A 60106-nucleotide genomic window follows, 5' to 3' on the forward strand; every position below is an offset into this window, starting at 1 on the left:
GGACTTTGTATGATGTTAAGTGATAAATGAAAACTATTTATGGCATTATTTTTGAAGACATCCTCACTATGCAACATTTTTCACAAGTGCCTAAAACCTTTGCACACTTGATATACAGACTACAAATTCCTTTTTGCACAGTCCTAAACACTGGACACATCTGTTTAACAGGCCAGTGTTTACATTGGAAAAGTTATATTTGTAGTAAAAAGTCTACAAAAATGAAAAGAAATTTTACAATTTTTAATTAACTTATATTATACTGTTATTTGTCACAGGTAAATAATTATAGGTGGGGTAATTCAACTATAATTCAAAAGTGCCCATGATATTTTGTTTTTATTATTATTATTTATGAAAAATATGTAAGCTTAAATTGTTACACGTATATGAGTGGGGAACAATGTATATTTTATATGCTGTGAATATTTTTTCATTTTAACCACGTTTTATTTATTTTTTTTGCAGTTCACTGAATCAGTCCTGCTCTCCATGTATATACTTTTTGTGACTATGAAACTAATATTAACGTAAAAATGTAATCATCTAATTTATTCTCCTACACAAGCTTATTTGCATAAGGTATACTTAATCATTTGCATACGGGCAAGGGAGCGGAAACAACCTGTCACCATTCATTTCACGCGGTTCAGACGAAAACATCCTCTGTTAAACCAATTAGCCAAATTGACCGTTTTCATGACTTTATTGTGCTAGCGAAGTGATACAGACAAGTCAACCTGTGTGAATTTAAATTTAGACTGTTTTCGGCTTCAGCGACGGTCATGGCAGGTTTATCAGAGGAGCGTTTGCGCGTGGTGGCGATCATTCACGCGCTGAAAGCAGTCGGCATCCGCGTGAAAAACTGGAAGAACTTTCTGATTGGAGACTCGAACTATGAACAAACTTTAAATCAGGTAAAAAGTGCATTTAAACTGATATTAATTCGACTGAAACTCAAGCGGTCAGTACTTAACGCGGCTGAAAGTGTGTGATGGCATTCTCCTCGCTCAAATATCGAGGGAATTACCGTGTTTTTCAGACATGACAAGATGAGAAAATGTAATATTGTAATTGACATATAAGTAATACCTTAAATATCCTCCTCAGGACAGTGTTTCACGACGCTTTGCTTTTGGACGTAACCTTCACTTGCTCCCTCAGCATCAACTGTCTGACATGGGCGGTACAGTACCTCAGTATGTAAACATATACAACCCTTTACATGTTAAAAATGACTTAAGATACAAAATCACCGATTGAGAGCATCGGGCGTGCTTGTTTTTAGGTTCTTGGTGGAGGCATGTGAGTATCTGTTACAACACCTGAATACAGAGGGCCTATTCAGGAAGACTGGATCCCTGAGTCGCATCCGTGCATTAAGGGTAAGTTCCACAATTAAGTCATTTGTCACAGTTGCAAGCCTGCTTCCACTCAAGTATGCATATTCATCCATGGGTTTGCATGTTGGACTGTTATATTTTGGTATTATTATGCATGACTTTCAGAGTCATGTCTTTCCATTTAAGGTGCATGTTTTGACTTGTTCTTCTAATGTGAATGGCTCTCTTTGAAATGAAACTAGATCAGAACAAAAATACTTGCATTTCTTAGGCAGATCTGGAGCAGGGAAAGCCAGTCTTCGATTCCCCTTACACAGCCCACCTGCAGCCCTGTGACGTGGCCTCCCTCATCAAACAGTTCCTGCGTGAGCTGCCGTCTCCCCTGATCCCTACAGACCTTCAGAACCCTCTGATTCAAGCCCAGGGACTTGAGATGTCACATGACCAGGAGGGAGCAAGAAACAGAACAACTCTGCTCATAACCGCTCTGTTTCCTTCATCCAATGCTCTCACACTCCGATACCTCTGCACCTTTCTACGTCAGGCTGCAGAGAGGTTTAAGTTTTGATTGCTATGAAAATAATATTTACCTTGCTGCATGCAATTTTAGTAGTTACAATGTACATTTTTCAAAATTTTGTGAAAATGAAGTTTACACTGTGCAAATGTAAGTACTACTTGCAGACAATACACACTTGTTTAGTCTTGCCTAGATGATTAATGCCTTGTTTTCAACTTTAAATCAATGCACTTTAGCACAGCTACAGTCAGTGTAAATTCTGCAGCTAGAATCTTGACACTAAAAGGGTTTAAATGGCTTTAAATTGTATTACTCCAGTTTTAGTTCCTTTGCATTGGTTACCAATTCATTTTTGGTCATTTTAAGAATTTATTAATTGGCTCCAGAATATTTAGCAGAAATGTAAGATCTTAGGAAGCAGTTAGACCCTTAGATCTTTTTGTCATTAACTGTTGGCTGTTTCAAGATCCAGATTAACAAACAAAACTAAAGGTGATCTTGCCTTTGTAGTGAAGGGCGTACGATTATGGTTATTGGATAAGTTATTAAGATGTGTTTCATTGGTTGTGGTCAGTAAAGATTTAGTCTTTTTGATGTTAAAATCTGTGATCAGATGCAGTGAGAACAGAATGGATGTGAGCAGTCTGGCAGTCGTGATCGTTCCTAATCTAATTCAGTGTTCCACCCAACCCTCCAAGCTGACAATAGATACTGAGAAACATTTGGACCAGCAGGCCGCCGTCATCAAGTCCCTCATTCTTTATGCAGATCGTATTGGTAAAGATGAATCAGATTTTTTGGAGCTCTAGATTGACAGTGTTATCACATTTTCTCCATTTTGTTTAACTTGTGCGTGAACTTTGTTCACAAGGTGTTGTCCCATTATGTGTACTGGAGGCATCAAAAGTAACAGGGAAGACAGAGACACCTTCTCCTACAGGTGGTGCTATTTTCAGAAAGCGGACAGAACTCAGTGCATACAGAAGTCTTAAGCGGCAACGGCGGCGAAGTGTAGGTGGTGAGATTTGGTGTTGTTATTTTTGTTCCATAGGACTGTAACCATCATTCAACATTTAGGTGGGCAAGTTATTTATTTTTTGTAAATTTTTCACTGGTGTTTTGTTTTGGTTTTGATTTATTATTCACTTTATGTGCTCAAAATATTGTTTCAGAGATATTTTTTGATGCTTTTTCCAAACTGAAGCCATGTCGTACTCCCACTGGACCACTTATAGCCTTAGATGTCACGTCAGGTGAGCCACAAGAGTGTTGCACAGAAAGTTATCCTATTAGTTAATGTCTCATAATTAATTTAAGAATACATTTTTGACGGTCCACAGACTCTCCACTCTCAAAAAGCCCCACTTCTCAATCACCAGTTACAGTCAAGCGCAAAGCCACGGGGGAGACTGTTCCTGAACTTCAAGGATCTGCCAAGAAAAGGTGCATGGTTATAATGGTTTTCAATTATTGAGTCTTACATTTTTCATTTGGTCCACCTATTCCTGAATATGTGGTTACATTCTTGTCTGATAAGCAACTACATTAGTATTTTCATTGTTGTCTGGCATCTTAAGAGGGTTGCACACTGGACTTGTCTGGTAAATGACATGGCATGTTCTAAATTATATTCTTTGAATGTATGCATTCTGCTGCTCGCCCTCTGTAAATTCTTGAGACTGTTGTGCATGAAAATCCCAGGAGATCAGCAGTTACAGAAATACTCAAACCAGCCCATCTGCCACCAAAAATTAATGCGACAGTCCAAATCACTGAGATCACATTTTTTCCCCCCATTGTGATGGTTGATGTGAACATTATCTGAAGCTTCTGACCCATAACTACATGATGTATGCACTGCTGCTACAAGATTGGCTGATTAGATAATCGCATGGATGATTGTTGGTGCCAGATGGGCTGGTTTGAGTATTTCTGTAACTGTTGATCTCCTGGGGTTTTCATGCACAACTGTCTCTAGAATTTACTCAGAATGGTGCCAAAAACATAGAACATCCAAAGAACGTATAGCATTTCTGCAAATGGAAATGCCTTATTGATGAGAGAGGTCAACAGAGAATGACCAGACAAGGTCGAATGGTAACTCGGATAACCGCTCTGTACAATCGTGGTGAGAAGAATATCATCTCAGAATGCTATACTGAGATGTGGGTTGGTGCTGTTTTGGTGGCACAAGGGGGACCTTCACAATATTAGGCAGGTGGTTTTAATGTTGTGGCTGATGGGTGTATAGCCTACAAAATGTATTTTCAGTTACAGGTCTTTTTGTAATCAAGGCTACATACACAATAATTGCACAATACAAGCCGCTATTTCTAATCATTCAGTTTGCACAGTTACACCAGTTTCAAACACTAACCTGCAAACTCATTAACATCCATTCCTTCATTATTGAAGAACTACAAAAACCTTCATAAATTTTGTGTATGGTGACTAGATTCCCAACTTTGGACTGCCACCTGCACCGCATCGACATGTCCTATGTGCAATACCTGTTCCTTGTCCTCGTTCAGTGTCCTGGATGTTTCTGTGCTTGTACTGTATGTGTATTTGTTATTGTTTAGGCCTTCTTTGCATGATTTAAGAGAGGACACACAGTCTTCCATCATCCATCCAACAGAAGGTGAGCAACTTTCTTGTTGAACATTGTTTAATGCAACTGAAAAGTTGCACAAAATCATTATGAATGCTTATAATCAGAGTCCACAAGCAGTCATAGTCAACCGGAAGAAAAGAGTATCAAGGAAGATCCAATTCCCACCACTTCCAAGAAGAGAAACCACAGGAAGTCACTTCGGTATATCCACTGCATTCTACACTTTGTTAGATCTTCCAAACTATTAAGTTTAAATCCTGATTTGCAAAAAGTATTGTAGCAATCAGGCTTATCTGTGTTTTGGGTTTTCAGGCCTTCAATACCAGAAGAAAAGGTTCATCAGAGAAAAAGATCTCTCAGATTTTTCAGTGTATCCAGTGGCAAATACAGCAGCAATGTGTGTTCTTCCTGAACAGTTTGTGAGATTGCCCTCACTTTCAGCCAATGTGTTTTTTCCCCCACTCATTTTATCTAGATCTATTTTTCACTCTCCTTATTTTGTTTCATATTTTTAGACATCAATGACACCAGCAAACAAAGACCCTGAAATCTGTTTGGAAAATTGCAGCTTACAGTCTGACTGTAAGAGTGCAAATTCTGCACTGGCAAATGCTGATGTATCTCTAAAGATGCCATTTATTCTCACTGATGGACTAGGAGGTTTGGATCTGTCTGTATGAATATTATCCACTTATGATGTCATGCTCATCCTTTGATTTGATTTTAATGGAATTGTCCTTTTGTCTTGCAGTTGTTGTTGGGAATGAAGTGGAAGATGACCCAGATCTTCTTAACTGCAGTTTTGCTGAAATCCCAAATGACTATTTAAACATGGAACCTGAAGCTTCTCAAATTCAAAGACAGGACATTGAGGAACCCTGTGCAGATGAATGCTGGACCATACTTGAAGATGAGAACTTTGAAGAGCTACGAAAATGTGAAGTAATAGTCACTCAAAATGAGAGCAAGGAGGTTAATGTTACTATGGGAAAGCTATATGAGGTAGATATGAAGAAGGAAGAACAGCCACTTAAAGAATCCATAGAAATGAAGAAGAGCTCTAAGAACCGATCCCGTCCTCGTAGATCCATAAGCTTGCCTGAGGTGATGCTGGAGTTGTGTTGTGATGAGGGGCCTGAACTGGATAAAGAAGTTGGTAAAGGGCAACCTGAAATGGATAACAATGTCTGGCCAATGTTTGAAAGTTTAACTGTTTCAAATAAGCAGGAAAATGAAAGCGTCACCATGGAGAAGCAGAAGGTGTGTAGCAAAGAAATGGAAGGGCAAGAGACAAAAGGAAACATTCAAGTGCTAAAGAACTATAAACAAGACAAAATGGCAGATTCAACACTTGGTTTCAAAAGACCTCATCAGCGTTTGTCCATGGCTGAGCGACTTAGAGGCTTTTCTGCTTTTGCCTTGCTTCTCCGGCCATCACGGGCAGCACCTCTGTTAAGGGAGAAACCCCAGGAAGGCCTTCAGAGGGGGACTTCACATCTTCGACGGCAGGGTACGCCTCGATTCGGCCGATCAATCAGTCATGAAGGAGTATCAGAGAGACCACCAGAGCACAGCCCTGAAAGATCTCCACCAACAAATCCAGCTTTCATAGGAATGTGTGTCGCTAGCCCAGATTCAGGTGTGGAGTCTGTTGATCAAGAACCAATTAGTGATTTGCATCATCAAGAAGTCTGCAAGATTCATTGGTCACAGAATTCCCCCAAAGCTCCACCAATAAATCATGAGAATGTGGATTTCTTCCCAGTAAGCTCTGAGAGAAATCATGACCAAGTGTCTAAGATGGACAGACTTTGTAAGCAATCAGAGCATCTGGATGTTGAGGGAGATCTCCATAAACGGTTGGATGAGAAGTGCTTTTGTGATCAAAAGCAAGAACATCTGGATTCTAGTGTTTTTCATCCTTCTGTGGGACATCAAATTGTATTACCTGATCTTGAATCTCCAACATTCTTCCAACATATGGTGCAGTTTAATCCCTTTGAGGACACTGGTTCAGTCGAAGACTTTAAAATGAATAATGTCTCTCTGCAGACAAAAGAAATGGATACCTCCTCATTGCTGGATGCCAGTCCTCGATTTGAGTTTCCAGCTTTTGCATCTCTTACACTTGGCTTTTCTGAAGATGACACAAATAACAGCTTGCCTTGTGATCTCTCCCCTCCAGTCTTTCATTTCAGACATCCGACCTTAAGGAAATGCTACAGGGACACTCCCCACTGGCCCTCACATGAGGTCCGCATGTCTGCTTGGAACCCGTTGTCCCTTTAAACTTTCTAGTTCTTGAAATTAGTTTATTGCCTTAATATCACTTGGATCAGAATCTAGATTGTATAATCATATGATTATTATTTGTGGAACAAATGTTTTAATGTTGTTGGTTTTTTGGTTGTAAGATGTCTCTTACAAAGTTTTTCTTTGTTCTTAATAAAATCTGTTTTAATAGTTCACTTATTCTTTTGTTTTCTTGGATTAAAACTATTAAACATCTATGATGACACAATGGCTGTAAAGATCTTTGCAAGTTTAGGAGCTAAAATTGGTTTATATCCACACTAGAGTTTGTTTGGGAAACGTTTTAAAGGAATGTTAAACATTTCAAGGTAAATTTAAGTCAAGCTGGCCTGACAGAATCTGTGGCATATTTACGGAAGAGGATTAGGGCCAAGCAATAATAACAAAATAAAGCCATCTCGAGATTAAAGTCATTATAATGCGAGATTAAACTTAATGAGTTTTTTCTCGAAACACAACGACTTTATTCTCGATATTTAATGAGTTTATTCTCAAGATTGTATTTAGACTTTTTTCTCGAAATTTAATGAGTTTAATCTCACATTATAATGACTTTAATCTCGATATTTAATTAGTTTATTTATGTTTAATGAGACCGCCCTTGTTAGGACATTTCCCTGTCAGTGGCATGTGCACGTTCCTTGCCCTGGCTGGGGGGAAGGGTGGCATCATCTTGCAAAAAAAAAAAAAGCAAGCTGGGAACCCTGTGGTGAAGGAGAGAGCAGGGACCAAATCTCACCTCTATAAAAGTAGATCTCCTGCACGATGGCAGAAACGGGGGATGGAGAGGAGGAAATACAGTTCTTAAGAACAGTGAGTTATGCTTTGGTACTTTCCCTCAGAATAATTACGAAATGTTTAAGATTCTGCAATAAGTCACTTTTCTTTTACATTGACCATGTTAACTCTGTCATACAAAAGGTCAGATTACCTTGCTTCCGTTAAACCACACAAACTGCTCTTTGGAACTTTTTCAAATCATGCTGGGGTACAATGGATCATCAGGTTCTGTACAAACTTGGAAGTCCATGCCGGATTGAGTATATACTGTCATTAAAGCTAAAGGGGGACATGGCAAATACAATTAATTTATGAAATTTGTGTTATTTTTTAAATTCATCTGTCCATTCAAACTGTTACACTGATAATTCTTATTAAACTAGAAAAGTAAATATATTATATCCATATCTAATTGATGTAATTGATTTATTGTTCTGTGTTTCACAGGTAATGTTGTAAATGTCATTATGCATTCTGATGCATTCCGTGACTATGTGACTGACCCCAGAGGTTTGAAATCCAAGAAGGACTTCCAGAAAGCCATGGACAGTCAGAAACAGTACACCCATTCAGAGATTTGTTTTTTGTTGTCCTGTTCAGAGGCAGAGGAGAACGAGATGATTAATTACGAGGAGTTTGCTAGCCGCTTCAGGAGTCCGCCAAAGATATTGGGTTTAACATTGCCGTTCTGCTCACCAACCTCTCTGAACACGTCCCTCATGATACCAGGTTGCAGAACTTCCTTGAACAGGCTAAAAACGTTCTTAACTATTTCCGTTCATTCTTGGTTCGAACTGAGATCATGGATGCCAGCAGGAATATTGAGAGGATCGAATTTGAGATCAGTGAAGTGAACCGTAAGTGGGAGATACCTCAGGTCAAAGAGTCCAAGCGGCAGTTCATATTTGATGTGGTCAACAAGGGTGGCGAGTCAGAGAAGATGGAGATTTTTGTCAACTTCTTGCGAGGACACAATTTTTGAAATGAATATAGCGTCACAAATTTCAGAGCAGGAAGATGAAGAAAAAGAAGAGGATGATGAGGAAGAACCTGAAGAAGGAGATGGAGGAGACGGTGATGGAGAGGAGGGCCAACCTTGATCAAGCTCTGTCTTTGCTGATTTCATCAAAAGCATTATGAATTTCCTGGGCATGTTCACTTTCGCTGTATTCACCGGTAGTACCGTCAACTCATGAAGATGACCATCAAGAAAATCGTTGTAGGCCTCGCTACCTTCTTCTGGACCATCCTTATGGGCATCCTTAATTTAATCTATTGTGTGTAAAGGTTTCTTCTTGCTTATCTGGCAAACACTTTTAGGAGGTGGTTTAGTTGAAGGGGCCAAGAACATCTGAACGAGCTGAATGTGCAAAGAAATAAACTCATGGTAGGAGAAAAAGTTAATTTTCTACTTATTCTTGGACCAGTTGTTCATCTTCAGAACGGTTTGTACTGTAACTTTTACAACCTTTGTTTTCTGGCTCTGTTCATCATTTTATTCTACTCTTCCACAAGGTCAGTAAAATTATTTTTCATTGACAGTCTGTTTTCCATTTTTATGTGGATGTTTATCTGTTTATTTTGATGTCTGGACAACTCAAATGTTCTGTGTTTAAATATTCTTTAACTATAACTTCTTTTTGGACTAATAACATTCTTTTTGGAGTAATGACTTAGTGCCCTCACAATAACTTTGCTGTTTGCTTAAGTTATTACATAAATACTCATAATAATTACTTTTTTTACGTGTCTCTGTAGACTGTTTATTCAGGCTCTGGCTTCTTTATATGATGTTGAAGAGTTTGAAGGCTCTGGGTTGTTTGAAAACTCTGGGGAGGAGGTAGAGGGCTGTTGTGGAGAAGATGGAGGTGATGATGAGGAGGAAGGTCCCGTTTATCCCCCCCAAATAAACACTTGATAAATACGTTTGGCTGACAACATATTTATTTTCAATAACAACATGTGCAAACTGTGCACCGTGTGTGTGTGTGTGTGTGTGTGTGTGTGTGTGTGTGTTTTCCTGTATCTGGGTGTGAACTGTTGAAATATAACCTATAGGTAGTTGTGGCTTCTTGTGCAACCTCTGAAATGGTGGAGATCCATTTGTAGTGTACACTACATTATATTATATAATATACTATATTAGTGAGTATGCAACCTCTGAAATGGACTTGGGTTCTCACCACTAACTGTAATTGATAGAAAAATATTTCCATTATCAGTTCAGTTGACTCAACTGTTGATACAACACCTGTACTGCAATGTATACATACAATACATAAAATAATAAAGAATACCTTTAGCTTTCAGTAATTCAGTCTCACCTTTTATCAAAACAAGTAACTTTTCTTCTGTGGCCAGAAGCATCCCACCTTTGCAGGACTCTTTTGGGATAACGCAACGCAGTGTCTCGCACAGCTCACATAAACTTAAATTTGAAGTTCAATTTGAAGTTTATGTGAGAGTTTATATGAGCTGTGCGAGACACTGCGTTGCGTTCTTTAATTGGTTTAGGAAACACTCTGCTACAGTCGACTACTTTCGGCTATTTTCACTTCCCAATGAAACGACACTTCAAGAAAAAAATGGTAGTTACGGCCATGCCTGGAAGAGAGTACCGGTTACATGCAGGCCACTCTGTCTTGCCTAGCCATTCTCCTCACCATCATTGCATTTATTACCATTATTGGATACAACTGTCTCAAGGTTTTAACTACTTGATTTATACCATTTGCTATTCAGTGCCTGAATGTTTCCTTGGTTCAAGTTGCTTTTTCTTCCATTCAGAACTTGACTGTGTTTAAGAATGGCATTTTTCAAGGGGCCTGGTGCTCAGTGGTAAAGACGCTGGCTACCACCTCTGGAGTTCGCTAGTTCGAATCCCAGGGCATGCTGAGTGACTCCAGCTAGGTTTCCTGGTTGCTAGGGAGGGTAGAGTCACATGGAGTAACCTCCTCATGGTCCTTAAAATGTGGTTAGTTCTCAGTGGGGCTCATGGTGAATTGAGTGTGGATGCCGCGGTGGATGGCGTGAAGCCTCCACATGCACTATATCTCCGTAGCAATGCGCTTAACAAGCCATGTGATAAGACGTGCGGGTTGATGGTCTCAGATGCAGAGCTGGGATTCGTCCTCTGCCACCCGGATTAAGGCTAGTCACTACACCACCATGAGGAAAAAAGCTCATTGGGAATTGAGCATTCCAAAAATTGCATTTTTCTTATTGGCTATGAATAAGTAATCCTGCTCTGGTCTGTTAGATTGTACTGGTCATCTTTAAGAGAGAAAAGAAAATGGTGAGGAAGCTGGAGTTTGATGGTCTTTACATGACTGAGCAACCAGAGGATGATGACATCCAGGACCAGTGGGACAGATTGGTAATAAACACACCGTAAATGCTGAGAGGCAGTCTAATTTGTAAAAAGTGTCAGAAACCTAAAACTAAAACAGAACGAAAGATATATTTGTTTCCTTAGGAGACCTGGCTGGAGTCACTCATCACACCCTGGATTCGAATTCAAGACTCCAGGGTTGGTATTTTCATTGTTTTCAGTGATGACGTTATGTATTGCTGCACAGACTTCCATTTTAGAACTGCACACACAACATGCATTAATGAACAAGTACATGTGCATTTTGGTAAACAAAGTGGCAGTGTGCATTATAAAGTGATGGTTCACTCTAAAATGAAATTGTTTTTGTTTTGAGATTGTCATTGTTTGTTTTGTTTTATAATTATGTTGAGCATTATGTTTTGTTCAAGTGTGCTGGTGTATGAGCATGAGGAAATGACTGGGGAGTGTGGGTATATAGTTTGTGGCTAGGTACTTATTAAGGTACCTCAGGGCCCATTGGCTCACTGTCCCACAAGGCCCCCTGCCAGTCATCCACGGGGGGTGGGGAGGTGAAATGTTACTCTATGAACATGTGCTACACAGATGTTTTAACTGTTGTGCACCATCTCTCTGTTTATATCAGAATCCCCTGCTGAACATTTTTAGATGCACTGCATCCGTGAAAGTTTTTGGGTGAAATTAGAGTGGCGGATGCTGCGAATGGAGCCCCCATGGGAGTTGTGGGACCCTGGGTTTCAGCCAGTATAAGCTTGTGCTTTAATGATCCCCCGCCTTTGTCAGTTTGAGGTTTTGTGGCGGTTCCATTCCGAACTATGTGTTTCCTGTCGGTTTCTGTATCTGAGTCTTTAACAGCAGAGTTCTTCTGAAGTGAAGAATGTTCTTTACGGAAGTATTTAAACATTTAAACATTTGAAATAATGTTTTTCAGTCTTATTTTAGTTTCAGTGTCATGAAGCTGTTTTATCTGTCTGTTTAGTTAGATATTTGTTATAAACGCCATGAAATAATTTGATGAGTGCAGTTTTTATTTCTGTCCTGGCATATTTACCATTGAAACAGGAAGTTGGGGTGAGAAATATTGAAGGGCTTGTCATTTTTTAAATAGCCTTTAGTTTTCATCACTGCTATTGCTAGTCAGAAGTAGGTGGCATTATGTTACAATGCTTAACAAAGAGACGATGACTTGAAGTGTAGAACCCAAGTGCAGTTTATTAAGAATCGTGAAATCCAGAAACCCTGACTCTACTAAATTAAACTTGACATGACTTGGTTAAACTATGAAAACAAAACATAAACGTAAACATGACTTGACTAGACTTGAACATGGAACAAACAACATTACATAAACAATATCTGATTAAAGACAAGGGCAAACATGAGGGCTTAAATACAAGGAAAGGGTTAATAAGTAATTAAGACAACCAATCACAAGACTAAACTATAAACAAGATAACATGACTAAATAAACTTAAACCAATGAAAAGCCAGGACTAACCTCAAAGTAATCAACCATTGAAAACAATTCACATGAACAGGGAAACACATGACAAGATCACATGAGGGAACAGGAACTAAACTTTTAGTCTATTTATCCCCAACTATTTATCCCCTTTTCTCCCAATTTGGCATGCCCAATTCCCACTACTTAGTAGGTCCTTGTGGTGGTGCGGTTGCTCACCTCAATCCGGGTGGCGGAGGACAAGTCTCAGTTGCCTCCTCTTCTGAGACAGTCAATCCGCACATCTTATCACGTGGCTCGTTGTGAAAAAATAGTCTATTCACTATGAGTGGTATTTAATAATAGTAATTTTTGGGAAGCTTCCTAATAATCTGCTCTGTCAAACTTGTGATTAAGACAAACTTCAGCCGACAATTGTTTTTTATGTTTTATTAAATAACCATGAATGCATCACATTCTACATTCTATATATATATAAAGCGTCATTTTTTTATACAATCATCTAATAAAGATATATATAATAAAAACAAAATACAGATTAAAATCAGATAAAAAATATGATAAAATCCTAAATGTCCCAGAAACATCTGCTGTATGTTATTTTTTACATCTGACAGCGAACATTTTATCAATTTGTTTCTGATGATTAAACACAAAAAAATATGTCTCCCAGATGAAGATGTATGCATCAAATAGACATTTCAGCAGCATACTGTACAAACCAAGGATAATTTTGCTACTACAGTGGCTTTCACGTTGTTTAATTTAAGCTATCATTTTAATCCAAACATTTTCCCAAGACATGATGTACATAACACATAAAACAAGTACATACACTGGCGGCCAAAAGTTTGGATTAATGTACAGATTTTGTACAGGCTACTCGGTTTCTAGAGAAAGTTTCTTGTTTTTGCCAATTTTTGACCTAATATTGACCTTAAGACATGCCAGTCTACCATCCTGTGCCATACTGTGGCAACTCAAAAACTAGCAATTTAGCCTGATTACTCAAGGATAAGGTGTTGGAGTGATGGCTGATGGAAATGGGGCCTAGATTTGATCAAATGTGACTTTATTCATATAAAGTTGGTGCTGTTTTTCATCAGTAATGTCCTGACTATACTTTGTAATCAGTTGAATGCCACTTTGGTGAATAAAAATAAAAATTTCCTTCCAAAACAGCTAAATCTGTACATTATTCCAAACATTTGGACACCAGTGTATGTAAAAAACAAATTATATATGTAATACAATCCATTTTTTAATATGCAGAGTGGAATGTAGAGGAAAGGGACAAGAGTCAGGAATAAGATTTAGGCATAGAAGAAATGGTTCATTTGTAAAAAGAAAAGAAAAAAAAGACATTACATATTAAATGTTGGCCTTGGATTTGTCTGGAGCAGTACAACTCAAATGAGCCAAGAATCGGTGAGTGACCTTAAAGCACATCATTGTACAACAGTAAAAATAATTTCATCATTGTTTAGAATGTATTCATCATTGTACCAATGTGCTATTTGACTATATTTGTCAAATAGCACAAAATTATATCAAATAAGACGTAGATTAAATAGCTCCTTTGCTTGAAATGTGCCTTGACTGTTCAATTTTGTAAGTTGATTTTAGATAATGTGTTGCACGTAGGTTTTTAAATGTAGATTTGGAACCACAGTAATAATCAGTTCACAGCCCCCCCCCCAGCAGAAACAAATAATGATGGACATTACCAAACTCTTAACTGCCTAAGCCTACCTAGACTTTTAGATCAGCAGTTTCTGCTGTATAGTAAATCCCTCTTAGACTGGATTATCCACTTGAGATGGAGCCTGGGTTTGTGGGTTTTCAGCAGGTCCAAGTATGGTGGAGGCCGATGAGTAGCTCTGCATGCATTGGTAATCTGATGACATGTCTGTTGGGATTGAGAGGACATTTCCACTGTCACTGCTTGACTGAGACACTATTCTGTACTCACGCACAGGGCAGGCACGTTCTGTAAAATTGGGTTTGAAGCCTTTCTCCAGATCTTTGGAGATGGAAAGCCATTTCTGTATGGAAACAAAACGATGCAAAAAAAAATAAATAAATAAATAAATAAATGTTGACGTGTTGACTTTGGGGCCATGTCTCTCTCTTTCTATATAGTGCTGATTTAAACATGGTTGCCTACTTAAATCATTTAAACCATTCATGGTGCTATCGGTAATGAGGTGACAGATAGATAAACAGATAGTCACTTACCTCTACATTGCCATCATAGTTGTCAAAAAGAGCCGTAAGGTATTTGCTTACATTTCGGCCTGCATTTGGCACTACTGGAATTAGGATTATCTTTAACCTAAAATGGAATATTAAATGTTATATATTGACCTTGCACACATAGTTTGAGGAGACATTTAGTGTGGAAGACAGGTAGAGTAATAATTCACCAAAATGGAACATTCTGTCATTATTTATTGAACCTCATGCAATTCTAAACCAGTAAATTATTATTTTTACATATAACACTGATGCAGTCATTTCCAAAGAATCATTAAACAGCTCTTGTCATACACGTTTGTGACAGAATACGGGTTAGTTGTAAGCTTCGGGAAAGGGCAAGAATATTAGCGAATAATCACTTAAATTTGAGTTTTTTTGAGGGGTTTTGTCTTTTTTGGGGCTTGACAGCCGCAGTCACTATGAACTTTCAATGTGCGACAAGAGCTGCGTAAAGATTCCTCTGCGTAAAAATGTCTCTGTGTTTCAATAACAACATACAGGTTTGGAGTGGCATGAGGGTAAATTATATCAGAATTTTCATTTTTGGGTGAACTATTCCTTTTATACCTTTTTTAAAATTTGTGGGACTCTGAATAAGAAGTTTCAGGCACTAACCTCTCGCTGTGGACCAGCAAGCAGGAGAGCATGACAAGCAATACTGTGGCACCCACTATATACAGCACCAATGCCATCACAGACATAGTAACTGGACTTTCTGGGAGAAATACAGAGAGTTGCCATTAATGCCAAAGCTATCGTTTTTACATCATAAACAGTCAGCTGACTACCAGCTAAATTTAGCTGGTGAAAAGCATTGCTGTATTGGTCCACCACCTAGATCAGCATGAAAATTCAGGATCCAATCAAATTGATGCACACTGGGTAGATAAGGCACTGAGAGCGGATCTTGTAATACAGACAAGGTATAGTGTACATCAAGCGTGTGCAGTACCTGTGTCAGTATTAGGATTTAAAGTTCCCCAGTACACAGGCTTACTCCAATCACTCCAAAACACGGACTCTCCACAGGATGACGACATTCGAGCCCTGATTTGGAACTCGTATTGTTTTTTTGAAGGAAAAGGTAAACTGTAGGATGTCTTGGTATTTGGCTTTGTGGACTAGGGAGAGAGAAGAATTTTACTATGTCACATGTTCAGTTATTATTTGTCACACAACTTAAGGTGAGATGCGTGATGACAATATAGATCAATATTGGCCCTCAAAGAGTAAATGGACACTTTAGTCATGCTTAAAAATGTATGAATTACATAACAGATTTTCAAACCAAGTGGCATTTATATGGAAGAAAGATAACAAGTAAACTTCCACAAAAATAATGTTAGGTTCAAGTAACTTAAGTGCCTCAAGTGTGGCTTAAGTGTCCAAATATTTCTGGTGTCAATGTATCTACCCGTGTAACTCGTAAAACTCCTTTTTACCTGCCAATCCTTGTCCTTGGTCCTGTGTCGAACCTGGCTCTCAATGCAAATGCTTTTGTGTGCCGTAACATTCCAATACAGCCACAGTTCAGCATCTTTTTTCTCCACAACAGACAAGTGATACGGAGGGTAAAGCTTCACTAATTAGCGACACAGTAAATGTGTTAATTCATGAGCCATTTATGTTTTCCATATATTATTGTTGAAATACAAAAATATGAATGACAGGTTTCAAGAGTTGACATACCATTATTTTTCAGATCATGTTTCTGCTCTGTCATCAATCTACCCTTGTCATTATACAGCCATGTGCTGAACATATTGAACCGTTGTGTTTCGTGGTAGGGCATCATGCAGCCCACGTTGACGTTGTTGATCTTGTGATATATAGAACACTCCAGAGCTTCGTTATAAGAAAACCTACGATAAATGACACGTGTTAGTCCTGAAATATGAATTAAAAAGTGCAAGTGTTTGTGTTTAACTTACATGCTCTTGAAACTGTAATTGTAATTTTGGGTTCCATTGTCATCCCATGTGCAATTAACATATTCCAGATTTATGATAATGCAGTTAATCTCTGGGTAAAGATGAGAGAAACAATGACTTAAAGAATATAGCAAACAACAGGCACATATTATTTGGAACATTCATCCAAAATGTAAATGAAGATTGGCTTTGATTGGCTTTAAATTTCTAGAAACCTTAATTAATTTCTGTTTCTATTAATATTCTATCATATATAGATTACACACTATTTCAGCATGTAAGCATGTTGTTTGTCAGTAGAGGAAGAGCTTGTCAGTTTATTCCCCTTCAGTGCACTTTGACAGGAAATTGATTATTTCTTCATAAAATAAGCTTTTCTGTGCAACGTTACTGATTCGAATTTTCAAAATCTCAATTGAATGAAGGTCTAAGTGAAGAGTACCTCGAAGAGTTCAGATTTGGTCCGTGTTTGTATGAAAAAATAAACTGAAACAGTTCTAAACTCATGTTGCCTATGCACATCATTGCCACACAACATCGGTTAGACATGTTGGTAACCAAATGTCTAAACTAAATGTGCTTACTCATAGGCAACAGTTTGCCATGAATTTTACAATGCTCTGAGGGTTATAAAGTAATTTTACATATGAAATTATCTTTCTCCAGGGCATTGAGGCCCTCTATAAACTGTTAACTAATAACAATGTTAACAGTTTAACCTTAACATGCTGAAGCATGTCACTTCCGGAGTATCAAAGAACATAGAAAACTCATCAATAAAAGAAAGAAATTCATAAAATGACAAAACACCCTACTCTGTTTTGTTATTAGGAAATAACTTAATTCTTTTTAAAAACTAGCTAAGTATTAAAAGTATTTTAAAGGACAACATAATCTTACATGAAAGCTACAAAAAAGACCACATTTTGTTTGAAAATGGCACAATGGTAGGATACTCACCTGGCACAGATGATTCAGGTGATGCAAATGAAGGAATGTTCCAAAGGAAAAGACTGAACAACATTAACATCATCTTGGACAGAGTTGCATAACTCGACTGTTTAAGTGTCTCTATCTTCCCTGTTTTAACCAACACGTATCTATACTTTGTGGGCTGACGAATGTGACATATTTCCTGTTCACAAGAAGCCACATTTTTTGTTAGAGAGGCCAACTATTAAAAGAATCGTTGAATGCTACTATAGTATGTAAAAGATGAGGCATAAGCCCAAACTATAACTCCAATGTATTATCACTTTTTTTTTTTTTTTTTTACACTTTTACATAAAAGCCTCTCCAGTTTATTATTGAAACTCAAAAGTAAGCAATACTAATATACTGTATATAAACAATAAGCATATACATTCTAATGAAGCTAAATTTAAATCTGGCCTTTATTGAGACATTGTGCAATTATTGAGTACAGCAACACAACTTATTCACATCAGATTTGACAGCTTTCAAATATATGTAAACACAGAGAGCAGTTCTATGCCCAAAATTACTTTTGGCAACTACCGCATAGATTTCAATAAAGCAAATTAACTTGGTCATAAACTGTATTGTCATTTTTAATAACATAAAAATGTCCAAATGTAATATTTCCAAAGTGTTAGTGCTATATACAGTACATATATTCTTAATCTATGTCTGTGGTGCATCAATATAGCATTTCATCCACTTGCAGAATTCAGTGTGCCAAATCAAAGAGAAGATCATAGATGCACAGTTACTCATTCGAAGTTTAAAGTTGGGTTTCAGTATGCAGCACACTTTATGCACAAATCCATTGTCATATTGGCAACCATCAGAGGAAAGAATTTCTCAGCAGCTCCGACACAAATGCTGACTTCAGATTTAAACCAGCAGCCCTATTTCAAATAGGAAACCTATCAACTCTTGATCAGACTTTTCCAGATACCATTTCACAGTATTGCCTAATTTACGAAAGTCTCACTTTGAATCACTTTCTGCTGTTACTAGGTAGATTGTAAGTGATCCACAGTCCATGCATCTGAGGTTTAGATGACAAATGAGAGCTCTAAGGGCAGTGTTGCGGTACTAAAGGAGAGACTGGACGCTTCCTGTGCCAACTGCATAAGGGATGGTAAGAGATCAGAGTATTCTCCACCATCATAGATCTCCTGATCCAGTCCTGAGTCTTGCTGCATGTACTTCTGCTTTAGAACTGCAAAAAACAATGCATTAAACAGGAAGAGATCTTAAGACGATATTAAGATATTAAAGTGGATGTGCATTTTAGTTAACAAAGTGGTAGTATATGATTTAAAGGAATAGTTTACCCCAAATTAAAATTCTGTCATCATTGACTTTTTTTTTTGTTGAGATTCTGTCATTATGTTGAGTGTTATCTTGTGTTCAAGTGTGTTGGTGCATGAGAGTGTGTGTGTGTATATGAGAGGGGAGCGTGGGCGTATCAGTATGTACCTGTGTCAGTTTGAGACAGCATGTCGGCTCCATTCTGAGCTCTGTTTCTTCTTTTGGTTTCTGTATCTTCTGAGTCTTTAACTGCAGAGATGTGGCAACGAGGACTAAGGAGCTGCAATGAACATGAAACCAAAACACATGTCAAACTGAGGTGAGAACATATGCTTGTAAAGCAACAGAGAGGCATGCTCTTGTAATACATCCTACATTTTGATTTTTGAAGAGAGAGAAGGATGTGCTTAGCAGAAGTATACAAATGTTTTTTTTTTAACATGCACTTTAACATAAAAAATCACAAGGTTATTGAGAAATGGCTTCAAAACTTAATTTGTGTGTTGCCCAACTGTTGCTTCACTTGTCTGTTTATGTGTATTATAAAATTAAAGATTAATACAAATAATTGAAGCTGGTGAATGGCTAGTCCTTATTTCAAACAGCCTTTAGTTTACATTACTATTACTGATCAGAATTGGGAGGTAATATTAACCACTAATATGTTGGTCTGTTTTGCTGGAAGTGAAAGACTATATATTTAAGAAGTGTATATATCTGCTTAAATATAATTTTGTCTTTTAGGAGCACATTAGCATATAGATGGCCTCACATCTAATAGACTATTACCCTATTATTTATAGACTATTTATAGGGCTTTCATTCAAACAGCCTGTGAGGCAATAAGTAAAAACTGAACATAAAGCTTAGCCAGACCTTGCTAAAACTTTCCAGGTCTGGTGAGGGTGAATCACAGCAGCGGATAGCTTCTAAACTGGAGTCAATAAGAGCCAGTGGATCAGAGACATCATTTCTGTTGGGAGAGAAGTATTCAGCTATTTATACAGAATAATCAAAACACAACAACACTGCACATGTTGTAACACTGTCAGGGCTGTTCATTCTGAATATGTTTTTGTGTGCTGATTTTTTATTTTTAGTTTGCTGTTTTTTCTTTTTTTTTTGTGCCAAATCTTGCTGGGGGTTTTTCAGTTTTAAAATAATTAATTTAAGTGCTTTCATAAAATTATAAGCATCACATATCTGCCTTTAAACTCTCAGAAAATTGGCTCCAATCACTTCTGTTGTAAGGGGACAAGTCAAAATTATTTTCTGCAGTGATCAACATTATGCCATGAATGCTGTCGATTGAGCTCAAAGGATAGTTCATCCAAAAAAAAAAAAATCTCTCATCATTTACTCACCCTCATGCCATGCCAGATTTGTATGACTTTCTTTCTTCTGCTGAACTCAAATGAAGATTTTCAGAAGAATATATCAGCTCTGTAGGTCCATACAATACAAGTGAATGGGTGCCAAAATATTGATGCTCAAAAAGCACGTAAAGGCAACATAAAAGTAATCCATATGACTCCAGTGTTTTAATCCATATCTTCTGAAGTGATATGATAAGTGTGGGTGAGAAATACCTAAATATTTCAGTCCTTTTTTCCTAGAAATTCTTCTCCCTTCCCAGTAGGTTGCAATATGCATGAAGAAATGTAAATCACCAAAAACACAAGAAGAATGTTAAAGTGATCTGTTTCTCACCCACACCTATCATATCGCTTCTGAAGTCACTGATTTAACCACTGGAGTCAAATGGATTGCTTTTATGCTGATTTATGTGATTTTTGAAGCTTCAGAATTTTGGCACCCATTTACCAAAAGAGAAATTCTTCTAAAAATCTTAATTTGGCTTCTGCAGAAGGGATGGCATAAGGGTAAGAGAATAATGAGAGAATTAACTTTTTTGGGTGGACTATTCCTTAAACTTTGATTGAACCCGAAATAGTCCTTTAAGTTGCATTCCCATGACTCGCGTCAGCGTTGCCAAATACAATAAGCCCCATTACTGCTGACCATTTGAAGTGTCAGCCAAGATTAGCAGACAATATAGATTAAGTATCATGACGTGGGCCGTGCCAGTTCTAAAATCAAGACAAGACTTTCTTTGCCGTGCTCATGTGTTCAAAGAGGTGCTTGATACTGGCACTGACGCTCTGAACTGCCTCTAACAGTGGTACAGCATAACTTCTGTCCTATTTGGATCAATTACTCAATATAAAATAAATGGTATACGTGACATCTGCTATCTGTGCAGGCCCTCTAACCTCTCCAAGGGTAATTCCTCAGAGTCCTGGGCAGCAGGTTCATCAAGCAAAGAAAAAGCCAGCTCAACAGTGGGTAGAGCAGGAGAGGCAGGGGATAAGAATGTGGAGAGAGGCGTGGGGAGGCTTTCTGACACTGGCTCTCTGCAATACAGAAAATTCAAATGAAACAGGACAAGAACCTGGGAAACCCTGAGGAGTACTCTCAGTTCCTTTCTGTGTGCAGACTTTACCCAGTAAACATATCAGACAAACCTCAGAGGGCATTAAATATAAATATATATATACAACTTTTTTTAGAAGGTGCATGACCACAGGTGCACTTTTGTCTTCTTACATGGTAGGCTCAGATGTAGAATCCATCAGGTGGGTGATGTTGGAGATGACCATTCCATTTGAGTATACATCTCCAGGTGGCACATCCAGCTGCCACAGAAACATAAAATTGATTTATGGCTCTCAATTTTAATATGATTGAAAACATCAAAGGGTTTTATAGTATATGACTAAATAGCATCAGGTAACTAAATAGGAAACCTTATCATTCAAATGTCAACACATTAATCTTTTCTCCACCATCTGTGAATGTGAATGTGTCGGTGAACCAAACATGAAAGTTTAGCAGGCACCTCTTGCAAAGAAGGGATCTCTTGGAGGGAGGATGCATTTAGGTTGGAATTCACATTGAATGATCGGGCATATTTTGGTGCGGACTGAAATTCCCCAGAATTGTCAATCATGGGGCTGTTGGGGTGGAAAAACAAAATGTGATGATGAGAGAGGAGACTAGTGAAAGTGTAATCGTGTAACGTTAAACAGATGGTAGTATTCTGTCTCCTTACAGTCTCCTTTTGCAGCCATTGAGCCCATTTGACTGGACGCTGTTGATGATGAACTTTATAATCTGAAAAGAAGTGGCATAATATCAATTGTGTGTAATAACCATAAAAAACAAGATACATTTGCATGTGAGCAAACTAGTTTGTCACTACAGTAGTTACAGCTTGTAAAGTTTATTTTCATTTACCTTGCCTATGATCTTGTGCTGCTGCTGATATTGCCGTCTTAAGGAGTCCAGCTCTCTCCACAAGCTCTCATTATCACTTAGGAAAAGAATAAGACTTATAAAAAACTTGCCCCTCTCTAGTTATAACAGGGAATCAAGATCAGATAAAATACTATTAAGCTGTGATCTAAGTCAAATGATTGTGTAGAAAATAAGGGCATTTTGCATGCATTCAGTTGTTTATTTATAACCGAGGAAGGCTCACCTGCACAAAGCCATGAGTTTGATATCTGAGGAGTCTTGCCAGCCTCTGACATGACTAACCTGAACGAGTAACTGAGAAACCTGCCCTCCCTCTTCTATTCCACGGCTTACTGAGACCTAGTTATGACATCACATATAGACCAAATATTCAATACAGATGTCTACACACACCTTTGCAACATCTCAATGTGATAGAAAGAGAGATTGAAACTGTGCTTGAGTGTTTTGCAGATAATGCTGTTGTTTTAGTGCTACACAAGCATCACATGATAAAGCCTATCTGCTTCACCCTCCTGCGGATGAGGCCCAACAGATGAGGTTGAGCTTTCCGGAAGTTCTCATGTTGAAACTCCACACGATCAACCTGCCCACCAGCTCTGAGCAAGTCAGCATCCACATGCACCACCTTGTGAAAGCCATCTGTGGGTGCACAGGGAAGAGTGTGAAAGCTTACCATCATATATTATCCCTGCTTAAAAAAATAAATTAAATTAAATAATAATAATAAAAAAAGAGCTTAAAGGAACAGTTCTCCAAAAAATTACAATTCTCTCATCATATACTCAACCTCATGCCATCCCAGATGTGTGACTTTCTTTCTTCAGCAGAACACAAAGATATTTAGAAAAATATCTCAGTTGTGTTAGTCCACAAAATACAAGTGAATGGTTGCCAATACTTGTAAGCTCCAAAAAGCAAATAAAGTGGTAAAATCAATGTCTTCCGAAGCAATCTTACAGTTTTTGGGTTGAGAACTTTTGGGGTGAACTATTCCTTTAAGCCAGTCTAAGCTGGTTTAAGATAAGACCAGCCAATGAGCTTAGGCTAGTTTTAGCAGATTTTTTTTCAGCTAGGATAGCATATCATGTCATATACAGGTGAAACTCGAAAAATTAGAATATCGTGCAAAAGTTCATTAATTTCAGTAATTCAACTTAAAAGGTGAAACTAATATATTATATAGACTCATTACAAGCAAAGTAAGATATTTCAAGCCTTTATTTAATATAATTTTGATGATTATGGCTTACAGCTTATGAAAACCCCAAATTCAGAATCTCAGAAAATTAGAATATTGTGAAAAGGTTCAGTATTGTAGGCTCAAAGTGTCACACTCTAATCAGCTAAACACCTGCAAAGGGTTCCTGAGCCTTTAAATGGTCTCTCAGTCTGGTTCAGTTGAATTCACAATCATGGGGAAGACCTGACAGTTGTGCAGAAAACCATCATTGACACCCTCCACAAGGAGGGAAAGCCTCAAAAGGTAATTGCAAAAGAAGTTGGATGTTCTCAAAGTGCTGTATCAAAGCACATTAATAGAAAGTTAAGTGGAAGGGAAAAGTGTGGAAGAAAAAGGTGCACAAGCAGCAGGGATGACCGTAGCCTGGAGAGGATTGTCAGGAAAAGGCCATTCAAATGTGTGGGGAAGCTTCACAAGGAGTGGACTGAGGCTGGAGTTACTGCATCAAGAGCCACCACACACAGACGGGTCCTGGACATGGGCTTCAAATGTCAGACGTCTTACCTGGGCTAAAGAAAAAAAGAACTGGTCTGTTGCTCAGTGGTCCAAAGTCCTCTTTTCTGATGAGAGCAAATTTTGCATCTCATTTGGAAACCAAGGTCCCAGAGTCTGGAGGAGAATGGAGAGGCACACAATCCAAGATGCTTGAAGTCCAGTGTGAAGTTTCCACAGTCTGTGTTGGTTTGGGGAGCCATGTCATCGGCTGGTGTTGGTCCACTGTGCTTTATTAAGTCCAGAGTCAATGCAGCCGTCTACCGGGACATTTTAGAGCACTTCATGCTTCCTTCAGCAGACAAGCTTTATGGAGATGCTGACTTCATTTTCCAGCAGGACTTGGCCCCTGCCCACACTGCAAAAAGTACCAAAACCTGGTTCAATGACCATGGTATTACTGTGCTTGATTGGCCAGCAAACTTGCCTGACCTGAACCCCATAGAGAATCTATGGGGCATTGCCAAGAGAAAGATGAGAGACATGAGACCAAACAATGCAGAAGAGCTGAAGGCCGCTATTGAAGCATCTTGGTCTTCCATAACACCTCAGCAGTGCCACAGGCTGATAGCATCCATGCCACGCCGCATTGAGGCAGTAATTAATGCAAAACGGGCCCAAACCAAGTGCTGAGTACATATGCATGATTATACTTTTCAGAGGGCCGACATTTCTGTATTTAAAATCCTTTTTTTTTTTTTATTGATTTCATGTAATATTCTAATTTTCTGAGATTCTGAATTTGGGGTTTTCATAAGCTGTAAGCCATAATCATAAAAATTATATCAAATAAAGGCTTGAAATATCTTACTTTGCTTGTAATGAGTCTATATAATATATTAGTTTCACCTTTTAAGTTGAATTACTGAAATTAATGAACTTTTGCACGATATTCTAATTTTTCGAGTTTCACCTGTAATTTGTCCATTTACTGACATTTGCTGAATACCTACACATGTTCAGCTGCCGCACGAAGCTGGTCATGTTGCTGTGTTTGAAGTAGAGGGGCAGGACTTCCTTGCTGAACCGCAGCTCATCCTGGACAAGAAAACTACAGCCATCCTAACAGACAGGAAAGAGGCGGATGTGTTTGTGGTTTGACTTACTTCACTTAATATATGTTATGATATTTCTAAAGAACAGCCTGTTTTGGTCTGGCATAAAATGCTGTATTATTTTTTATAGTACTTAAAAGGCAATTTCACAAATTGACATATGCATCTGTTGGCAGGTTTATTAGACTTCTTAATTCATTAGGCTTCTGTTTAATGCTGGTAACCACACTCAAAAAAAATATTTTAAGATTTATGCATTTCAGTTTCATAACAAAATTCCTTCAAATCTAAGAGTAATCTTTAATAAAATACAATGTAAAAAATAAATAAAACATCCTACATAATTTAAGTTTTATAAATTGAATTTAGTTAAACATAACATAATTCAATTTGACAGACATTAGTTATGCCGACATTAGTTAATAGAACTGAGTAAATCTTAAAAATAGTATAATTATTATTTTGAGTGCATACACTGTAAATTTGTATATATTTTTATTTGATAATATATTTATTAACAAGGGTCAAATCGTGTTAACACTAGAAATGGCTCTTTTAAGGTCAGTAGACTTCCAATATTTACGGAATATTACAAGATAAAACACTAAGCATATTACGCAGGTAAGCGTTGAGTCTCACAAAGCTATTTTATTATTTTAATGGATGTTTGTGTATGACAAGCAAGCTATTTTCGGACAAATCTCATTCTGTCACATGACACATGAGCTCAGGGCGCGATGTTCCATACTAAAGTTTAACTAGCTTAATCACGTTCTAATTTTATCTTGAGCAGCGATTGGACGGACAGCGGACCAATAGCGAGCTGCCTCCACCTGCACGAGCACAGTACACGTGGGTGGATCTGTTTTGTAAACTGGGACAGACAGACAGTACTAGGCTGTGCATTAAAAACTCTTATTAATTTGTCAACTGAGGACACCACAATAAACGCCGTCTGAGCAGAAAGTCTGTGCAATAATAACTGCAGCCAACTTGGAAAAAGATTATTCCTGAACTATCATTGCTCTACATGGCACACAGAAAAAAACAACTCCAATTTCACACCTATGTACATTTCTATATAGAGAATACTGTATAAATACAACAAAATGCTCCATACTAATTAGTTAATACTATAGCAGTTCAAATACTCACTTGGCTCCAGCAAATAAGGTCATTCGTTGAATGAGCGTCGACAAGTGTCCAAAGTTTGCTGACAAAAGCTGGGACAGTATAACTATTTTTCATCTCTCCCATTAAAGAAATGGTCGGTATGAGTAGAAAATGTGTTTAGTGACTGCAGAAAGAGGTCTGTTTTCTCTGCGGCTGAAGGTGAAGCAGTCTTTTTAAATTTGTCACTTTGCTCTAATTTTGCCTGCTGTTATTAGATGTAAATAGAGCTTCAGGCAAACGTGAAAGTTTCTTCTTGCTGCGACACGCCCCCTTTTCCTAATCCACCAATCATGACTATGGCTCCGTGTTGCATACGTAAGTGTCACTTGTACTTTTCTTGCGTGTCTGACTCACCTTTAACAACCTTTACTTTAGATAGAAAAATACAGTTTTTTATAACCTAATCTCTGTTTTTTCCTTTTCTTTCGTGGCAGTTACATATCGCCACCTTCCTAAAATAATGTCTTAAGTCAATTTTTTTGTTTTTTCAAAAAAAAATAAACACAATAAACTGAACCAAAAATCATGAAATGATTTAGGCACAAAAAAAAAATAATTATTTTCGGAAGGTTATATAAGGATGTGAATTTGTTGTATTGGTATAGATGGTGTGGACTGTAATTTAAATAATAAATTTTCCTTTGAATGACATTTACGTTTTTTTTTGTTTTCGCTTAAGTTGCATTTGCTGAAGGCGCTGGAAACACCGTGTTCTGGAAGAAAAATTGCAATTTTAAAAAACTAAACTTGAGACATTAGCTATATAATGTTAGGGTAGAGTGGGGGAAAACGAAATCAAAATATTTGAACAAAACATTAAAAAAAATTACCTCAAGTGAACATAAGCTAGCTAGCTTGCTAGCACAGTTAGTTCACTGATGGAAGGTGGTTAGGTGACCCAATGATAAAATATAGTGGCTTTTAATGCATTTATTGAATATATTTCACTACATATATACTAATTTATAAGTTTAATATTTATTTAGGGTTTTGTCTTGATGATAGTGGTGAACAAATAAATCATCAACCTATATTAACCTAGTGTAGAAATTTCAACCTGATATAGCATTTTATTTTTTTCTCTCCTTATAGATGCAGACATATAAGAGAAAAAGTAACCATGGTGCTTATACAGACTTTACTTTTAGAGATTAAAAACTATAGTCTGGTCATTTTGCTGTTGATCTATGAAGCAAACTGGTTGGTAAGAAAGGGGGCGTTTTACCTCACCGCTGGGGCAAAACGCCACCTTTGTACAAAAATATTTTCAGTCAAAATACAAATTAATTATGAAGGCTGAGCAATTTTATTATTTGGTGAATAACTCCTGCCATAGTCACTCAAAAATGGGATGGCAATTCTAGTTACATTTATGTTTTGTTTCACAGTAATGTCACATTTTCCTTAATGGGGAGCGTTTTCCCCCACTCTACCCCTACCTTTATATGTTTCCCTTTTTTCTTCTCTCTGTACCTTCATTTTCTCCCGTGTACTTGTTCCATTGCTAACTTTGTAAAAAAAGGAATATATATTTTTAAAAGTGTATTGTTTGTTTATTATTTGTTATATGTTGCTATTTATACACAGCGCAGCCACAACATCAAAACCACTTGCCTAATATTGTATAGGTCATCCTCGTGCAAAAAACAGCACCAACCCGCATCTCATTATAGCATTCTGAGATGATATTCTTCTCACCACAATTGTACGGAGCTGTTAACTGAGTAACAGTAGACTTTGTCAGTTTGAACAAGTCTGGCCATCAGAGGGGTTACCAGGATATCATGTTTGGGGGGCATTTGGCTTGTTTGGGGGGGCAACATAAACAATTGAAAAAAATCGGCGCAAAATTAAGCTATACTACACACAATCTGTTTTAGTACATATCTTTTTCTAAGCCAGGAACCCAGAGATAGGCACAGGGCCCCTATTAGACTATAGGGCTTAAACTGGATTTTTGTTCTGTCAGACCTCACTCATCTGCTAGCGATGGAAAAATATGCACAAAACAATCCACTTTTAAATTGTAATTTATCATCAGATGCAGAGGCGTTTCCAGCATTGAAGGATTGAAGGCTTAGCCCAGACAATTTTATTTTCACACTAGCAACCACTTCCCTGTAGTCCAAAGCTGGTGAGAGGGTATTCTTTGAGTCTGGCTGGGCCTGTTTCTACAGTTCTTAAATCTTCCACTCTAGTACTATCCTCAACATCCTCTCTCCTCCCTGAATCATCTGTGATGCAAAAGAACAGATACAGCACATAACTTATTGCAAATCAGCTTCAAACAACTAATTCATCAAGTGCTACATATGTCAAATTGTAGACCAATACCACTGAAGAAAATGTATTGGGAAGAGCAGATCAGTGGGATTGCCCGAAGATCTATCATGATTCTTGAATTTTCATGTACATTAACATAATGTCATCACAAAAGAGTTATATTATAGTGATTAAAGTGAGGTAAAAAAATATCGAATATAAATAATTTATATTTTTTGACATAAATAGTCAAAATGATGTATAAGATCCTAAGTTAAAGCAATACATGAATTACTTTAGTCTAAGTTCACTGACACACTATGGCATTGAACTGTATATAATTCTCATCATCTCTATGAGAATAATTCATCTGTCAAAATCCTTTAATTAGGATCATTGGGATAAACAATGTTTCACTTTTATCTTTCTCTAAAGTAAAGTGACTGATTAATTGTTACCAGTTTCCATGCCTGATTCTGGCACAGCTGCTGCTTCTCAGTCTGTTGCTCATCTTTGCTACACTCTACAAAACCATTTAATCAAATCAAAGTGTATATTTCCTACAAACTAATATCACAAAACAAGTGATACATTACATTTTATGTTAATGCTTATTGGTTATCCTTAGCGAAAGCAACACCTGATAAACAAGAAAAGTACACTGCGAACGGGGTTTGAACCACGGTCTCCGGCGTGAGAGGCAACTGCGTTAACTCGGAGCTACCAAGCTGCATCATCCTAAACAAGGAGATTAGAGGTTACAACTCTTGAGGTTTAGCCTACTGTGGGTGAAAGCCAGCTAGATGATGATCTTAAGACTTTAAGGACAAAAACAAATGTGAATTCTTACCCACTGACTTCTTTCGGAAAAATCCCCAAAGCCTCATTTGCTTAATTTTTGCTGTCTTTCCTGCTAATTGCCATTAACTCTCCACTAAGTAACGTTAGTTGATGTCAATGACTGTGCAAGCTCCTCCTCTACCTGCTGCATATTCAACAGAGAGGAAGAAACAGAGTCGGCCATAGGCTACCGACAGCAAAGGAACTTATTCTATAGGCTAGATTATGCCTATGTCTATTTTTACAGGCTGTATGCAGTATGTGCAAAGCCAAAACTCAATGAAATAAGGCAACTTATGATTTTGGGGGTTTACATAGGCTTTTGTCCGGTTTCATATTTGTCAGTCAACTATTCAAAATACATTCGGGGCTACACTAAAAACAACAGATGGACAGGTTATTTCTCAAATTCTCAGGGGAGGCAGAGCTTATCCTAGGGGAGTCACTGCCTCCCCCAGCCTCCCCCTAGACACGCCCCTGCTGGCCATTCTCTGTTAACCTCTCTCATCAACAGGTGTATTATCCACAAAACTATTCTAGAGTTAAACCTAGAGACTGTTGTGTGAAAATCCCAGGAGATCAGCAGTTACAGAAATACTCAAACCAGCCCATCTGGCACCAACAACCATCCATGCGATTATCTAATCAGCCAATTGTGTGGCAGCAGTGCAGTGAATAAAATCATGCAAATACGGGTCTTGAGCTTCAGTTCATTTTTACATCAACCATCAGAATTATGGAGGACAAAACCTGCAAAAATAATAAATACATTTATAAATATATAAATGTAATATTAAGAAAATAAATAAAGGAATAAATGTCTTGATAAAACAAATATGATTAGTTTTTAATGAAAGATATTCCTGAATTTATTTTTTTAATTTATTTATTATTTTCTCTTTTTATTTTTAATCTTTAAACCTTTTTTTATTCTTTAATTTTTTTTAATGTATTATCATTTAATTATGCATTCATTTATTTTTATATTTATTTATTCCCACCTGTATTTATTTTTCTATTTAAATATTCCAACATGTATTTATTTTTGTATTTATTCTTACATGTCTGTCTCTTGTATGACAATTATGTGGGCTGGTCCGTAGAATCGTAGATTGAAGTGTGTGCTCGATTACTCTTGACTTGTTTTGATGTGATGTTAGGTCATAGCCATATTGTGTAAACTATTTGTGGGGCTAAAAACATAAGAGCTTAAGTCAATCCAAGATCTATTGGTTATACTACTATCACAAAATAAATGGGGAGCTGTTTCTTCAACAAAACCACAGAATGATCAAGTTTTATAAATGATATGATTTAACCTATGTTTTTCTTTTTTCTCTGTGTATATAACTTCATATTTTGATGTCCACAAATCCATAATATTGTTTTCTGTTGTTATGATTGTTCATTGTAAAAGATACAACCATGCTTCATTTCCCTGATCATTTATGTATGTATATATATGTATATTTTTTAATTTATAGCTGACACTTCACATATATCTAGAGAGTTGCGCAACTTGCGAATGAAGTCGATAACCACGCATCAAATGACTGTTTCATTTAGAGTAGAGGTGCTTATTGATGGTTTAGGAGAGCTGTATGCCAGTGTGAATGTCGAAGCACATCCTGGATTGTTAGACTCTCTGCAAAATGTTTCCCTGCATATTCAAAATCTGTCAGAGGGAGTCAGAGGGTGCTAAGGTGGGACGTCCATTTTATTTGCTTTCAATAAGTACTATTGAGCTCTCAACCAATAATGCACTGGAACTACGCAAGGACCGTCTCCCTCATTTCTATGTGGCACACAGAAAAGTAAAAATAAATACATGTATAAATAAATAAATATTTATGGGAATATATAAATATGGGAATAAATATATGTGGGAATAAATAAATATAATAAATAAATGAACACATAAAAAAAAAAAATAAAAAAAAAAAAATAACTGAATAAATAAAAATAAAGTTAAAAATAAATATAGAAAATAATAAAGGAATAAAGTCATACAATAATTAATTCAGGAATAAATGTAATTAAAAACTAATTATATTTGTTTTATCAAGACATTTATTCCTTTATTAATTTTTTATTATTACATTTATTTATTTATTATTGTTTAGGTTTGGGCCTGCATACAGAATGGGGAAAGTGATTGGATCTCAGTGATTTGGATCGTGGCATGATTGTGGTGCCAGATGGGCTGGTTTGAGTATTTCTGTAACTGCTGATCTGCTGGGATTTTCACACACAACAGTCTCTAGAATTTACGTTGAATGGTGCCAAAAAATTAATACAAAATAAATCCAGCGAGCGGCAGTTCTGCAGATGGAAACGCCTTGTTGATAAGAGAGGTCAACAGAGAATCGTCAGACAGTTGATGCTGTTTTGCCGCCAAGAGGGTACCTACACAATATTAGGCAGGTGGTTTTAATGTTGGTGTATTGAAATAATGTAATAAAAAAGGAAGAGAAATATGAAAACGGCAAAAAAAAAAAAAAAAAACGTAAAGCTGATGAGTTAACATGGCTTGGTTAAATATCCCTATTTGGCCACACAGTTATATTACATAAGAATATATTTTACGATTCGTAATTCTTAACACTTGATCATGGTATCTTGCAATTTTTTTTTTTTTTATTAAATCTGTCTTGTATTTTAAATAATTGTATGTGCGTGCATGTCACTGTTATTGACAAGATGTGGAATGGCATTCCAAATCTTGTTAAATTATTTACTTTATTACTTTGGCTGAAACTAGACACGGACAAAGTGTGAATTTATACAATTTGAATTTTGATGCATTTGAAGTGACTTTTATTTTGAAAACACAACTTCTGGTTGAAGCAGGGCCGTTGTTGTTGTCTTCTTTCTGTGCTCATTTACGTTTCTGCAGGTCCATTGAATCAGTAAATACAATTGTGCTTATTGCTTGTATTTATTATTTTCAATAGGGCGTTACAGCCTCAAATTCATATTTTCATCAACGTGCTAGCATTGCAAACTAGACAATTCAATGAGTCACATGTTGTGGTTGCCATGGCAACACAAACACGGTATGACGCTGGACAGAGTTTCATTCAGTTCTCTCTTCAGATCTCTTCTTTCCCCCTTCCGTCCCTTAGAACCAATATAGGGAGTGAGTCATGGTTCAACTGCACGTCAAACGAGGAGATGAGTCAGTTTCTCTTCAGTACCACGGTGGATGTGACTATCAAATCACTGAACCAGCAGGTCTCTGCTATCTATAATGGAACTCGGGTATGATTATGATCTCATATATGTTTGTGCTGTATAATATGGCAAAAACATTGGCTTCATTTTTTTATATATTTGTCTTGTCAGAGAGTTCTTCTTAGCAAAATGATTTCACTAAAATGCATGTATTGTTGAAGTGGCAATTACAAATGCAAGTCAACGATACAGTTTAACTGAACATTAAAATGTTAGCCTCAGTCACCATTCACTTTCATTGCATCTATTTTCCATTCACGGTCAATGGTGACTGAGGCTAACATTCTGTCTAACATCAGGATGAGTACATTTTGACAGAATTGTCATTTTTGGGTGAAATTTTCCCTTAGCCACTAACAGATAACTAATGTAAGAGGTCATACACCATGACTAGTCCCGAAGTCCCATAAGAATGCTGTATTTTAGCATTGTCTTTCAATGCTATTTAGAGCTAAACTTTATGTTGCACAAGTTCCTAATTACTCCCTTGTACTGTATTTGTGTGCCTGTAGAAATTCCAGAGTTGGCAGATCATGGAATCACTTTCCCACCGAACATGCAAGGCCTGACTGGTGATCAGATCATTGAGCAGAAACTAAAGGATGAATGTGAGGGCGGCTGCATTCCCAGTGGTTGCGCTGAGTTTAAGAACGATGAGATTTGATGCTAAAATGGACATGGTAGTTCAATAACATTCAATAGGAAGTTTACATTTGATTTGTTCCATTAACTGATAACTAAACTATGCCTTTTCTCATATAGGTCCAAATGAGAAGATGAAAGATGTTTTTAAAGTAAACAAGGGAGGATGCCAAAGCTTTGATCTCAAAAGTATGTATTTAAAATAAAAGCTATTTACAAAGGAAACATCTAAACCTCAGTTTATTGTTATTTTTGTATGTTATGTGGTGCTCATGAATTTGTTTTCATCTCTCAAAAGAAACAAGTGCATGCAGATTGTCTGCGTTACCATGGATACAGCCAAAGAGGCTTTGGACCAATTGCAAGGAGCTGTGATGATAGTTTACCCAATGGGACTGCCTCAACATGATCCAGTAAGGATGGAGTTTGAAAATCAAGAGGATCTTACTGGAACACAGGTTTCTTTTGAACTTTTCTTTAGTATAATTATTTAATTAAACAAAACAGCGGCTCGTATTACAGATATAAAGTATCTTACATTGTCTTATCTTCATTACTCTGTCCTATAGACCTTATTACAGATGATCCCTGAGGATGAGGCTCAGCTGTGGTGGGCATCTATAGAACTTCAGATGGGCAAAAAGCTGCAGGATTATATTGGGAAAAATTTAAATTGAATAGATTTCTTTTAAAGCTAAACTTACACCTGATTTTTCATAAAGATTGTATTCATGACAACAACAAACATACTCAGTGTTTAAAGGCAGTTGTTCTCAGATGTGTAGGAACAATTTTAAAAGTGTGTGTGGGTGTAAGCGTGCAGGTTTGAAAATTGAACATTGTTATTCGCATGTTTATTTTAGAGAGGCCAGGGAGCACCAAGCGCGAGAACCATTGGTAAGCGAAGAGGAGCAAAACATGATGAGGCACTACTTTAGGAGACAGGAAGAACTCAAATTAAGTAAAGCCTTAAGCGAAATCTTCCCAAAAGTCTTGTTCTTGTATAAAGGATTTGTTTAATCCCGTTTCATCATATTTTATGTCGTCATTGTTGAAATTTTCACAGCATTCATCATTGTTTGATCTGGTTAGCTCTTGTCCAAAGAAACAGGAAGTAGCAGATGATGACATGTATCTACAGTCCGTAAGACAGTTTCAGGGACTTGCTAATATAAAATGGAGCCTAGATAGATGGACAGAGAAATTCAAAGCTGAATCTATAGTTATACTGCATTTATTCTGCATATGTAAAGTGTCTTGTAATGTTTTTTTAAGACCATATATTTTCCACTGTCAAATTTGGTGTATTTTCAACAAATTCAATTGTTGCTGCTGTTTTTCAAATGCAATTTGAGTGCCTTTGTCTAATGAACATATTTTTTTGTTAATTTATGTGACTGTATGTTAATGTGTGTCAAAGTGTGTGTGAGTTGTGATGCATTGGAAGAAGGATGCAACACCTTTCCTCTCTTTGTCTATGCCTCCGGCAGTTACTCAGTTGTAACTTGATTCTGTTTAAAGACAGGATGTTGCCGTACAGCTCTCAGAATCACAGTGGCACCACAAGGTTCATTTAAAGAGCATTAAGAAAGAGGAGTCACAGAACATTTTGCTCTCCTCAAGGCTGAGAGAGGTTACATTATCAAGAGGTGTGGTTTTGAACAGGAAGAGAAAAACTGAGTGAAATTGAGTAATAAAATTACCTTCCGCAAGTATTCACTTTTCAAATGGTTTAACAAGTGTTCATTTATGATCGTACAGCACGTTAAATCTTAAAAATACACTGATGCCCCACGGTTTGGGATTAAAATAATTCTAATATTTAAAAAAGAATTTTACTAGCCTTCTTTCCTTGCATTGTCTTTAAATTTAACATGCATTTGTCCAACTTATCCATGATCAGTTTATTCAGTATTTTATTTATTCAAAGCAATAATATATAAAATACATTCTCTTCACATGGCTTTACTTGGTGTATGGTGTAACAGCTATTTTTATGTAGTTGAACAGAATACATCCTTGTCTTTAAAATCAGGCATGTCAAGCATTTGGTTTTTCCGCCTACTCTATGTGCTATGATACCATCCTTGTATGAGATTGGAATCTTTAGAAGGCAGACCGTTTGGTGACAGAAAACATTAAAAAAAAAAGATCACACTATTCAATAATCATTCTGCTTAATAGTTGGCATGTATGAATGAAGGATGCATGTGTTCCCATTGAGGTATGCATTCATCCTGATCTCCTGAATCACAAGCTCTCGTCGCTCAATTCTCTCCATCAGCTCAGCTGCCTCTGTGGTATATGAAACATCCTCCCAGCAATACACCTTCCTGCTGATCTCTGACAGGTTAAAGCTGTCCAGCAATGACTCTGACACTTTATCATCTTCATCATCTTCCTCATCATTATTATCTTGATTCATTGGCTCATCCTCTTCCAGCTTAGTGAATTTACTCTTCTTACTGGGCATTTTTGGTGCCCTCAAATGTCTGCTGCACGTTATCGGGTGTTGAAACAGCTACTAGAACAATGAGAATTCCCACACAAACACTTGAAGTGAAGAGTAGGCCTGCCATCTCTGGATGCTCTGCAATAGAAAAGCACTTAAAAGGAAAGGTTTGCCCAAAAAAATTCAAATTGAATGAAAATCATTTACTCACCCTCATGCCATCTCAGATGTGGATGATTTTCTTTCTTCTACAGAACACAAATGAAGGTTTTTAGAAGAATATCTCAGCTCTGAATGTCCATACAATGCAAGTGAATGGTGACCAAAACTTTGTAGCTACAAAAGCACATAAACGCAGCATAAAAGTAATCCAAAAGACTCCAGTGGTTTAATCCATGTCTTGGATGTTGGATGAGAACAGACAAAAATCTTTCTTCTCCACTGTACATCTTGCCATTGCTGTAGGCAAGATCATGATTTCAAGTTCAATTACATTTCCTAGTGCTTTACACATGCGCAAAATGCTACATGGTGCAAGGAAGTGTAATTGAGCTTGAAATCATGATCGCAAAGGAGACTGCTGATTTCACAATTTATAGTACAGAAGTTGTTTTTTTTTTTTGGTCTGTTCTTACATAAAATCGATTAGATCACTTAAGAAGATGTGAAATAAACCACTAGAGTTGCATGTAATACTTTTATGCTGCCTTTTTGGAGCTATAAATTATGGTCGCCATTCAATTGCATTGTATGGATCTACAAAGCTGTGAAATTCTTCTAAAAACCTTCATTTGTGTTCAACAGAAGAAGAAGTCATACACATATGGGTTAGGATGAGGGTGAGTTAATAATGAAAGAATTGCATTTTGGAGTGATCTATTCCTTTAAATGCTATTCGATGTCTGGTATGCAGTTCTTAAGATTGAGTCAAGTCATATTTATTTCCACTCTGGTTAAACAGCATGAATCTGGGTCATAATTTACCTGTTATGTAGCCATATGCCATTAATGAATTGCTGAAAATAATCCTATTGTCTGGAAACTTTGAACTTATGACAACTGGATATTTTCCTATGAATAACAATGCAGAGATTTATTATAACAGCTTGGTAAATCCATACTACAGATGGACTACATAAAATTAATTTTATATGGTATACTGTCACCTGCTTTGGTTGTCTGGTTAGGAACTGAGGTAGTTTGGAAACTGTTAGGATCAGCTTCCTTGAGTAAAGTTTGTGGAACTGTTAGGAAAAAAGTAAATCAGGCATAGAACTATGTGTAAACAGTTAACAACTTCCAACGTTCCATTTCAAAGGCCAGGCTGGCTCCAAAACATAGTATCTCCCAGGATCTTTTCTTTCAATACGAGGCTGATGAGCAATCTGTATTTTTCCTGTGAACTGCCTGATTCTGCCTTCCAATCTGTAACAAAACCTGGGATTCAAAGCAATCACTGGAAGTCTTACAGGAAGCCCCTGAGGTCTAAAAATGGCAAACTCATTCTGTAGTTTATTCCCAAACATTTGTCTTCATTGTAAATAACAAGACAGGACAAAAATAGATGGGTAAATCAACAATCTGTGATGAGACAAAGAGCACATGTTAATCTTTTCCCACACTCAAACAATTTTAAACTGATTTGAGATCTGCCCTGCTCTGAAGTTGGCATGCCATGCTTTGTCTGTGTTGACACAGATGATTACATTACAATTTCAGGAAGAACACATTCAGATATGTTTCACTTTAGGAATATTTTGATGGTTGTGAGAGAGTTCATACCACAAGCATAGAGAACAGTGAGATACTTTTTTGTTCCAGGAGGGCAGGGGTCTTTGAAATGTATCTCATCTATGGTAAAGAAACACCTCTGTTTGCCATAACAGATGTTTGTTACCACATCTACAGCTCCATGGAAAAGACATTCTGCCATAACAGAAAATTCAAATCAGACTGAGCCTAAATTATTTTCTAATGCATTTCAGTTAATATGATGTTAAAAATGAATAAACCCAACAACCTACCAAATGGTGGATGTCCTCCCTTCTCTGAAGGGCATAGGTGTTCCTCGTCCATTATTCTACCAAATACAGCTGAGTAGATATTCAGGACTTTTGGATACTTGCAGTGCAGCAAAATTCGATCTCCCTCACATGTGACTTTCTTTTTGTGCTCGGCTGGAAGACAAATACTTTGATTGGTGTAGACAAGTAAATGTCCGGAGAAGTAATAATCAATACTACAGAGGAAATACTTACTAGGTTTACATTTGTATGATACATGGATGTATTTGGGGGTTCCAGGGCAAGGATTATGGCCAAAAACTTGATGATTAACCAGAAGCTGACAATCTCGATAACCTTGGCATTCGGATAGCACTTTCTAGTAGAGAAGGAAAATCAAAAGCCATTGACTGTGCACTGAACAAAAGGCAAGGAAAATGTAATAGTATTGTCTCAATTCTGGAGAACACATTATCTCTCTGAGATAAAATTGAAAGCAATTGCCACAGGAGTCTAATCTTACAACATAGCTCTTTTTCTCTGAAGGACTCATTCACTATTTAAAGGCTACTATAATGGTTTATTACGTTATTAAAGTGCATTTCATGCACAATAAAAAGGGGTGGCTGTGGCTCAGGTGGTAGAGCGGGTTGGCGGTTCGATTCCCAGCCCTCATGACTCCACATGCCGAAGTGTCCTTGGGCAAGACACTGAACCCCAAGTTGCTCCATTGTGTGAATGTGAGTGTGAATGTGTGTGCGAATGGGTGAATGAGACCATGTAAAGTTCTTCGGCAACCTCTAAGGTTAAAAAGGTGCTATATAAGTGCAGACCATCAATAAATACAGTTATACAGAATGCAAATTGCAGGACTAATCACCTGCAGCACTGTAGTGGCAGAACAGCTGTGGTTATGCCTTTGGCATCTCATTCTTGGCACAATGCCGGTAAAGGCTTCACTCTGCCCATAAAATGCAGACTGAATGGTTATAGTTGAGTGTCTTGGGCATCTGAGGAGCAGGATATCTCCATCACATGCTTGTGCTGAATGATGGCTGATAATCCTATACAGATAATCTGAATTAGGATAATAATTAGTGGTGTCAATCTAAATGAAATCAAAAAAATTATTATAAAAAAATATTGAATTAATTGCATGACATGCTGATCAATCAAATTAAGCACATATCAGTATTTGCTAAGAAAGGTCCAAAAATAAAGATAATTCAGAATAAATAATACAAAATAACTTAAATCATAATACATATAATAATCATAATAATATGCATACTTTTCTGTTTGTTTTTATTTTGAAACAACTGCCAGATGCTCAACAAAATGTTAATATTTTTTTTATGCATATTACTTTTTTACTAGTGCATATATTTTTGTTTGTATATTATTTTATTTTTTATTATGTATTTTTATATAATACAGCTTTGTTCAAATATTTTGTGTAATAATAAAAATACTAATATGCATTGTTATTATTACTATGGGTATCCTATAAAAATATGTAGTTTTACTAAACACCATCCTCATAACGATCATCAGTAGGCCTATATAGTGACTTACTTGAAAAGTCCGAAAGTCCGTGCAATTCTTTGGCCCAGAGTAAGAGAACACTACAAAGTATTTGAACACAGAGCACATGTGTGCGGCAGCTGATCGAGTGCTGCGCTGAAATCATGTTCAAATCCTTGAATTATTCCTGCATCAGAAGCCGCGTGCAATCTAGCGCGTGCTGGAGAAACGCTGTCAAGAAATTCACGTTTCTCTCACCTGCCAGGGAATTTCATCCGGCTAAAGTATTCTCCCTCCACGACTTTAACACCCCAGTCTGTCCAGGACAAAAAACAAGAAAATTAACTCCTCGAAATGGGGTTTCCCTCGATTTAAATCAACTCTGAAGGCAAAATGCGAGATTTCAAAGCGACGCGGTCACTGTGTTACAGCCTATGAGGGAATAACAAGTGCGCAACTAGTGAGAAGTGCACGAGACAAGCGTCAGTCCCATAATTTACTCCCATTTGGATGACGGTAGGGTCCATAGTGAGAGTACAGATCGCAAGAGCGATCTGTACTGATTTTAGTGGAGGATGTTGTGGAATAACTAATTTGAACAGGGCGTGCAGTCGAGAGGCACAGACAACTGTATTTTAACCAATCTGATTAAAATGCATCTACATATTTTATAATATATAATAGGCTATAGTCAACGAACAGGCCATTTCGTTGAAGGAAATTTTTTTGGAACTTGGAGCCTTCATATAGTTTATAAGATCAAAAAGTGCCTTTTTCAGCATTTATTACACAATTATGATTTAATTTAATAACATTGAGAATGACGAATTGAAACAGATACTCCATTGCAGCAGGGGGCGCTGCGTGGTGACCAACGTATCCGCTCTCAATTCAAATCGGTAAAAGAGAAACAGACCGCGTCCGTTTGAAAATATTGTGCCAGTGTCGTGCAAATATACTGAAGTGAATGTTTGTTTATGCTGCAGAAAATGGCAGGCAAGATAAACGTACCTGACGACTGTAGCTATAAAACATATTCTGTTTGCGAGAGTGCCGTTGACAGCAGTACCAGAGTGGAGGAAGATGGAGACAGCGACGGACCAGCAGTGTTTATGTGCGGCAAATGCAAGCTGCCCATCGGTGACTCTCTGTCTTGGGCAGGCAGTGATGACGAGCAGAACCAAATTATGCTTAAAAGTAAATTATTCATTAAGTTTTAATTATCTCTGTGTGTGTAAAATACCGTTTTAAACTCTGAAATGTCTTTCATACATAAATTGAGTCATTGTATTGCGAACTTCTTGCCTGTGTCTCGAAATCTCTAATGCATTTTGAAATATTTGCTATGACTACAGCTTAAGCTCATGATTTTCTCATAAATGCATTTTATATAAATACAATTTTATTTTATTTTTAATAAAAAAGCGTACTGTAATGTCTTCTGTAAACAGAAACATGTATTGAAAATGTATGCAACATATCCGACGTACTTCATGAAAGACATGTGACTGTAATAATGTTTGTTAGCATGTTTAATCTGATATTTTTTACCCTGTTTTTCAGAAACCAGTGACAATGTTGTCATAGGCAAAGAGCCCTTTGTTTCTGTTACCCGAAAGGAGCTTGGATGGTGAGACGTTTGCTTTGTATAAATGACATAGCCATGAATGTGAATTTCTTAAAAAAATGTAAATGAGATCTTTTTCTCAATCTGTCTCTTATATGCAGCCTTGTTGTGAGCCTCACCTGCCATGGCTGTTGTTCAGAACTCGGCATCATGTATACATCAACCCCAAAAAAGTTTGATTACAAGAGATCCCTTTTCTGCTTTAATGTTGCAAATATTGAAAGGTAAAGCAGAATATTCTGCACATGCTTATGCTTTTACATGCTTTTTTTCCTGGGGTTTTCAGTACATGTTAAAGGTGGAGTAAATAATTTTAATCCAATACACTTTTTTGTCAAATTCTGCGAACATCTCTTTATGGTCCACTAGCTGTTTGTTCTGTCTGTGTGCTGATAAAAATCTGCTGATTGTACATTGGCCTGAGCCACACTGTGGGTGTGATTGTTTGGCTGTTGAGTTCAAATAACAACAGTCTTTCTCAGGAATAGCTTACTCCACCTTTAACTGCCATGTCTCATTATTTCATTGAGATAAATTATTGTTTTTTCTGTAGCTATGTAGTGGGCAGTCCAGGCCAGCAGATGCCAGAGTTGGAGAGACAAGACAGACCAGTGACCCTTGAATACCAAGACATCGTTGAGCAGCAAATGACAGAGGTAAACTAGCTCATTTAACTCATACATGTTAATTACTGATCTATGAATGTAAAGTAAGCCAATGGAATCCTGAACTCTTTCATCTGCACAACAAATGCAGCAATTAGTGGCAGCATTGACTATGTGGAAACTGATATGTAGGGGAAACTGGAGCTAGTTTTACTCAAGGTAATATTTATCGGCTAGGTTATTTTTCAAGGTCATTTTTTGCATAATCACTTAACTTGGCTACAGTCTTGGCTACAAAATAGCTATTGCTGGTTTTCACCAATATTGCCAAAGAAGAAATAATTTAATTTAACAGACACTGATGATTTGTGACAACTTGCCCCTTTTCTGAATGCATACCAGTGTGGATTTATTATGATTGCTTGTTTACTCAAGAGATATAACAAAAATGTTGTGTGTTTCTGTTTCCATTATGACAGGGATACAAAGACAAACCTTTAAATGCAACTTTAGAAACCTAACAATAATACAAAGAAAGGTGGAGAAAAGACTTGTAAAGAAAGTAAACAGCAGAGGGCGTCTTTGTTACGGTGTGAGTTTGGCAAACAATAGCCTTTAAGCACAGTAAAAGAATTTAATCAAAAAGGTGTTGCCAGTTATGCCTGTTTTAGAGGTTTGAGACAGGTTTAATTACATTTTCATGTCTATATGTTTTTTAAATAAATGCTATTAATAAATCGTTACTTCAGGTAAGATTTATCTGAATAGAAGGGTTTTTATAGGTGATGATGAAACATGTCTTTCTTCAGCTTTACATGTCATTATATATTGTAGTAGTGTTCATTAGCTCTTTACTTGGTGTTCTGGTGCTAGTACATTTCAATAAGTCTTAAGGCATCATGCATTTCTCTTTTCTGTTTTCCCAAATTTACAGACATGCACTTTGCTTTCTTACTGACCTCCTTATTCTCTAATGTGCCTTGCAGATAAAATCTCTAGCTGTGATAATAGGACAAAGACTACTGGAAATTGAAAATAACCTCCAGTGTTGTTCGGGAAAATGATGTGAGCTGTTCTCAAAGCCGTTGTTAAGACTATGTCTCTTGTCTTGTTTCTTAACTATTTTGTGTTGAAACCACATAGAAGTGTGTCTCAGTGTTTATTGGATCAGTCAGAAAAGTTGTGTATTTATATCAATTGACTGTATAGATGCATGCAAGTGACATACACATATCTGTAATGTCCCACTTTATACCCATTGGTTTTGGCCTGTACAGTTTATGTACTGGATATTGGATGCTGCAACAGAATATTGTATTTGTCTTTAAATGTTGTTGTACTGTATGTTAAACAGCAATACCAGATATCAGACATATTAGAAGTGCAATTAAATGTCCCCATGTGTTTAGAATATCTTATGTTTTGCCATAGATCCCTGTGTTTTTGTCATATGTGAAGCTGGATTTACATATATCTTCTTTAAATAAAATATGGATACACATGGTGAACATGCATTATAAATAAACAGTTGAAGCTGCACACGTGTTGTTGTGTATGTTTTTGTTCCACATGTTAGTTTTTGATGTTTCATATTTTGTATCAAAACATCTAGGCCCATTCCTCTCAGAACTGGTTCAATAACAAGTGGATGTTGCATGTGGTGCAAGGGGAGGGTGGCTCAAGCGATTTTTTTTTTTTGTTTACAGTTCCTGTCTAATGTGCCTAGCAACACACTCCGCCAGGAGGCGGGAAAAGACTCTCCTTGAGACCCCTGAATCTGACAGCGCTCACCCCAACACTGAATGATGCGGTAGCATAACAACAGCTCGACGCGGACCAACCAGACCGCTGTATCAGAGCTACGGTGCCATGGAAACAGCGCACATGCCTCCGCCAGCGCCTGTTGCCATCGCTTCCGTCCTTTCCTTATTTGCCGGCCGGCCGGCTAGCCAGCTCGCGCGCCGGACTGCCAATCTGATGACGTTGTCTTGTCGGAGGTGTGGGTTCTCAATCTGTCACCTCATGCGCCAGAGGAGGCCTTTTTCATTCTTCTGTCTTTGAACTCCTCCTTCCTTCTCCTTTTGTAACCCAGATGAGTTAAAAATAGGAATAAGCGGGGAAAACGTACGATATTTTGCAACATGTTTGCCAGTTATGTCCAGTAGAGGGACACATCATTCTGGGTGTGCCAAGACTAAATTGGGCCATTCACACCAAATCCGTTTTTGCTTTCGTATATGTGCAGTTTTTCAGTTATTTTCATGTGTAAAGTCGTATGCCGTCGTGTCAGGTTAAAGGAATAGTACAATTCACTCATCATTTTCTTACCCTCATGCCATCCCAGATGTGTATGACTTTCTTCTGCAGAACACAAAGATTTTTAGAAGAATATCTCAGCACTGTAGGTCCATACAATGCAAGTGAATGGTAACCAGAACAGCTCCAAAAACAGTAAAAGGCAGCATAAAAGTAATCCAAAAGACTCCAGTGGTGTAATCCATGTCTTCAGAAGCGATCCAATTGCTTTTGGGTGAGAACAGACCACTTTTCACTACTAATCTCGACATCAACAGTCTTCTCGGTGATTGTGGAGCACTTTGTGCATGCGTCAGCACTAGGAAATGTAATAGAGCTTGAAACCATGATCGTGCCTAGACTGCAATGGCAAAATATATGGTTCTCCAATGGTTCTATTTTGGTCCGTTCTCACCCAAAACCCATTTGATTGCTTCAGAAGACATGGATTAAACCGATGGAGTATTGTAATTAATTTTATACAGCCTTAAAAGTGTTTTCTAGAGCTTCAAAGTTTTAGTTTCCAATTATTTGCATTGCATGGACCAGCAGAGCTGAGATATTCTTCTATACATCTTTGTTTGGGTTCTTCAAGAAACTGTTAAAAACAGGTCTCGAGATGATTCCGTTTTGCTCTGTTCGTAGCATTGGGTCTACCTTTCTTTTTACAAGATGCATTTGATGTGAACATCTCTTTATCCCTTCTAGCCTGTAGCAAATTATTTGTTTGGCAATGGCTATCCAAAGCGTCTCACAGTACATTCAAATTGCATGTCAATTTTTTTAGGTTGATGTGTGTGTGTGTGTGTGTGTGTGTGTGTGTGTGTGTGTGTGTGTGTGTGTGTGTGCGTTTTAATGACCGATTCTAACTTGTTTTTTTGTTTCCCCATATTCAAATTTTTGTTACATTCTTTTAAAGCCCATGTTCCACCCGTCATATTGATTAATGTTCGCTGGCTGCAATCACGAAGTGCTGATGCGCTGCACTTTCAATATGTTGTAATCCCCGCCATATCCATGTCCAGACCGGTCCAGACAAACACACACACACGTTTGTCCTGAAGGACTGTTATGGTTGGCAATCAATAATGTTGACAGTGTGATGAAGCAAAGGTAACATCTTTTCTAATAACCCCGTGAAGCAATCGAGAAAAATCTAAAGAAAATGCGTGGAGACAAACCCTTAAACTACATCTTTAAAACAGGGCTTGCCAGTCATCCCATTGGCGCTTATATGCAAATTCAGGTTGGAATGCACAGCCTGCTCATTTGCTTGTAGCTGAGGTGGAAAAAAATGTATGACAACATTTTCGTGACCTACACATTAGATTGACACGTATTGATACAGTTGTTTACAATAAAGTTATATTTGTTAACATTAATAAATGCTTTAAGTATATGAACTAACAATGAACAATATACACTACCAGTCAAAAGTTTTGAAACACACTCATTCTTTATTATAATTTTTTTCTTCAAATTTTTGAATAATAGTAAAGTCATCAAAAATATGGAATAACATAAATGGAACTGTAGGAATTATTTTGTGACCAAACAAAATCTAAAATAAATTAAAACTGTGTTAGATTTTAGCATTTTCAAAGTGGTCACCCTTAGCCTAGATTTTGCAGAAATGTACTCTTGACATTTTCTAAACTAACTTCTTGAGGTATCACCCTGGGATGATTTTTAAACAGTGTTGAAGGAGTTCCCATCTATATTGAACACTTATTGGCTGTTTTTCTTTATTATATGGTCCAAGTCATCAATTTCAAAAACTTTTTTTTGTTGTAAATTTTAGTTTTATAATGAAATTAATATAGTGGCACAATTATGTTTTTTGTCTACAAAACTAATTTCAAACATTTAAGCATATGCCCTCAGATCAAAAGATTTTATGATCATGAGAAACATTTCAGTCAAGTGTTTCAAAACTTTTGACCAGTAGTGTACATACAGTATAGGCATATATATATATATATATATATATATATATATATATATATATATATATATATATATATATATATACACTGTATGTATGTATGTATGTATGTATATATATACACTTTATGTATGCATGTGTGTGTGTGTATATATATATATATATATATATATATATATATATATATTATAGCATTAATCTTGGTTAATATAATAAACTATACTTGAAGGAATATTTTTCTATATAATATATATTTACAATTTATGGTTCTATACAAATTATTCTCAATCGGCATTACCACAAAAATGAATCTTGACAAGAGGTTACAGTAAGGCACTTAAAATGGAAGTTAATGGGGCCAATGATGGTTTTAAGGCAGAAATTTGAAGCTTATAAAAGTACTTACATTAATTCTTCTGTTTAAAACTTATGTATTAGTTGAGCTTATTAAGTTGTTTAAGGCATCTTACTTATGGTTGTTTCAGGGTTACGTTGTCATGGCAATGAAGTTGTAAAATTGGATATAACTTTACACAAACGTTTGTAAGCGATTTTATCACATTCAAATTAAGTAAATATGTGTTTTGTTTACATCTTGTGGCTCTACTTTTGAAACAGTGAGTATTTTAATGTTTAGGATTATGTTTAGGATTGACCCCCATTCACTTCACTTTTCTTTTTTTTTTTTTTGGTGGGACATGTCAAATAAATTAAAATAAATAAATTAATAATATATATATATATATATATATATATATATATATATATATATATATACATATATTTTGTGTCAATCAACATTATGGTACAAATGCTGTGGATAGAGCTTAACTTGAATTGAACTGAATATTCCTTTAACATATACAACTTTTAATTTTAACCTGGTAGGAATTTATGTTGCTTTCCGTGTTGATGAACCAAAAGATTATTCGTGCATATCTTTGTTCCTTACGTTTGTTCAGGTCTTGTCAAGCAGGTTAGCTCCACATTTGTGGAAGCCTAATTAACACTTATTCTTTACAAAAAGGAATGTACTGAATTGAAAAATTCTAAAGAAGCATTTACAGTCACTTGGAAATTAACTGGATAATACCATGGTATACTTTGGAGTACCTTGGAGTTCCATGGTTTAACCATTGTTATTGTACTTGTTTGGAAGGACTGGTTTGGAACTTTGTGGTGTCAATTACATATGGAAATCTGATTCATTTTGTTCTACATTTCTACTGTATATCTTAGTCAGAATAAGCCAATATTTCCTCACCCCATGTTGTTGAGTATTATTCTGCTTTAGGTGCTTTGATAAGCCATGGGGCTATTGTCATGACTTGTTTTTACTGCTTGAGTGCCAAAGGATTTTCATCCTCTGTAAACAAAGTATTTTGCTTTAATATACTTTACAGCCTCTTTTGTCCTTCAGCTTTTATCAGCTTAGCCACACAGATTTATCTGAGCTAGAATGTATGTGTCTGGGGGTCACCCCCCTTCTTTGTCTGCTGTATAGGGGCACAAGAGGGGTTATAATATGAGTGTTGTGCATGTGAGGGTGCAGCTGACTGGATTATCTGACTCAGGGTCTTTCAGCTGTCACTCATTTAATGTTTTTTGCTGGTTTCTCATGGGAAAAGTGCAGTTACACCAAGTCACCCGTTTCTCATTAAACTACTGTTAAATTTAAATTCTTTGACAAATTGATTTAATTTCCATCTAAAAATGGTGAAATGGTAAAGTAATATTCAGAGTTAAATACAAGATCGACAGCATTTGTGGCATAATGTTGATTACCACAAAAAATCATTTCAACTAATCTCACCTTTTCTTAAAAAAAAAAAAAATCTCTTACTGTGAGGCACTTACAATGGAAGTGAATGTGTCCAGTCTGTAAACGTTATAATTTCAAAAGTAAAGCCACAAGATGTACATAATATTGGTGTTAACATGATTTTAATGTGATAAAATTGCTTACTATCTGTGGAAAGTTTCATCCAATTTTATAACATCATTGCCATAACAACATAAAACCACAAAACCTGTAATCGGTAATCAAGTAGTCAACTGCAAAAATTATGATTAAAACAACTTTACAGCTCAAAAAATACACAAGTTTAAATGGAAGAATTCATGCAAGTGCTTTTATAAAATATTAGGTTCACATTTGCGCCTATAACCCCTCCAAAAAAAATTATTTTAAGAAAAAGGTTTGAGTGAAAAAGAGGGATGATTTGGAATTATTTTTTTGTGGTAATCAATGTGCCACAAATGCCTCTGATTGAGCTTAAAAAAAATAAAATAATTACAAACATTCAACACAGAAAACCTGCATTTACTAATTATTGTGCATTTATTTTTTGGTGCCAAAAGGTAACACATGCTGTAAAAATTCAGAACACAAATAATCTTTGTGTTCTGAATATAAATATTTCAAATCCTTTTTACAGGATAAAAAGCTACTTTAAGTTGACAAAAGCAAATCAATACAAAATCCTACCAAAAGTCCTTCAAATTCATCAACCGTAATAAAGTACAAAGACGTGTCACCAAAAACTGACATCACGTTTTTTTTTTTCAAATTTCAGTGTGCATGCAAATGTGTTTAAAACAGAAAAAGTTCATTTTCTCACAGCTCATAGTCTTTTGTGCACTTGAAGACTGTGAAACAGGAAATCTTTGTAAATCTAGAGTAATGTGAAATGACATAATGACTCAAGGTTGACAACACATGGAATGAACGACACTTGCATGTCCTGACTATAGAAAAACACCAACCTGGTCCTAACCAGTTCAGCAATCAAATATATGTACATACTATTGCACAAACCATTATTTTCCCTCATCATTGCTTTGCAGGTAAAATTAATCTTAAACAAGAAACATTATCAACTCATAATACTGACAAAGCTCTCAGCCTAAAAGGCTTAAAGCAAGGTAGTTAAGGCCATACAAAATGCCAGCAATCCCTTAAGGGAAGAAAGAGGAATGTTGTCTTCCAATGAAATATATACCATATTTCACCACAGGTTCAAAGTTAGGATATAGGAGAAAATGTTTTCTTTAGAGTTCAGTGTCATTGACCTGAGTTTCATTACAATTTGAGGTTGAAAAAAGTAACAAATAATTAATATTATTTGCTGAAATAAGCACATTTTCATAAAACCAACCATTCCCAGAGATACTAAACACAAGTAGAAATTATTTTGGGCAGTGACAGCTTTTTTCATAGAAAATTGATTGATTGATTGTGTGGTAAAAGCAGTTCAGCTGCTACATGGCACTTCACTAGAAGTGTGTTGAACATGTTGCTGCATGTGAACTTGACTTTCAGGGTCTATTTACCTTTGCCTGCGTTAGCCTAAGTCCTAATTTTACAGTGCTCAGAGTATGTTCTCTGCAAGCTTTCACTCCAGCTAGGTATGACACCAAATAACTCCCTATGGGGTTAGCAATAAATCTGGTTTCCTTGGAAGCCCAAATTGTGAGCATAATGGTGAGATAATATTACTGCATTCATCTGACATAACATTTTCTAAAAGTATGAGGAGGCCATAAAGTCTCATCAGCACAGGGTTTTGAGAGCCCCTGAGGTGCAGTGCTGAGTTTGCATATGGTAAAAGCAGGCTCTAGCCTGAAGGGGGGCAATTTGAATCTGAAAGGTGGCACCTTCTTTAAAATCTGTCCGATGCCCATGGAAGGGAACTTGCTCCGATGCTGAGGGCTGTCGGGCTCCTCGCAACCCCCACTGCTGGGTGGACTACCGTTGGATTCTGAGGAGCTTGGCCAGTCTGTAGTGGAAGGACTTCTCTTGGGCTGGGGTTTGACAATAAGAACAGGCGGACTGGGGATCGTGGCCTTCTTCAAGTATGATCTATCGGGCTGGAAAGCCGACACATTCCGTTGGAAAGAGAGTGCACTGTTGTTCAGCTTGTACCATGGAGGAGGAGGAGCTTCTTTGGTTTGTTCCTTGCTTGCAGAAGCCCAAGAATGGGCACCAAGGGATGAAGGTGTACGAGCAGGGATGCTGATAATTATTGGGAAACCTTTGGAATAAGATAACAATATGAACTTGATAGGTACATTTTGTCAAGACGACCTTTGATGTTGACTTGATAAAGACTAGTTTGAAAATTTAAAATAGTTTTAAAAGTTTGAAGTTTAATTGATATACAGACATTACAGTAAGACACCTAAATAACAGCAAGATCAGCTGTGTAAAGGGGTAATCAGATAGAAAAGACAAAGCACACTATTCCAGAACAGTCTGAATCTCAGTCTGCGGAGTTTGGTGGATGCAAGCATGTGGATGCTTAAAAGCTCTAGGGAGGAATTAATTTTAGACATGTTGGTCTTGTTTAGGGACTACACAAAGTTGGTTAAGTTCATAAAGCCAAATTAATACAATAGGCCCTATTCACCCTCAGTTCTCAGGAACATCCATTTAAAGAGAGTCACTCCTTGTCTAACTATAGACAGAAGCTTTTGTTATTTGTTTAATATATGTGCCAGTATTTTAAAAGGATTAATCATTTGTACCACCCATTACACAGGCAAAAAGAAGTGGGCATGCAGGAGATGATTTTGGCCTTCTAAAGAAAACTGTTCCACAGGTTATTGTGAGTTTAAGGAACTATCATGTATCTGCGGATCTAAATATTTGTAGTGTGGTATGCCTTGGTAAACGGAAAGCAAGATAAAAAAAATGTTTTAATTGATTCTGAACTTGTGTAATCTTACGTGAGAACAACTAGAACAGCCCTGGAGAGTTTTCATTCATCACTTTTTGAATCATTGTCAACACACCTGGCATGACAATTATGTAATGATCCCTCAGGTGACAGCAATTTTCTTAAAGCCATCTTAAACACGGAGCAATACTAATAAAAATACTGCTGAATTTCTTCTTCTTGTAATCGTGGCTGAGATCACATCTTGACCCAGCCGGTTTGGCTAAATATATGCCGTGTTGTTTTGTGTTGCTCACCTGTTTTGTGTTTCTTCTCTTTGGTAGGACCTTTGCTTTGTTCACTCTTTTTCTCCTTCTCCATGTTGTACTGTTTCTCCTGTGAGAGTTTGACAGTGAGTTAATCTGTTACAGTAAACACATCTAAAGTCCAAAGAACATAACTGAAGCACTTCTACTGTATGTAGGATGCCCATTGTTTCCACACATTTTGACTAAAGAATTCTCATGACATTTCCAGTCGTTAAAGAATACTGGATAAGATTATATAGAAATGATTTAACATTATGGCAGGTGCCAATTAGTACATATACAGATAGCGTCCCTGAACCCTAAAACGTACCCTATACTCCTTTGAGAGTCTCTTCATCTTGTTGTTGAGGAGGAAGTAAACAGTCAGTGTGTGACTAGCTTTATTTGTGAGCACTGCACTAAGCACAGCAGTGTTCGAGTAGCCCATTCGCTCAGTCATGTGTAGCAGGGCCGTATGGTTGATCTCCTCAACGGGGATTCTGAGAGTTAAAAAAGATGTTTTAGGCCCATTATTAGCCAAAAGAAGAGACTAAATTAAAGCTTGGCTTTGGTCTACATGAATATTAGACTGACCTATTCAAGTAAGGGACTCTAGTGTGAGGGTTGCGCAACTGCAGCCATGAATCTTCCATCACTTGGTGGATGTTGGGTCTCTTATCAGGGTCTGGCTCTAGAAGTCTCTTCAGCAGACTGACGGCAGCTGTAAACAAATGACATTCACCCAAAAATGACAATTCTGTAATTATTTACTCATTCTCATACTGTTCCAAACCATTATGACTCTCTTTCTTCTGTGGAACACATAAGATATTAGGCAGAATTTTAGCTTCAGTAATCATTTACTTTTATTGCATGGAAAATAAAATTCAATGAAAGTGAATGAGGATAAAATTCTGTGTAACATTTTTTGTGTTCCATGGAAGGAAGTAAGCCCTACAGGTTTGGCACATGAGGGTGTTCTAATTTTATCTGCAATAAAGATTAGTCTGCAACAAGACTGCCCTTATTTTCTTTTGGTGCTACACTATTTAATAGGAGAAAAACACCATGACATGATAATATGAGTAGAGTTGACCATCCACTGGCCACTCTCCTACCTCTTACATAAGTCAAGGGATGAGCGAATAGCTCATTATATACTTGCGTTATATAATGGGGCTAATCTCATTTCAACGCTGTATCATTTTGTGATGACATATCCTGACTATGATTTAGATGGGGATGTAAATCACACATTATTGAGCTTGGTCATGTACGTGTCATGGAAAAAGGCTTTGAGATTAGGATTAATCAGAATGTTGACTAAATTACTTCCTCCACATTTATCTGGAATTCTGCTTGCATATTTATGCTCAATTAAATAAAATAGTATGATGACTGCTAGAGTAAACACTGTAGAAAAGACTTGCTTCGTTGGAAGGCTTACAAAAATGGTGATGAAATATGAACAAATGTATGAGTTTATGCAGGCCTGCTTATTGTTTGGTGTAATTAAAAATACATGAATAAAGAATTTAAATCAGTGAATGTTGTGTATGTTGAACAAAAACAAAAACATGTGTTTCGCAATCAGTGGGCATTTTCAAACCGGTATGTTTTTTTATAACTATCCAATGAAAGTAGGGAATCTCTATGTAATAGGCAAATCATGTAAAGCTTTTGAAAAACAAACATCCCATTTTTGTTCTGCAGAGACAACAGTCTTATCACAAAGATCTTTTACAAATTTCAGAGTGTGATACAGTTCTGTTAATACCTGATGAGATAGATGGAGGTAGAGGGTTCATATCTTTGTCCACCATTCTCTGATGCAGGGCTTTCAGACTAAATGGCTCAACGGTGAACGGTAGGGTACCAGTGAGCATGGCGTACATGTTGACACCTCTACAACAAAAAACATAAAGCTCATGAATGAAAAACTCATGATTTTGAAACAATTTCATTATAACAAAACAAAGGCTTAGAAGAGACTACAAGTTATGCAAAATTACATTGACCAGACATCCACTTTAGGCCCGTACGTCTTCCTTGAAAGAAGCTCAGGAGCAGCGTATGCCGGGCTGCCACACTGTGTGCTGAAGGAATCAGAGTATCCTAAAATTTCATTGCAGTTACTGAGCCCAAAATCTGGAGAGGGTAACGGAGAGAGGTTAAGGTAAGATAATGGTTGATGTGTGCACTAGTTAATAGAGGGATTGACTTTAAATACTTTCCCACCGGGAGGTGCAAAATGGTTTATAGCTGTCCAACACTAACCCGTCTGTCACACACAGCTGCTAAATAAAAGCAATACCTTTGACGGCCACCTCACAAAGAGGTGTCAGGTCGCTTGGTTTAAATGAGATACTGATTGCTTTATCAATGCTCACCACATGCTCGAAGAGAACATTTAAATGTAACTTCACTGAGGCTATTAGGACTCAGTGTGACTTCATGTTGTTCTTTGAATAGGCCTGTCAGGAGCATTTCAGTTTTAAAGCCTTGCATACTGTAGACTGATTACAATGCTTACCAATCAGCTTTATGTTGTCCAGTTCGTCCAAGAGAAGATTTTCAATCTTCAAGTCTCTATGTAAAATAGAAAGAGAAATATATGAATAATCTAAATAGTCACAATAGTCCTTGCATCTCAATTCATATACACAGATTATTGCTTTTATACCATGGGCCACATGGGAATGTTTTACAAATCATTGTGCTATGCAATAGGTAATCTAATCTTATATAAATCATCTACATATGGCATCTTAGTTTTTATGGCATACAAAATTTATTCAATATTGTTTGTTCCTTTGGGAGCTCGCATTTACATGAAAATCTCAGGGAACTAAGATAAAGCTCTCTATTTATGACATCACATCCAGTGGGGTTTCCAATGTGTCTATACAACTTTGTTTCCCCACCTGTGAACAACTCCTGCCCTGTGTAGGTGATCCACTGCCATGACTAGCTGGCGTACGTATTTCTGTGCTTCACTCTCATCCAGTTTTTTCATTTCGTAAATGTGGTTCATTAGGTTTCCACCAGTGCAGAGCTCCATGACGAGGTAGTAGCTGTTTTTCGTCTCAACGATGTCCAGCAGTTGGGTAATGTTTGGGTGACGGATCATTTGCTGGATCTGTCCTTCACGACGCAAGTTCTTTATGATGTACGAGTCCTTTTTGGCCTTCCTCTTATCAATCACTTTCACTGCCACCTATAAATGGACAAGGAGAGTTAGATTTAGGGGATTGAGTGCATTGGAACAAAGTCAAGCTTTCAGACGTGACAGGAGTGGTTAGTGGTGTCCTTGTAAAGGAGAATGAATTAAATTTGAAGTTGTATGTCTGAAATTTAGTCAGTGTGGAAAACTAATTATTCTAACGGCCCTGTAGTGAGTGGGGCCACATTAAGCAAGACGGGACTCGCACATTTGCTTTCCTCACTACGTCCCACGTCTCCAAGATAGGATGGCCATGAGATCCAATGAAGGAGTTTGCGGGGGAGGGGCATGGACAAATGACTGAGGTTCGACCATCTCTGGTTAAAGAAATACCCTCCAAATGGTTTGTTAATGCCACACATTTGTTACCAAGATGCTGTAAACCAGTAATGCTGTATAAACACTCTGTCAATCACAGCTATGTCCCTTCCAAACAACACATGTTCATTGACACAAGGTAATACAACTTTTATATTCCATATATTTATATGGTAATAAGCTAATTTGTGGTAATTAATTAATCATTTTATTGTTCTATTTAAATTAAGGTGGTGGTTGGTACATTTATTAAACAATATTTATTTGTTTTAATGTAAAGTCTTTGTGTATGCTAAAACAAAAGCCTGGTGCTATTTGTTCCACCCTTGATCACGGTGCCCGCACAGCATGACCTGAGGTGGGTTCAAGGGGTGAGCTGCCATGCCACCACAAATCATCAGGTACAAAAGACACCGTCGAGCAAATCGGTCAAACGTGGCCAATTCAGCAGATAATTAGATCAATTACTCCAACAAAAGGCACACGTTGAAGGAGGTACCGCAAAAGGGGGCTGAATCGACTCCAGTGGTGAATACCAAAAAAATCCCCTGAAATGCTAATCCAACAATACTGGTTCTTAACAGTTGTGTTTCGGCAGCATTGTTGATGAGGGCGATGTTTAAGAGCTTCAGACTAATGTGTTGTTTTTCCTCTCACAGGCAGAGAAAGGGTGAAAGTGTGTTAGATATGCCACAACATACATGGGGAAGCATGTGCTTTCACCCACTGACCATGAGTCCCGCCCCACCCTGTCTGTTTTTTCTAGGTGATGTCAAAGAGCCAGCGTGTAGCAGGAGATGAGAGGAGCATGAGGCAGCCTTGCTTTTCTTTGTGATTGCTAGCGTTTGCATCATCGCTCGGGAAAGACCTCTTCTCCTTCCCACAGCAACAGTGAAAAGGGGCAAAGGGGCCAAAAAAATCCCTAATATGCTAAGAAGGAATTTCAGGTCACCCTTTCAAAATCCAAGCAACTTGTTTTTTAAATATGCAAATAGATTGTGCCCGGACTTTAGACAAAAGGAAGAGAGTAGGTGGACAGTAATAAAGAAAATCATGCCCCAATAGCTGACAAGAGAAGAGTAACTTACAAAAAACACACAACTTTTTACTGTATTATATTATCTTATTTTTTTATTTATTTTAAACTCATGCAAAAAAAAAAAAAAACTTTTAATTAAGTAAAGCACATATCAAGTATAGATGATCTGCTGTCATCTAACAATAAAAAACAATTTAATGAAGAAATATTTAATTGTGAAAAGCTGCAAGTGCTTTCTCTGGGGTAATCGGAGATTAATACAGATACCTGAATGTGAACAGGCTCAAGGATTGACTCGGTTTCCTAATTAATGTGTGATTTACAGGAGAGTATGAGACCAGTGAGAAATGCGTCAAATTATGTGATCAGAGGATGATGTTTTTCTTAGCAGCCACCAAAACAAACTAACGTATGTGTATTACTCTCTGTATGTGTGTGTGTTTGTATATATATTCACTGACCCTGTTATTATGTTTTAATATATCTCTATACAGATGTATTAATATTAATAACAGGGTTGTGAATATATATATATATATCTGTATATACAGTATATATATAATAATACTTTTTAATAATATTAATATTTTAAAAGTCCTTTAACGTGAATATTTGAACATTTCTCTGTTCTTTTTAACTTCAAATTAACATTGATAATAAATATTTCGCTAATTTGGACTAAGTTGCAGCCTGTTGATGGAAAGGGTAGATCCATGCATACTTTCAATGCATAACAAATACAAAAGAGTACTGTATGGTCTCTGGTTGAATTTAGTCAAATCAATTCAGATTTCAATTTTGTATAGAAGTAAGCTACCAGATATGAACATGGACCCCGCCATTGTCATATTTAGACAGTGATATATGCAACAAACTGAATTTCCATTGGTCTTTTCAACTTCAAATCAACATTGTTACTGTACAGACTGTTATTGTATAGGTAAAGGTTAGTAAATAACAATTACAATTGAGTATTTAAGTTTGAGGCCTCTGCTGCATTTGGCCAAAATAATTTAGACTTTATTTATACCAATTGTTTACTTAGGCCTAATAATAATTCAGTTTCAAATATGACAATAGACCTCACAATGTTCCACCTCAACTCATTGATGTATAAAACAAGTTGTTGTTCACCAGCCGGAAATGTCACCAAACAGCCATTTCTTAATTCTTACATTATTTAGTTGTCGGGTAACATTATGTTTTAACAGTAGTCTCTTTTCACCTTCTCCCCCGTGGTCTCGTGAAGCCCCTCGTGCACTTTGGCGAACGATCCCTCTCCCAACTTCTTTCCGATCAGGTAATTTCCAACTCTCTTCGTGTGATAAAAGTTTTGCAGGATGTCTTCAGTAGGATCGCTGAATAGAAATGATGGAGGGGTGTTTTCCGTGTCTACATAAGTCGGGGATTTCGGCCCAAAACTTCTGTCGTTGCCCAGCCAAATTTCTTTTCCAGCGTCGGGCATCCTTGCGCCTGTTGAATTAAACCTGTTGTCTAACCAGTATGAATCTTTAGTTACGACGTACCTCTCCATCGTATTAAGAGCTCTGTGAGAATGGAACATCTGAATCCCTTCTGTTGCTTAATTCAAAAGACTTAACGGAACTTGACGCACAACCTGTTCGCCTCAGCTGGCTGTGAATGCGCAAACGACGAATTCAACATTGAGTTTAATAGTTTTACGTAACTATTGTATTAATCGCATGACGCTTAATAGAGCCAATCTATTTTAATCTAGAAGTAAATAGTCAAAGGGTCTTATCATTAAGAGTCCTGTTTGATAAAGTCGGACCTCACAAGCGTTCAATTTCTCTCAGTACATGTACATGTAAATGACTCCGTCTGTCGAGTCTCGCTCATGTTGTTTGAAGTTTGTTTCCCTGTACGGGGTGGGGGCGTTTCTTAATCTAATCCAATCAACGGCTGTGTCGGGAGCAGAGGCTCCGCCCTAGCTCGAGTTGTAGGATTAGCCACGCCCCTCGCCCATGCTCGCATTCTAGACAACAAAGAGCATGTTGCTGAGATTCGTCGTGATTCTTGATATCTGTCAGCTTTCCCCGGTGATGGTTTGCGTAGATCGCTTTTGGCTGACCTATTGGACGCCACAAAATAATCTATTGATTATTCATGCAGATGAGATCACATTGAAAGAAACAACTTCATTGTAATGCACACGATTGTTTTATGTAGTGACGTCATTGATTTGTTGAAGAGCACATAAAAAAAAAAAAAAAGAAAAAGCGACGGGCTGATTAATTGCATTAGATAAAAATGAGAACAAAATATCGCTAGTTTAGTATTTTTGGTAACGCTAATGTAATTTAATTGAATGTCAATAATAATATAATTCATGAAACAAACATGTTATATTTCCTGCAAAATAATCATTATCAGCGTTTTTTTCATTATTTGTTTTACATTTTTATAAAATAAATAAAACCCATGCATTGCACTCAAACTATACGGAATTGTGTAAATGAATGCCTATAGCCTATGCTACCATTCGTTCATCAAAGATCTCATTCATGGCTAGTCTGACATGATTAATGCACCTTCAAAACAATGGAAGGTTGGAATTTTTTTTGGTAAAACACAATATCTATTGCGTCACCACACTCCGAACAAGCCGGCAATTTGTTTACATTTCAATGCGGTCGGGAGACTGTGTAATGAAATTAGGGTGCATAGGTCTATGGTGCCTTCTAGCGGTAATGTAGCGCAATTGTACTACACCGCCTTTACAGAACGCATTCATACATAGCCTACCTTCCACTGGCCGTCTAGGAATGTGACTTGCGCAATGGCAAGAAGTTGAGAGAGCAGAATTCTCTGCTCATTTTGTCCAACCGGTTTTGCATGCATGAGATATAAAACGTTTTAATGAAAATGCCAGAAAGGCCTATGCCACTTATCCTAACTATCTTATTGACTGGCATGCCTGTTTGCATCGACACCACCCCCCGTCTGACATGTCTGCTTTATTGGTACATTCTGTCGTATTCATTCATTTTAGTTCCATCGTCCCCTAATCGGAATTATTTTCACGAATGTGTGAGCACATTAAAAAGGCAGCCTTAAACGATACGATATGCATTGACACACTGTTGGACAAAATGTTATACATTTCTTCTGCTGTCTGCTCTCCATTGGTGAGTCGGCGACATATGAGTAACATAATTACGTAACATAAAGTCTGGCTTCTATACAATAAACAGGTTAACACTACTGATCTATAGATATGGTTAAAACCCACATTCCACAAATTTAATATTATTCTGCAACGTGCGAGATGGAAATATCCAGTGAACCTAATTTGACAATAATAACGATACAATTGGTAACAACAAATGCAACATTTTTGTAATGACTCTTATTTTGCAAAAGGTTTACAGCTGAACACTTTCTTTTTGTCTCGATAAGCCCTCTTTCTGCAGCGGTTTTCAACAAAAGAAACTTTGATGTAAGAGAAATGCCTTTACATCGTGTCTTTAGGCCATATTATGCATTCACAATAATACATTATTTAAATTCGATTTCGACAATTCATTTAAACTTATTTAATCAAACTTAGCTCAGTCTACAGTATTTGTGGCATAATGTTGATTACAAAAAATTATTTCAACCAGGTTACAGTGAGGCACTTACAATGGAAGTAAATGGGGCCAATTTTAGGAGTGTTTGAGGCAGAAATGTGAAGCTTATAATATTATAAAAGCACTTTGATTCTTCTGTTAAATGTTCTTTATGATTTGAGCTGTAAAGTTGCTTAAATTGTAATTTTTACAGTTGTTTTAGGGTTTGCAGCATTTAGTCATCATAGTAACAAAATTGTAAAATTGGATATAGCTTTACACAGAAAAGATTAGTAAGTGATCACACTAAAGCCATGTTAAAAGGCATATTGTTTATGTATTTGTGGCAGCGGGGTGTGGTCAAGTGCCCGTCCTGAGAGAGGGAAGCGGTAAGGGCACCTACACCTGAGCTAAATTATGTCTAACACCTGTCTCTAATTCCAGTGAGCACGGGGAGAGAGGATAAAAGACCCACACCACCAACACTTGGGAGAGAGAGTCTGGGAGTGAACTAATTGCTATAAATTAAAAGCTGTGTAAAATTGTAATAAATCATTTACCTTGAGAGGAGCTACTCGCCTTCGTGTCCTCCTTGACTACAGAACGCGTTACACTGGTGCCGAAACCCGGGATTTCCAAGTACGCCCCATGGAGTCCTCCCAGCTGGCCGAGATCCTCCAGCCCCTTGCCGGGATGCATCAGACACACCAACAGTCCCTGATTGAGCTGCGCCAAGACCAGGACCGACGGTTCTTTGAAATCATGCAGGCTCAAGCAGAGGACCGGTACGCGATCCGGAGCCTCCTTGGCCAGGAGAGAGCCCTGGCCGCGACCCACGACATCCACGCCCCATGTGGCCGATTTGGGACCGGGCGTGCGACATTCCAGCCCGGCCCCGTCCCCCTCCGCTCCACAGCTGGCTCCATTCACTTGTGCCACAAATGGTGTAGATTGAGCTCAACTTGTATTGAACTCTTAATTTGTATAAAGAACAGTGTTGACATAATAGAAATAAATGTGACATAGATCTTGTGTGATGAGCAATGCCAACAACCAATAAGATGTGTTGAGATTGACATGTGAAGTGTATCTAAAAATAAAGTTTTTCTCCTGAGTGAGAGTTCCAGCATGAGCGCTGATGCCCCACTGTGTTTTATTCCTCTGTCATTATTTATAGTTAGCACTGGGTGTGCACGCCAGAATTGTTGAACAATCTAACTCTGCTAACAGGTTATGGGCCTAGGATCACCCAGATATGGTTGTCAAAAGTTGTGCAGCCGAGGGAAAAGTCGCAACGTACAGCGTGTCCAGTCAGAGGTAGCATGCTAAGCAAGCACCATGAGTAGACGGGTTGCCGAGTCGAGTAGCCATTGGTCTCGGCTAGTGTTTGACGGAGATGAAAAGAATTATGAACTGTGGGAGAA

At 37.2% G+C, this 60106-nt stretch overlaps 7 protein-coding genes and 1 pseudogene across 8 annotated transcripts; 4 read left to right on the top strand and 4 right to left on the bottom strand.

The window, feature by feature from the left end:
* The first annotated feature begins 785 nt into the window (after window positions 1–785).
* LOC127636166 (uncharacterized) lies at window positions 786–6840 on the top strand. Its single transcript, XM_052116590.1, has 13 exons — window positions 786–917; window positions 1111–1199; window positions 1289–1385; window positions 1615–1898; window positions 2477–2640; window positions 2735–2881; window positions 3036–3116; window positions 3204–3306; window positions 4446–4504; window positions 4582–4678; window positions 4790–4874; window positions 4993–5137; window positions 5229–6840. Exons 1-13 carry the CDS (start codon window positions 786–788, stop codon window positions 6764–6766), a joined length of 3021 nt encoding a protein of 1006 aa, XP_051972550.1. The 3' UTR covers window positions 6767–6840.
* A 1197-nt stretch (window positions 6841–8037) lies between these two features.
* On the top strand, window positions 8038–11672 carry LOC127635743 (ryanodine receptor 1-like; annotated as a pseudogene).
* Window positions 11673–12815: 1143 nt separating this feature from the next.
* Window positions 12816–17657, bottom strand: il2rga (interleukin 2 receptor, gamma a). The gene is made up of 8 exons (XM_052116254.1): window positions 17535–17657; window positions 16575–16665; window positions 16333–16505; window positions 16086–16225; window positions 15596–15764; window positions 15259–15358; window positions 14623–14719; window positions 12816–14429 (listed from the first exon to the last, which is right to left on the bottom strand). Exons 1-8 carry the CDS (start codon window positions 17605–17607, stop codon window positions 14181–14183), a joined length of 1092 nt encoding a protein of 363 aa, XP_051972214.1. The 5' UTR covers window positions 17608–17657; the 3' UTR covers window positions 12816–14180.
* A 308-nt stretch (window positions 17658–17965) lies between these two features.
* si:dkey-18a10.3 (heat shock factor protein) lies at window positions 17966–26395 on the bottom strand. Its single transcript, XM_052115459.1, has 12 exons — window positions 26118–26395; window positions 24861–24969; window positions 22684–22814; window positions 22396–22511; window positions 22152–22227; window positions 21967–22028; window positions 21754–21868; window positions 21462–21550; window positions 21128–21268; window positions 19731–19827; window positions 19023–19134; window positions 17966–18762 (listed from the first exon to the last, which is right to left on the bottom strand). The coding sequence occupies exons 1-12, from the start codon at window positions 26217–26219 to the stop codon at window positions 18596–18598; spliced, it is 1317 nt and encodes a 438-aa protein (XP_051971419.1). The 5' UTR covers window positions 26220–26395; the 3' UTR covers window positions 17966–18595.
* A 5988-nt stretch (window positions 26396–32383) lies between these two features.
* Window positions 32384–34809, top strand: cfap298 (cilia and flagella associated protein 298). Its single transcript, XM_052115975.1, is given in 7 exon segments — window positions 32384–32471; window positions 32984–33151; window positions 33234–33259; window positions 33261–33302; window positions 33412–33429; window positions 33431–33571; window positions 33683–34809. Coding segments are annotated over 7 exon segments (591 nt in total). The 3' UTR covers window positions 33791–34809.
* Window positions 34810–35006: 197 nt separating this feature from the next.
* eva1c (eva-1 homolog C (C. elegans)) lies at window positions 35007–39627 on the bottom strand. The gene is given in 9 exon segments (XM_052116024.1): window positions 35007–35622; window positions 35624–35703; window positions 36550–36636; window positions 36732–36809; window positions 37348–37491; window positions 37590–37742; window positions 37824–37947; window positions 38449–38645; window positions 39144–39627. Coding segments are annotated over 9 exon segments (1326 nt in total). The 5' UTR covers window positions 39259–39627; the 3' UTR covers window positions 35007–35274.
* A 276-nt stretch (window positions 39628–39903) lies between these two features.
* Window positions 39904–42855, top strand: mis18a (MIS18 kinetochore protein A). Of its 2 annotated transcripts, XM_052116592.1 has the most exons (6): window positions 39904–39991; window positions 40079–40289; window positions 40656–40722; window positions 40821–40943; window positions 41273–41375; window positions 42311–42855. In XM_052116592.1, exons 2-6 carry the CDS (start codon window positions 40082–40084, stop codon window positions 42386–42388), a joined length of 579 nt encoding a protein of 192 aa, XP_051972552.1. In that variant the 5' UTR covers window positions 39904–39991; window positions 40079–40081; the 3' UTR covers window positions 42389–42855. The 2 variants fall into 2 exon arrangements, with proteins under 2 accessions (XP_051972552.1, XP_051972551.1); XM_052116591.1 differs by having other exon boundaries at window positions 39948–40289.
* A 4657-nt stretch (window positions 42856–47512) lies between these two features.
* Window positions 47513–56975, bottom strand: hunk (hormonally up-regulated Neu-associated kinase). Its single transcript, XM_052116222.1, has 9 exons — window positions 56336–56975; window positions 53455–53747; window positions 53064–53119; window positions 52543–52678; window positions 52308–52435; window positions 51125–51251; window positions 50862–51030; window positions 50540–50618; window positions 47513–49598 (listed from the first exon to the last, which is right to left on the bottom strand). Exons 1-9 carry the CDS (start codon window positions 56672–56674, stop codon window positions 49069–49071), a joined length of 1857 nt encoding a protein of 618 aa, XP_051972182.1. The 5' UTR covers window positions 56675–56975; the 3' UTR covers window positions 47513–49068.
* Between the last annotated feature and the right edge of the window lie 3131 nt (window positions 56976–60106).

This window comes from Xyrauchen texanus, chromosome 43 (genome assembly GCF_025860055.1).
Source record: "Xyrauchen texanus isolate HMW12.3.18 chromosome 43, RBS_HiC_50CHRs, whole genome shotgun sequence".
NCBI classification, from domain to species: domain Eukaryota; kingdom Metazoa; phylum Chordata; class Actinopteri; order Cypriniformes; family Catostomidae; genus Xyrauchen; species Xyrauchen texanus.

Coding starts and splice junctions, on each gene's coding strand:
- LOC127636166 (XM_052116590.1), top strand. CDS start 786: ATGGCAGGTTTATCAGAGGAGCGTTTGCGCGTGGTGGCGATCATTCAC. Junction 918..1,110: donor ATGAACAAACTTTAAATCAG/GTAAAAAGTGCA, acceptor TATCCTCCTCAG/GACAGTGTTTCACGACGCTT. Junction 4,505..4,581: donor CATCATCCATCCAACAGAAG/GTGAGCAACTTT, acceptor GCTTATAATCAG/AGTCCACAAGCAGTCATAGT.
- il2rga (XM_052116254.1), bottom strand. CDS start 17,607: ATGATGTTAATGTTGTTCAGTCTTTTCCTTTGGAACATTCCTTCATTT. Junction 16,666..17,534: donor ACCTGAATCATCTGTGCCAG/GTGAGTATCCTA, acceptor ATCTTTACCCAG/AGATTAACTGCATTATCATA. Junction 15,765..16,085: donor CCAAGGACAAGGATTGGCAG/GTAAAAAGGAGT, acceptor CTCTCTCCCTAG/TCCACAAAGCCAAATACCAA.
- si:dkey-18a10.3 (XM_052115459.1), bottom strand. CDS start 26,219: ATGGGAGAGATGAAAAATAGTTATACTGTCCCAGCTTTTGTCAGCAAA. Junction 21,551..21,753: donor AGATCCCTTCTTTGCAAGAG/GTGCCTGCTAAA, acceptor TTTCTGTGGCAG/CTGGATGTGCCACCTGGAGA. Junction 18,763..19,022: donor GCTGTCTCAAACTGACACAG/GTACATACTGAT, acceptor TGTTTTTTGCAG/TTCTAAAGCAGAAGTACATG.
- mis18a (XM_052116591.1), top strand. CDS start 40,070: ATGCTGCAGAAAATGGCAGGCAAGATAAACGTACCTGACGACTGTAGC. Junction 40,290..40,655: donor GAACCAAATTATGCTTAAAA/GTAAATTATTCA, acceptor CCTGTTTTTCAG/AAACCAGTGACAATGTTGTC. Junction 40,723..40,820: donor ACCCGAAAGGAGCTTGGATG/GTGAGACGTTTG, acceptor TCTTATATGCAG/CCTTGTTGTGAGCCTCACCT.
- hunk (XM_052116222.1), bottom strand. CDS start 56,674: ATGTTCCATTCTCACAGAGCTCTTAATACGATGGAGAGGTACGTCGTA. Junction 53,748..56,335: donor ACGAGACCACGGGGGAGAAG/GTGAAAAGAGAC, acceptor GTCCATTTATAG/GTGGCAGTGAAAGTGATTGA. Junction 51,031..51,124: donor AGAGTCCCTTACTTGAATAG/GTCAGTCTAATA, acceptor TTTAACTCTCAG/AATCCCCGTTGAGGAGATCA.